The sequence below is a fragment of the Centruroides sculpturatus genome, unplaced genomic scaffold (genome assembly GCF_000671375.1).
Source record: "Centruroides sculpturatus isolate CEXI.00-Female unplaced genomic scaffold, Cexi_2.0 scaffold319, whole genome shotgun sequence".
NCBI classification, from domain to species: Eukaryota; Metazoa; Arthropoda; class Arachnida; order Scorpiones; family Buthidae; genus Centruroides; species Centruroides sculpturatus.
The window spans coordinates 570112-642200 of NW_019384636.1; the positions used below are offsets into that span (position 1 = coordinate 570112).

At 30.4% G+C, this 72089-nt stretch overlaps 1 protein-coding gene across 6 annotated transcripts; it reads right to left on the reverse strand.

The window, feature by feature from the left end:
* Positions 1 to 6055: 6055 nt before the first annotated feature.
* LOC111625867 (elongation of very long chain fatty acids protein 6-like) lies at positions 6056 to 40685 on the reverse strand. Of its 6 annotated transcripts, XM_023369110.1 has the most exons (4): positions 22927 to 23160; positions 22488 to 22612; positions 21256 to 21363; positions 6056 to 6896 (listed from the first exon to the last, which is right to left on the reverse strand). In XM_023369110.1, exon 4 carries the CDS (start codon positions 6889 to 6891, stop codon positions 6079 to 6081), a length of 813 nt encoding a protein of 270 aa, XP_023224878.1. In that variant the 5' UTR covers positions 6892 to 6896; positions 21256 to 21363; positions 22488 to 22612; positions 22927 to 23160; the 3' UTR covers positions 6056 to 6078. The 6 variants fall into 6 exon arrangements, with proteins under 6 accessions (XP_023224878.1, XP_023224875.1, XP_023224879.1 ...); XM_023369107.1 differs by lacking the exons at positions 22488 to 22612; positions 22927 to 23160 and adding an exon at positions 40616 to 40685; XM_023369111.1 differs by lacking the exons at positions 22488 to 22612; positions 22927 to 23160 and adding an exon at positions 28827 to 28856.
* Positions 40686 to 72089: the final 31404 nt, after the last annotated feature.

Below are 72089 nucleotides of genomic sequence, written 5' to 3' on the forward strand. Positions count from 1 at the left end.
ATTTCTTGTTTTCTTTTTGTTTTAAACGGTTTGGTATTTGGCACAGAACTGGAAAAACTCGTCAGCAAAAGATGTAAGATTGTTGTTTTTCTCGTTGACAAATCCAGGAGAATATTGAAGCCATTCATGGCTTCAATATTGCAGAAGAGATAAGTAAAAAACAACTAAGGATTCGAAACCATATGAGGTTAGTGGATAAAATAATGTTGAAAATAGATATTTACGAAGTGAGTTTTCTCAATAACTTCTGTAATGTAATGTAATGTAAATGAATTTTTTAGATACATTTTGAGAAGTCACAATTTAAAGTTAAAAGAACAGACCTGAGGAAAATCATTGCTGCTGATACACCAAAATAAATGTGTAAATTATTGTAAATAAATGTATATTTGTAAATACGTCATCCATTTATTTTAAATTATATTTTTAGTTATTATATTTGGCAAATTAATAATTTGTTCTTAAAACTAGGATTTCTCATTTCCCGGTCGTTTCTTGTCCCGGAATTTTGAGAAAAATGTGATCTGTTTCCCGGGATATAACTAATTATTTTTAAGTTATAAAATAAATCTCGAAATCGAATGATGTAATTATTTTTCATTATTTAAGTAATTTAATACGTCCTGCAACCTGCAAAATAATAATAGCAAAAATGCTGTGTAAAATATGCATTAAAAATTTGTTTTGAATTACGTAGAAATTTTCAGAAATAGAAAAAATGTATTGAAGTTTGTTGTAAACTGTTTACAAAAAAATATATATATTCCTTTGAATTGAGTTGAAAATTTAAAGAAAAAAAAAATGGACTCAGATCAAACTTCTAATTTAGAAGGAATTTTTGTATTTTAAATAAAACATAATATTATAAAAATGTACAATAATATTTAGTATTAAGATTTTAAAAAGCAAAGATGGTCATTACTCCTATCATTCAATTTGGTTCTTACTTTTGCAATGAACAGTCCTGCTATCGAGAATGTTCTTTCCGATTCAATTGATGTGGGTGGAATTAAATGTGAATTAAACATTTGTCTTATCTTAACATTCTGTCTTCTCTTAAATGCATTAATTTATGTGTTTTTTCACCTGTAGCCTCGAAGATTTCTAGTTCGTTTTCGAGATGCGTTGCAGTATTTGTTTTGCGGTCTAGTATTCTTCATTTGTCTATCTCGGCTGCTTTGAAAGCGGCATCAAGCTTATGGCCTGATAATTCGGCAGTTAGTTTGACTTTAATAATCAGGTTTATGAAGAAAACTCCTTCATACTTGCATACTTCATGCTCAATTTGCACAACCTGGCATAATGCAGTTATTGAAGCTACTGGGCATAATTAGAAATTAAGCCAGCATCGGCGCAATTATTCAAGACGTTACAGGTTCTGACAAGTAAAGAATTTTTAGAGTCCTGCCACAAATAGGTTATGTATTGATTATTGACAACCTGTGACATGCCATAACTAGCAAAAATTAAAAAAACTAATAAGCAGGCTTAAAATTAATAAATGCAGATGTATTCTGACAGTTTATAAGTTATACTTTCTATTTGCAAAATTTCCTCAACCTTAACACAAAATAAGAAAAAAGTGGCATTTAAGAAATTTGCGGGATTTCATGGGTTCCCGGGATCCCGTTAGATAAACTCTTGTTAAAACTTTTCCATAGACAGTAATATTCATCTTAAACTGAACAGTAAAACACAGACGATGTATTTATTTCACAGTTTGTAAATAAAATCTAACCATGAACAGTACCATAATGGCCAAAATTATTACTAAGAATGATAAAAAGGATAAAAACGGTGCATTTGGTAAATAGAATATCTAATTTATCAGATGCAGTTTTTTCACCTGGTAAATAGAATATATCTTTGTACTGTAATTTTGAATTTATAAATAAAATTTCTCCTTATACTGAAATGACTAATATAATTCACTTTTCAATTTAGAAATATAATGTAATAACTTTCGACCAAAGAACTTTGCATTTTTCAATGCTTTAATAGTGTTTGTAATTACAACATTAAATCGTGAATCTTGGATCAATACCAGCCTGTAGACTATGTAATAAAGTTTGTTTTCTGACAGGTTGTATAAAACCATAATGTGACTTATTAACGGAATAAAGTTGTTATAATATATTGTTTGTGAACTGAAAACATACTTTAAAATTTAAAATAAAATAATTGAAATTAAAACGTTTAGTCGTTTAAATTAATATTCCATAATAATTGAAAATAATGTAATATTGTACAAATTACATATTTTTAAATGAATAATTACGCTGCTTAATAATCATTTTATTATAAAGTAAACAACAGAATAAATAAAGTTGAAGTTGATATATCTATTTGTTTGTATTGCATGAAGTTTAATAAATTTTTGTAAATATACGTATCTAATTCATTATAAAAATAATTAAATTTCATTTATATTCATAAATTTCTTTATTTCGGAACTTTATCATCAAACACTTTTGAAGATTTACTTTACTTAATACAAAATTTGTGAGAAAGGTTTTCTTTTATCATAATCTAATTTTACTTCATCAAAATGTTTACTCTGATGCTTCTATTTTCAGTTTTTGTAATGTAAAAGTGCATATGAATATAGAAAAGTAAATGTGTATTTTTTTCCTCTAATTTTACATTTCGAAACTAAATAAATTTATCCTTGTACTGTATTATACGAATCAGTGACATAGCTTTTTATTTTGAAATCTATGTTAGCCAAAGCCTTGAAGTAAATGTCAGAATAGCCTATGAATGAAAAGCTACTCTATTTGGAATTATGTAAGGAATTTTGTTACTTAAACTCGAAGGAACGTGCAGTTTACTGCATGTAAAGAGCATGAAATCTATACCGTGACCATGAAACTAACGAACCAAATTGCTGACTCCATAAGGAATATTGGTGTCCTGATCTTGTATTTATAGATCTAGCTTCATGAGAAAGCGCGTTCAGTACATTAATATCTATCCATTATTGCTCGTTTGCGGTACTATAAATGGTATTTCGCAAACCGTAGGCAGTTTTTACGTAGAAATTTTCAATAGCATGCCTATGTTATGAATATTAAATTCTTTTTGATGGTCACAAATTCACAACTCACGTAGCGGGAAATTTTAGAACTATATGCAGGCAACCCCCCGTATAACACGGCACTTCTATAGCACGGATTCACTCCAACACGGTTCGAGAATTGAGTAAAACCCTCGTACAACATGAAATGTAATAAATTTTCACATACTTAAGTACTAATAGTTCACGAAAATTATTATTTTCGTGAACTATTAGTACTTAAGTATGTGAATTTTCTTTTCTCGCCTTCTGTGGATACACATGGTCCTTCTCGAAACTTGTTTCAGTGTTGCGAGATGTTTTTCCCTTATTTTATACTTGCTTTATTCTTCATAAGTGTTTAGAACCATAACTTGGTAAGTGCTTAGCACCATATAAGGAAATTTATAATGATCTTTTAACTAAAAGCAAGCAATCTAAAATAACATATTTTTTTGAAAAAGGTAGAGCATGGATCTGAAGATAATGAAGAAAAATGCTCAGAGGATAAGTATATCTTGCCAAAAAGAAAATACCCTCAATTAATAGTGCTTAGTGATGACGAAAAAGACATTGTATAATTTATATTAATATGTATCGCTTCTTAATAAAATTTTAATAAAGATATTTATCTTAATTATGAAAATATAATAGCATGTTTTCTTTTAATTTTTGGAACCTAACCTCCCTTTTCGTACTAGTTCTTTGTATCGTATAACACGACAATTTTTTGTAACATAACTCCCGTATACTTGGGTTACCTGTAATATATATAATAACAGTAATTTTTAAATATGATAAAAGATTGCCTTGCTAAAGCAAGAAACTTTAGCAAAGATTCTTGCTTTAGCAAGGAGATCTTTTATCGTGTTTTAAAAATTACTGTTTGAAATTTCTTCAGGTTAAAAATAAAAGTGAAATATAATAATAATAATAATAATAATAACTCTCCCGTGGTCACCACCTGGTCGTAGTGGGAGAGCCCAGTAATTTTATTGATCCATAGGGCAATGCAGGCTGGAGCACAGGCTCCAGCTCGGACGTCGCCCGGGTTAATAAGGTCCGCGTTCGTGGGTTGGGCAGAGGTTAGAAAAATAGGCCAATAACCCATTATCCAACATGTTAAACAACACACAATATGGCTACAATATCAGACATAAAAAACAACACAGTTTACGCTCTCACATCTCATGTACATGGACGACATAAAACTTTATGCATCCACACAGAAACAACTTCATCAACTCCTACAAATCACACACTCTTACACTAAGGACATACAAATGGAGTTTGGCTTAGACAAATGCAAAACACTTCACATAGAAAAAGGAATCCTGAAGAAAGAAGAGTTTGCACTTGGAAATGGAGACGTTATTGAATCCATGGAAGAGGGCGAGTTCTACAAGTATTTAGGATTCCAACAGGCCAAACTAACAGAACATACACAAATAAAGCAACGATTAATTAAAGAATACCAAAGTAGGTTAAATGCTATACTCAAAACACAGCTAAATGCAAAACACACAGGTAAAGCAATAAACACATGTCATCCCAGTACTCACATACTCTTTTGGAGTTATACATTGGACTCACACAGATCTCGAGCAACTCCAAAGGAAAACAAGAACAACACTTACTAAACATAAACAACGTCATCCTAAATCCGTTATAAAAAGATTAACCCTTCCACGTAAAGATGGCGGGCGTGGCCTGATTGACATAGTTAACCTTCATTACAAACAAATACAGTCACTGCGAGAGTTTTTCTACGGGAAACAAGAAACATCACAATTGCATAAAGCAATAACTTTAGCAGACTTAAATAACACACCATTAAACTTACATTCTCATCATACAGACATAACACAACACATAAAAAGCACAGACACCATCAAGCAATCGTGGGCTCGAAAGGCACTCCAGGTCAAGGCATCCTTATGACCTGGCCCAGGATTTTGTTGACAAAACTGCGTCAAACAGCTGGTTAGATCGGGGATGCCTCTTTGGAGAGACGGAAGGATTCGTGATTGCCATACAGGATCAGGTCATAAACACTAAAAACTACAGAAAACACATACTCAAAGATACAACACTCACAAATGACACATGCAGAAAATGTCACATCATGCCAGAAACTATACAACACATCACTTCTGGTTGCAAGCTCTTGGCACAGACAGATTACTTACATAGACACAATCAAGTAGCAAATATAATACACCAAGAGCTTGCAAAGAAACACAAATTGGCAGACATCCACGAACCATACTACAAGTATATTCCACAGACAGTATTGGAAAATAACACGCACAAAATGTATTACGACAGAGCCATAATCACAGATAAAACAATTTACCACAACAGACCAGACATCACACTCATTGACAAACACAATAAAATCACATACATTATAGACATAGCCATTCCAAACACTTCGTACAAAACACATGCACTGAAAAAATTAGCAACTACACAGAACTCGCCGAGGAAATAAGGCATCTGTGGAGGATGGAAAGGGTATTTATTGTATCTGTTGTTCTCTCCTGTACAAGTGTGATACCACACACACCACACAAAAGCCTAGGAACATTACAATTGAATATAAATACATACATCACACTACAGAAGGCCACTGTATGGAATAGATGCCACATTGTTATGAAATTCCTGAATACAGACACTGACACGCTTATTTAATTTTAGTTTTTGGTTGCTATGCCTTGACTTTGGTCAGGCATAGTACACAGCCACCAGTGTGAACCGAGTATAACCCACTAAACCCAACATATTAATAATAATAATTAATAAATACCAATAACAATAACAAAATTTTATTGATTAATTTTCGAATGAATATTGTAGAATATAACTTTTAACAATTAAAACTTTATAGATTTATTTATATTAATTATAAAAATTAAATTATTCCATAAAGGAATTACTTTATACTTTTTAAATTCTTTAAAAACAGTTCCAATTTTCTAATACATTTTCTTATCATTTCTAAATTTTACAAATTCATTTTACATTACCTTTTTATGTTTCGAGATATCTTTCGGCGCTAAATAAGAATTATAGAAAAATTGACAAAATAAAATAAAATAAGTGAAATAAACAATCAATGAAAAAATGATGACATCATAAGATACATTGCATTTAGTGTTCATTTTGACTAAAACAGATAAAACACTGAAACCTAATCCAAACATCATTTGAATAATCTGAAGAGTTGTTATGCACGAAGCAATGGAACGAGGTATATTCATTTTACAAGCTTTCAAAGCAAAGTAAGTGTACATAATTGAATGAACAAAATAATTCATTATCATAAAAAGTATTCCGAGACCAGAATTTCTACTGTAGTTAAACCATGAAAATATTAAAGTCAAAATATGATGATACCAATGAAGAAAGATCAACTTTTGCTTTCTTAATACAATAAAAGCAGTATCCCCAAATTCTAAAACTTTAGAAGCCATGAATAAACCGGACCAAAATATACTAGGTGGATTTGAAGTGAAGTATCCAATATTACATACTGTGTTGATAAGACCAGCTTTCTCAATTGATCTATAGACATTTGGACCCATTCGTACAGTACCGATTATGCTAAAAATAGCCAAACCCATATTCCACAATATTAAAAATGTACGTAGCTGAAAGGCTGGACGATATTTCATATAGGACTGACCTCCAAAAATGCAAATTAGATATAATATAGACCATCCAAAGGAATATTGCCATTTATTCTTCATCCATTGATATATGTCTTCGTATCCATATAACTTCTCGAGAGAATTGATGTCGTAAATAACTGTGTAATTAGCAAATGACATCGTCCCTAATTAAAAATAATAATAATAATAATAAATAATGTTTATAAATTTTAAGAATTAAAAATGAAAAGTATTAAATTAAAAATATAATTATTATTTTATATTCAATTCAATTCAATTATTTATTGTATGAACCTTACTTAGTTCGTTACAAGGGGTTAAAATATTACACAAAGCTGAAATTAATGCAATATAATAATTTCATGTAATAGATTAATACAAAGATATTACAAAATAAAATACATATAGTGATACATAAAACTAAAGTTAGTGCAATTTAACAAATTAATGTACAAGATAATACAAAATAAAATACACAATAATAGTCATTTTTTGAAAAACGCGATAAATTGATTATATTTTCCAGGAACTAAATCTTATCAAATACTTTTTCCTGCTCGCTTCAAATTTCATACAATGAAAGAAAACATGTTCCCAAGTTTCGTACACTTTCATATTACAGTTACTACAAAATTTCTCAAAATTCACTATTAGACTATTATTATATGTCAAGATCTAATTTTGACTACATCGCATTTGCAGTATTGAACGTTTTACATGATAATTTATATCCGGATATAAACAAATAATCCTCACACATAAAACTTGCTTTATGTACGATATAATTGAAAATGTTTGATCTTTGCTGAAAAAACAATCTTTTGTATGGTTTGTTCACAGCGCACCCTTATAATAAATATTTGATAGCTTTCGATCAAATGAGGGTACTTAGACAACCATAGGAAAGAGAAACCGTGTCGATCTAGCAAATTTTTCAACGCCAGCGACCAAATATATATAAAATTATCCGTCGTTGAACACAATTTATACAGTTTATACAGTATACGCTACTTTAACATAACTTTTATCATCTAATCTCAAAAATAATCTAAAATGAAACTATTGTTTTTACTACTATTACCGACATTCTAGAGACACCAAATTCCAAACGCAACATATAAGATGGAATTTTAATTATATAACATAAAAATTTTTGGTTTACCAACAACGAACATTTTTAAAACTGTTTTGCATAATATTGCAAAAGTGTAACTCTAATAAAAGGTTGTCTCTGCGATAGAAGACTGTGTGTAGTTAGTGAAGATGTTTTAGTTTCGTCTGTATTTTATACTTTGTGAATAAATCAATTAATAGTTAATACTTATACTATCTTGGAAATTGACAATTAATTTAGTTAAACTAATTACTGTACAATTTCGGCGAATAAATAGACACTTAAAAAAACAACTTCAAAAATAGAATCGTCTTACAAGTCAGATATGAACACATTGACTTTAAATTTCTACACAAAATACAAATGTAGGAGCACGATTTTTTTCACTCACTTTGAAGCTGACTAACTCCTGTGCCTTTTGTCGAAAATTTAGTTTGCATATTAGAGGAATTGATGCTATTAAATTTTGATGATTAGAGGTCAAGGGGTGGAGAGATACAGGTCATGTGCTATATCCACTCGGACTTATTGAAGATTTTATTATTATTTATTTTTATAAAAACCACCTCTACTCTGAAAATTAAGCTTTTGCCATTTTATAATAATTGATAATATAAAAAGTTTATAATAAAATATCATTACAGATAGTGTCACACGCAATTTTAAATGTTTTTGCTGGAAAAGTTATGCAAGTCTTTGCTGGATTTTCCTAATTTCTCGATATCTGTCATGCTGAAAGTATGAATTTCGATTTTCCAAAACATTTTCTCCAAATCTCTAAAAAATCCTTTTATTTAGAAAATAGCTGAAAACCGTACAGTTTAGCTCAACATTTTAGAAAAACAATCGAAAAATTTCATCGCTGATCTCAAAGATGTAAATTTGCAAATGTTACAAATAATCACTGAACAATATTCTTGTTATGGGTCTTATTTTATTTTATTTTTAGAATATCGGGAAGGAAATCAATTAATTGTCAAATGGCTTTTCCTATTGTACTATAAAATAAATAATGTAGAAACATTTTGTCAAATTTTAATATTAAACAAAATTTCGTATAAACTCTGTTTGAATTTTTAAAACAGATTTTATTCATGTATTAGTTAAAAAATAAAAAAATTATCACAATTTCTGACAGTAAATTAAGTTGTATTTAGAATAATCATGGAGAATTCATATAGCTTATTTATGTAAATTATTTTATATTAAATTAAAAATATAATTATATTTACTTTAATATAAAATAATATGACAAAAGGAAAAACAGTCTTACTTTTCTAACTTAAATAAAAGTTTGATAACATCCAATAAGTTTAAAATATTTTGGCAAACAATTAATACCTTTAAACGTAAAAGTCCATCGGGTTATAATTCAAGAATTCTCTTGAAAAGGTTTAATTATTATGCTACTAAATTCTTTAAAGAACATTCGTTATTTATTAATGATAAATAATTGTCGATGAATATGTATAAAGTGTTTCCGATAGAAACAAAATGTTTTATAGATTTTTACACTGGGAAGCTAAAAGGAGCTATTAACCGTTTTAAATCTGGTACCTCACTAGAAATTGATTTTACTGTAACAGAATATTTAAAGTGTTTTTCAGAAAACTTTCTTGCAACATTGAAGGTTTTTAACGCTATTAAAAGAGATTCTACTTTCCTGGAGAAATGAATTGAATCTTTTATTATTCCAATATATAAAAAAGACGATGTGTAGGATTCAAAAAATTACCGACTTATATCTTTGGTTACTGTAATTGATAAACTATTTACGTTTTTATTAAATAAAAGATTAAAAGATTGGATTATTTAAATACGATATTTTGTGTCAGGAGCAAGCAGGTTTCGACCTGGCTGATCGTGTCAGGATCAAATATTTGTATTAAATGCATTGGTACAATTAAAATTTCAGAAAAAGAGAGGAAAACTTTATGCTGGTTTTGTAAACTTTGTGATTAACAGTATCAAAAGCATATCTAAAGTTTTGTGGTTTCCATTGGAAAGAATGGGCATGAATAAATAGCTTCTTGGCCTTATAATTGATTTATATATATACCAAAGCTACTGCAAGAGTAAAAATGTTAGCCGAAACGACTGATCCATTTAGTATTGAAATTGGAGTTTTGCAGAGTGAAATTCTGCGCCCATTACTTTTTAATTTATGTTAATGCTCTGATAGTTCGACTTGCTAAATCTGACTTACCTAGGATTTCTCTCTCTGTTGATACTCTACAAATGTTACAAAGTAAAATTCCAATTCTGAAGAAATTTTGCGATGACTATGGATTAACTATAAATGCTTCTAAAACAAAAATAATGGTATTCAAGAAGAGTGGTAGACGATCATCTAGAGAAAGATGGTTTTTTTAATAATCAGCCTTTTGCAGATTGTTTCGAATTATATATACCTGGGAGTATTATTTTCGTCTTCTGGACAATTTTTACAGGCTAAAAATTATAATATACGTAAGCCCAAAATAAAAATGGATTCAATTGGCCTATTCTTTCAAGAGTTAAAATTAATTCCTGCTTATATCTATGTAAAGTTATTTCGTTCAATGATTTCGTCTGCATTACTTTATGCTGCTCCTGTATGTGCAATTACTTATCACGATAAAATGGAAATTGTCCTTGCTTTATATCTTAGAAATTGTAGAAAATATATATACACAATTTTAATTAAAAGTCAGATGCTTTATTCTTAATCACAAAGTATAAAATACAGAAGAAACTAAACTAATTGGACAGGACGGATACGAATACGTTTTAGTTTCTTCTGTATTTTATACTTTGTGAATAAGAATATACCGTCTGCCTTTTTAATTAAAATTGATTGACTTTTTACCTATTTGAATAATTTAATATATTCTACAATGCAAATAACAACACATTATTAATAAGAAAATAAATATAGGGCCTAAATAGTAAAAATAGCAATTAAGTATATATTAAAGAATTATATATAACACGCTCTGGACCCTATTTTGTCCGACAAAAAAACGTTCGTTTCGCCCACTTCTACCACCCCTTCAAGTCAACGCGCAGACTTTAGAATCATCCTGCATCGTACAGTACTGTACTGTACAGTACATATAATAAAAATAAACTTATTGATAAAATAACTGAAGTGTTCCAACATTAAAGCAAAGAGACAATTTCTTGTGGAACACCAGTACAATAATGATTCTAAAGTCCGCGCATTAACCTGAAGAACGAACGTTTTTTGTCAGAGAACATAGAGTGGAGAGCGTGTTGTTACCCTGACAAGTGATGTTAAAGCCTGGAGCAGACTAGAAGTATTCTCGATACACAAGTTTTCTCATTAAATCGGCTTTTATAGCTTTCTTAAGTGACAAAAGCGTCCTTCTCTTGGCCTTGACTTCTTTATTACAGGTTCTATTGCAAAAGCCATCGACTTAAAGGAAAGCTGACTACGAGCAACTTTCGCCGATTATCTAAATCCACTAACAGAGAGACATAGGTCTCGTGTTTTTAAACTTACAGAAATGGCACAAAGTAATTCATTTAAAAGACAGTAATGTCAACAAAAAATGTTCATTAAAGATAAATGAGAATTGTGACGTTTGTAGTTGGCAATACCGAAAAGTTTTAGATTTATTTTTTCATCCTTCTAAATATCAAAAATCAGATTTAAATATTTTGGATCTTGCATTTAAGTATTTCATATCATACAGAAATTTCTAAGATTAAAAACTTGTATTTTGATAACTATCTGAACATCGAGTATTCAGCAACCTTATTTCTGAATTAAATTATTAGTGAAAATAAGATAATTCTATTGTTTTCTGTTATGTGATTTAGTCGTCGTTATTTCCGTTTGTGTCTTTAAATGACTATTACTATCCTGAAATTAACAACTTTTGTGTAATTCAGCTCTTCTAAAAGCGAGAAAACCTCTCATCGTGAATACTCCTGTTACTTTGCAAGATACAGCTGTTGCCTGCCTACACGCTTTATGCACCGTTAGAGGAAGTTTTCGAAGTGGCATCGTTGACCTTTGAACAGAGCTCAGAGCGGCGAATCGTTGACTAACGGACACTCTCAAAGAACCGAGGAGTACCACGAATCGTGTCCACCGCACACAAAATCTTATTCCTCGAGTTTTCTTCGTGATTCACCGGTTTGACATATACTAGCCTACCTAAGTGTCCCAACAAGAAGTCGTCTGATGAGATATGCAACCTAGGTGGCCAAACAACAAGCACTTCAGCTAATCCATCTATGAGGAAATATGATTTCATAGACTCAAGAACATTGCGTGCGAAATGTGCTGAGCAGCCATCACATTGAAACCACATTATGGCTTTCCAGAGAATCTTCTCCTGCAGGATGATGTGTTGTACGCAGAGCAGTTCTGATTTTAACGATACTCCCTAATGTATGTTTTTGACAAAGTGTTCGTTTCGCCCACCTCTACCATCCCTTTAAATTAATGTATAAGCTTTGATATTAATCCCAAATTAATCACCCTGTATAATGGAACTTTTAGGACATTTAATAATGGTCTTTTCTTATCTGGAAATATGAGGCGATATGGTCAGCATCCTATCGCTTCATATGTACTCCAAGCACTGTATGTTATGATGTGATTGGATAAATCTATCATAAGACTATATCCTGTAACAGATTCTGTCGCTCCAGATCCTTCACATTAGCAAATGGTCGAAACTGGTCTACAAATGTTCAATAGGTGACAAATATGTTTAATGGAGATCGACAGACCAATGAAGTATGACAACGTGATGGAGACAACGTCGAAAACCTATCAGCATGCGATCAAGCGTTATCTTGATAGAAAATCGCTGTTCGTATTTCTACAATGAACGACACATGAAGGCACAAAATTTCCTAAAAATACTGCTGTCTCTCGCACAACTACAAGAGACATGTCGTATGACAGTCGATTGTCTCTCCAGACCAGCATGCCATCAGTGTAGACAGTGTGCTGCTCAACAGTAAAGGCTGAGACTAGTGATAAAGGAAGCAATAAGTTTTGTGGAGAGATTTTTTTCTAGATAATATATAAACATGCCATTGTAACTTTTTGTGTTTGTCTCACGATCTGACAATCATTTGCTGGTGTTCTGTCTAAGATATAGAGAGCCTGTCAGTCATGTATATGTGCCCAAAGTATCTACTGCCTCCAACACCTCCTGACAGTCAGGTTAGAGCAGCATAGTTCGGGAAATTCAGCGAAACGATTATCTTTTTTATAAGATGATCGTTTCACCGAAACGACCGCTTCGAGCCTTTTTACATAATAGTAGGATAGAAATTTTAAGGCACTCTAATAGCATTACCTGGCATGCAAGCGAACTACAATTGTAATAATTTACATATTTCTTCGAGACTTAGTTGTATGTCATTTTGGTAGCAATAGTACAATTCTACAGTATTTTTTTCAGTGAGTAACTTTTTTATCAATGAACGTATAATAATATAGTCTATACATAAGTAAATATACTTTTAAAAACTATAAAAAAATTATGTATATAAATCTGTTATCTTCAATAAAATAAAAGCATATTAAATAGATTAAAGAGGTAAGCGACTTTCTTATATATTGTATGGTATTAATTAATAAAATAAATGAAATAAATGAATGTTATAAAAAATTATAGAATATTAATTACTATTATTAGAAAAATTACAGAATAGAGGAGAAGGTGGTATTATGGAACCCCAATTACATTTTAGTGAATTGTAAACAAGGTATCATAACTACACCCACATTTTTTGTGCGAAAAGTACTGGTAACTAGTAAACTAAATGTTCCTAATTGGATTTTTCGCTAGTGTAATTATAAGTATGGTTTTTGAAGGCTTTTGTACAAAAAGTCCGAAAGTAGGCTTAGAGAAAATCGGGTGGTAATATGGAACCTTACTGTATATTTTCAAAAAAATGCTTTAATGTAGCCAAAAACAAATAGGAAAGGACAAAAAATGTTAAATAATTACCAAATTATTTACTCCAATGTATTTTATCGCAAAAATGCTTTTATAATAGAAAAATATGACCTCCATCAACAATATATATTCCAGCAGCTCTTTTTCGATATTCTCGGGAAGAATTGGCTTTCTACCTAGTGTCTTTTTCACAAATTGCTCTGGAGGAATGTCTGCTTGCAAATAGAAAGTTCGGAGGAGTTGAGTTCCATATTACTGTAAAAGCACCAATGGGGTCCGTATTTCACGCATCGCCATCTCGAATTAACTTATGTCTGTCAAGACCAAAATTTAAAAAACGTGAACATCACACAGATTAATATGTACCCCTAAGTCTCTGGAACGGAATACATGCACCAGTGAACCTACAACTACACGATTTATATTTTAAAAATAATTAAATTCACTTAGCATTCAAAACTTGCGAATTTTGAAAAAAACAAATTTGCTGATTAAATGCGGACAACCGTTTAACTGAAGTAAAACGGGGTTTCTCCTTGCTATGGATGTTTGCCTAGTGCAGTTCAGCCACATTCCGCTACAGTTCGCCTTTATTATCAGTTCGAAATGGGGTGGTTCCATAATACCCGCAGTGTTCCATAATACCACCTTCTCCTCTACTGTATTGATTATCTATTATTCAAAATGTTACAAATTTTAATTTAATTTTTTAATATGTATTCTTTAAAGAAGTAAACCGAAAAGAATGCATTAAATGAAAAAAACGAAAATACAAGCTAGTATTTTCATTTTCATTTTTTTTAATTAAAAAGAATTGCTGTGATTATATATTTATATAATAGCAACATCCTAAAATGAAGTTGAATTATAATTGATAACATTTGAATGACATATTTATATTTTTGAATGGCAACAAAATAGGATTTTCTTGGAATCGTTCCCAGTCTTTCTGTTGTTCATATTCTAATAAGCAGAACTTATATATAAATTCTTAGAATTATTCATTGATTTTGTTTTCCTTTTATAGTATTATTAAATAATAAAGCTTACCAACTCTGGAAATATTTTATGTTTAAATATTATACGTTTGACTTTATATGCTTGATAGCAATTTCTCTACATGTTTTGGCGAAAGATGAACGTGACGTTATTCTTCCATTTAAAGTGTTTGCTAATTGCTTAAAACGCGCAGGTTCTATGGAAACCTAACAGCAGTTTTGACAGTGAATAAAGAACGATTACAGTTTTTCGAGTTTACTGAAAAAACTCAAGTTCCGTTTTAGAACTTTACCTCGTGATGGCATTCTAGAACGGAGAAGGATTCTAACAAAATTAGAAAGAGATTTGAGAAACTTCTTGTAAAGAATATTTTTGGAGACAACTGTAAGACACTTCTTCTAATAAAATTAACAATAAATAAACTTAAACTGTATTTATTTGTATTTATTATTATGCTTCGAATAGATAATAACGTTTGAATTTGTAGCGCAAATTTAGTTTAGAAGATTGATTGAGTTAAAAGTTATAGTTCTCTGGAAAATATGAACTACGCACTGCCAGGATAGATTGATGGATTAGACATGACCTGACTTTTCATTCCTTCTACTGATTACCTCTTGCCTTGCGTCTTTCAACTCTATAGAATAGTAGTTTCATAATTCTGGCTTTTATGTAATAATTATTGTACTTTGACAATAACAACGTAGCTTTAAAAATTTTTATATACAGTAATAATACTTAATTATTTCATTTACAATTTTTTACTTTCTCGGCTCTATTATACTGTATATAACGGAAAGCATGGCGATCCGGCAAAAATGACCCTACCTAAGATTTTTAATTTTTGGACTCAGGGGACCTTGAAACGTCAAGAAATGTAAAAAAAAAAATTCGGATTTTTATTTTCTGTATATATGGATGTTAGTGTGTGTGTGTGACGTTAGGCACGATTTTGTTCACCCTGTTTGAAGTTTAATAACTCCTAAAACTTGAAATTTGAAAACTTGAAATTTTACAAGGAGATTTGTATATTATGGGGATTGATGCCTAGAGCCCTACGAATATATCAATCTGCAACTCGTAGCCTAATCTTGCAATCTCGAAACCAAGCCGTATTTTATGAAATAAGAGAAAAAAGGGTAGTCCATATGTAAGATGACACCCGAAAATGTGTTACTGTAAAAGCAAAGTCATATTGGCCAGATTAGAGTTCTTCTTGGTGTATTGTGCTCTTATTGCATTGAGGCACTTCAATCTAAACGCAGTGGCGTACCATAGGGGGCGGCAGGGGAGGCCCGCCCTGCCGCGCCCACCTTTTAGGAGGCGGCAAAATTTCACAATAAATAATAATAATATCTTGTAAAAATTTGAAACATCCTAATGTATAATTGCATCGCGCCTACGACAGTGCTATCGTCCGGATGGTCCGGGAATCGGCTCGCCGTCCGGGTGAACTAGTAATTTTTTCATCCGAGGAAATCCTGCGAAACCTGTTGACCTTTTTTTTTTCTTCTACGATTCATTCGCGTTCATATACACTACTAATGTCCAACTATTTTAAACAGGTCGCTGCACTAACACCGAATTTTTCATTGCTTGTTCTGTGACAAAAGTGAATTTTGGTCTTTTAAATTGAAATACCTAAATAAGGGGGCCGAAATTTTCCTCCGCTCCGGGCGGCCACGGTACGCCACTGTCTCAAGATTCTCAAACTTTTTCGATCCACCGCCCCCTTTGTTCCATAAAGTTATACCCAACGCCCCCTAACCCATTTTCTCTTGTGTGAGAAAAGGATTGGAAATATTCTTAGGAAAACTTTTCTATGAATCTCACACTTTGTGCCCTTACTGTACATTGTTCTCATCATCTGGAAACCATTAAACGCAATGTTTCCTCTTATCAGCCCCAATTTTGCCTTTGGTCACCGTTCAATACCCTGCCTCTATCATAGATCTATTCATCGCGCCAGAAGGGGGCGTTATTGCTTACTTTGAGAAACGCTGAGCTAAAATAAAAGTCAATGTGTTAGAAATATTCAAGTTGTGACCTTCAATAAAAAATAAAAAATATATAAAATGTCAACATTTTATATATATTCCGTCGAATTTTTATATATAGAATTTGTCTGCTGTCGCCCCTCTATATTTCCTTAACGCCCCCCAATTCTCTTTGAGCCTTCTACTGCCCCCTGAAATCTCTATATCTCCGGCCGGGACAAAAGTACAGTTACGAATTAACAAGATTTCGAACTATCCAAGTTCGAATTAACGAGGATTTTCTGTACATTTAAGCAAAAATGACAAATGTTATTCAGTATTCTAATTAAAATTAAAGAAACATTGTTTTTCATTTAGCATACTCTTCGTTCTTCATTCCCAAAATGTAAATAATGATAAGATTATGATACACTTCCGACAAGTACTACAATTCAAAATATTAAAACACATGATAATTATAACTATATTTTTAAAGTTTTAAATCTATTCACATAAAATGTTTTTTAGATAGAAGAATATATTTCTGAAATATGTTTATCGAATTTAATCAGATTATATGAGATATGAATATACTTTTTTGGTCTGACCATAGTATATTATAATAGAAAAATTATATATAAGTTTACAGAATTAAATGAAAAGCAATGAGATAAATATTCTTTTTTATAAGTCATAGTATTAAATTTTTTATCAATGACTTATATTTTTTCATTGACTTTTATGAAATATTGTATTATTCCTACAGAATAAAATAATCGTGTTTAGTTAGTTGACGTACTTGATCTCATTATTTTTAATAATTAAATTGAATGCCGTTTGTCTTCGATATTTCTTGATAACGCCTTCAAACATTGTTATATATATTACGAAATATGATACCTCATACCTAAAAAATTCCCAAGGCAATTTACATCTATTAAAACTTATTAGTAATAAGTTATTTATAAAACCTATACAAATATGTAAGTAATTTAAAGAATAATTAATTATAAATTAGATTAATTATTTCATTTACAATTTTTTACTTTCTCGGCTCTATTATACTGTATATAACGGAAAGTATGGCGATCCGGCAAAAATGACCCTACCTAAGATTTTTAATTTTTGGACTCAGGGGACCTTGAAACGTCAAGAAATGTAAAAAAAAAAATTCGGATTTTTATTTTCTGTATATATGGATGTTAGTGTGTGTGTGTGACGTTAGGCACGATTTTGTTCACCCTGTTTGAAGTTTAATAACTCCTAAAACTTGAAATTTGAAAACTTGAAATTTTACAAGGAGATTTGTATATTATGGGGATTGATGCCTAGAGCCCTACGAATATATCAATCTGCAACTCGTAGCCTAATCTTGCAATCTCGAAACCAAGCCGTATTTTATGAAATAAGAGAAAAAAGGGTAGTCCATATGTAAGATGACACCCGAAAATGTGTTACTGTAAAAGCAAAGTCATATTGGCCAGATTAGAGTTCTTCTTGGTGTATTGTGCTCTTATTGCATTGAGGCACTTCAATCTAAACGCAGTGGCGTACCATAGGGGGCGGCAGGGGAGGCCCGCCCTGCCGCGCCCACCTTTTAGGAGGCGGCAAAATTTCACAATAAATAATAATAATATCTTGTAAAAATTTGAAACATCCTAATGTATAATTGCATCGCGCCTACGACAGTGCTATCGTCCGGATGGTCCGGGAATCGGCTCGCCGTCCGGGTGAACTAGTAATTTTTTCATCCGAGGAAATCCTGCGAAACCTGTTGACCTTTTTTTTTCTTCTACGATTCATTCGCGTTCATATACACTACTAATGTCCAACTATTTTAAACAGGTCGCTGCACTAACACCGAATTTTTCATTGCTTGTTCTGTGACAAAACTGAATTTTGGTCTTTTAAATTGAAATACCTAAATAAGGGGGCCGAAATTTTCCTCCGCTCCGGGCGGCCACGGTACGCCACTGTCTCAAGATTCTCAAACTTTTTCGATCCACCGCCCGCTTTGTTCCATAAAGTTATACCCAACGCCCCCTAACCCATTTTCTCTTGTGTGAGAAAAGGATTGGAAATATTCTTAGGAAAACTTTTCTATGAATCTCACACTTTGTGCCCTTACTGTACATTGTTCTCATCATCTGGAAACCATTAAACGCAATGTTTCCTCTTATCAGCCCCAATTTTGCCTTTGGTCACCGTTCAATACCCTGCCTCTATCATAGATCTATTCATCGCGCCAGAAGGGGGCGTTATTGCTTACTTTGAGAAACGCTGAGCTAAAATAAAAGTCAATGTGTTAGAAATATTCAAGTTGTGACCTTCAATAAAAAATAAANCTCATTAATGGGAGAAAACCTGCGAGACATGGAAAAAAGAAAACAGTCCCGTCGAGTTCCGGCTTTTGCATGTTTTACTATATATAAAATATAATTCTATATATTTACATATGTAGAATATTTATATAAAATATAATATAATATTTTACAGAATATAATATTTATATAAAATATAATTCTATATATATACAATTATACAAAACAAAAAACTTGTTATTTTAAATTATAATAAAATGTAGTTACCATTTTTTAAATCGATTTGCCTTTAAAAATATATTGTTAAAATTATAATTATGTTCATAATTTTGATAATGAAGTCATTTTGTATTTTTAAATTCATTGGCATACATTTAAATGATTGTTAATTATTCTAAAACTTTGGTTAATTTTATTATAAATTGTTGATTGTTCGGCTGTTTTAAGGCTGCTTTGATTAAGCTTAAGTATGTTTTAGAGTTACAAACAATGGATGAAGCGAGTGTATATTTCAAGCAAATTATATAAATAAATTTTGAAATAATAAGAAAAATAATTTATTTGTAAATATTGTATTTTGTTATAAATTGTTATAAATGTCTTTCAATGCTACTGAGTAACAAATAAAATTCAAATATATCAATCAAATTCTTTTAGACCATTCTAGTGACATTCAAAATCACGTAGAAATACTAGGGCCGTATTCTGGTCACTTATCTTGTCTTTTCTTTCAAAGACGAATGACGTCAGAACGAAAGAATTAGTCTCACAGATAAAGGTGATTCTGGTCGTTCATAATGATCTCGTCTATGTTGATGTCACGATTCTATGATTATACATGTTCGGGGTTATCTGCGTGCGCTACACAGTATAGAATTTTAACCAATGAAATTGTAAAATTTTCGAAAGTGTAGAGTACGAAATTATAGATTACGTGGTAAGGAAAGCACAAGTTGAAATAAAGCACGTATGCTTTTTGTTTTATAACGTTTTTACAGATTGTAATGTCAAAACGTTAACATTCGGGTAACATTGTCTCTTAACAAATAAAAATTTTAATAACCTAAGTTAGAAAAGCGTACATACTTAGGGAGAAATTAGTTGGCAATATTTCGAAAAATACTGAGAGAGAGGAATAAGGTTAACAGCATATTCAATAGTTTAGAAATTGATGCAGGATCATTAAAAAAAATGGAGTCAGTGGCGTTCCCGAGTAGCCTCTTTAAAAAAATCAAAAGCGTTATCTATCTCGAAATATTCTGTTTGAGATAGAGAATGTTCCTAATACGGTTGTATAAAGCAAGTAGCGTCCATCGTCTATATTGGATATAAAGAAATCGATGCTACAGATGAAAGACCGGTCGAAAGAAGACTATCCGCTCGTCTCTGGGAGACGAGAGGATCTTCGAGAGAAAAAACCGTCCAGAATCGCGTTTGGAGAGACGCGATGAACTCTCGAGAGGTAAAATGATTAGCCAATCAGCGACCGACTTGTGTCGCAGACACTGTCTCTTAGAGACGAGAGATGATGACCAGAATACGCCCCCAGGAATGGCAAACCTATGGCACGCATGTCAGAAGTAACATGTTGGGAGAAATCATCTGGCACGAAGCGTATCATACAATTTCGATTTATCGCCTCTTTTTTCAGTCGTCCTTTTGATTTAACATCTGATCATCTTTTTCTCGGTCATTTTCTTTATATTTATTCTAATTAAAGCACATTTATTCATCTCTTTAAATGTCGTTATTTAATTAAAATCCAAACTTCAGCAGCCGTAAACATTTAAAAAATAATTATGCTCACAGTACGGCACTCCAACTCAAAAAGTTTCACCATCTCTGGCACAATATATTGCACACAATGTATATTAAAATATAGACCTTACATATTATATATTGTAATAATTAAACTGTTTAACAAGAAATGGATTTTTGGCATTTTATTTAATATTTAATTTATGTAAGCTGTATCAAATTATTTATAAAAAAAAAGTTTTAGAACAGATGTTAGAAACATACTTATGTTTAATTATTTACGAAAGGTTAAATCATATATATTTATTAAACCTATTTTAAACAAATAATTTGAATAAATATTTCGTATGATTTTTATTTTATTTGTTTGCTGTTTCGTTTCATGAAATCATGGATTTACATAAAAATTTTTTGAAGTTCCTTACCTGAAGTATGATGTCCAATGCGTATGCCAATAAACTGATAAAGATAATTTTTCTTTGTATTTAAGAAAGTTTTCTGAGGTTCTATCGAAAGTCGGGAATAGAAATTATCTGAAATAATACTAGTAATGAGTTTTCTAATTCAAAAATAAAATATTTTCATTCAAATGATCACTCTGGCCGAAAGCATATCACATCCGAAACAATATTTTCAGAAATTATGTGTTTCTATATATTTCTTATGTCCTTGAAATTACCTAACAAACAGGTTGTTGAATAAAAGAATAAAAAAAACAATGATTAAATTTGAGAATGACTAATTAATTGCATAAATTTTGAAATTTTCTAAAATGAGAAATACTGAATATGTTATATAGCATATAAGTTTCGTGTTTACTTTATAAATAATGTTCGGTAAATAACATATTGAAACATTTATTATAAAACTTTAATTTCTAATATATTATCATTTATAAATATGGAATACTGGCAGATATGCCTGACGCTCTTCGGATCAAAAGTTACAACAACAAATACTGTATTAAAATGAAAATCAAATTGACTTTGATTATTTTAGCTTATTATTGTCATATTTTATCATGAAGTGTATAATTTCAAATTGTAAAATTATATTGTTTTATAATATTTAGAAGATTTTCTTGAGGATATATTTATATAACTTGATTTCTACAGTTCTAATTCTGATGATTTATAAATAAAATTTAAGAGATAAAAATTTATGAATAAGATGAAAAAAAAAATGAAAGGACTNATAAAAAATAAATTTAAAAGTTACTTTTTATAGAAAGAAAGAATTTAAAACAATAAATCTTATCTATTGTGTATCATATTTTTAATTAGCTATATCATTTACATTTACATAGAAAATAATTATGTTGGTAAATTTTATAAGTGATTCATGCGAATTTCCTTTCATTATTTTAATTTAAATAAAATGCATTTTAGTTAGTATATTTTACAATGTCTACAGATCAAATTTGAAATATTTCAGAATGTTTTTCTATTTTTCTGTAAAGTATGCTTATCAAGACTGTATAGTAAATATTTTCTTTAAATTATTTAAAAAATAATTATGTAAAGTATATTCTAGATTTAAAAAGTGATATCTTTTAAAGTTTCGAATTACAAATATAAACGTAAAACATATATACATATTTACATAACGCAGAAAAACAATGTATAGAATATTTAGTTTTAAGATCTTAATGGTTTACATAATTTCCTGGATAAAATTCTGTAAGAGAAATCACTTTCATTTCCGATTTTTCCGATAATGAAGTTTATCTCCAACAGTTATAAAGTTGTTTTTCTCTATCGTCTTATTATTGTTATTATCCCTCTGACACAAGTTATTAATACTTGTAATTAATATGATACAAAAGATATTCCAAAATAAATTTAAAATAAATAATTAAACTAAATAAAAGTTTATTTTTCTATGAGAAATTTCTCTTCGCAGTAATTTTGTCTTACTTTTTAATATAAATTAACTCAAATAACTTCAAAACATATTTTAAACTTAAAACTATTTTTTTAACTCCAAGTTTATGAAAATAATTTAAAAATCCATTTTCTGGAACTCCGTTAAAGTGTTTTCATAATAAATAAATTGGTAGATAAACTCATAGCTGAAGCAAAGAATACAATACTCACCAAATAGTTTGATGGCGATTTTCTGTGTGTATATCTTCTGGTTTCTAAGATCGTTAAATAATTGGTATAACAAATAAAATATTTTTGTTAATAATTTCCTACTTTGTACTCGTAATATACTTTGATCAAAAGGATTGAAAAAAAAATAATAAATTGTTTATATTCAGTCAAAGGTTAAGGAAAAATTTTTAAATAATTGTCAAGCTATTTATTTGCGAAAGTTATTCAATTTTGTTGAGTGCAATGCAGAAACTTTTATATTGACACACTTGCTGTTTCTACGTAATAAAGAACCTTAAAAGACCTTGAACCTTCAATTAATAATCTACACAAAAGAATCTTGTCAGAATTCAAAGTTTTTGAAACGTTCTATACATTTAAAATCCTTTTAACAAGAAAATGACGTCAAATAATGTATATTCCTTCAGTGATCTTAAAATTGATTTTAACCTTATCATTATATATGCTGATTTTAAATGCAGTCAATAAACGTTTTTAAGGAAATTCAGAAAAATATAAAAAATTAAAAATAAAAGTAAATTTTTAGAAGATATTATATAATTGAGTTGTAATAGAATTTGTATATTTATTAACTTTTTGACAAAACAAATTGTATAATGAATTTGTTTCCTGATAATCTATGAACATAAATGACTAAATATTGACTTTTGCTTCATTCAGAGATATTTTAAGCTAATAGTAATCAGTTAAGAAAATATTTATTTTTAAATAACATTAAATTTTTAAATTCATAATGCAGTATAATTTATTTATAATGCAATATAATAATTTTTAAAATTATACATATCATTTTCCTGATTAAATATATAATTTACTCCTGCATCAAACATCAAAATTACATATATAATTTATATATGAAATTTTCACATAAGATTTTTTAGAAAATGGAAAGTTAAAAGTCGAAATAAATATTTATAAGTTTTGTGACGAAAATCATTCAACAATAGCTTATGGTATATTTGATTTTATGATAAAATAAGAATCCAGTCTAAATATTATGGTAATAAATGATGTAAATAACTATAAGGTGTTTCGTCACTTGTTTCCATTGGATTTAAATTTCAACTCTATGACATCGACTATGAAGGTTGCAAAGACAGCTAAGATAGATTCTGAAATCTTAAGCTAAAATTGGTAATATTAAACTAAAGTAATTTGTTTTAAATCTTGCAGGTTTTGAGACGAAATGCGTCTCAAAGAATAATATTGGTCTATAACGTGTCTAAAAACCCCAGGAATTTTTCAATAATGCTCCGTCCGGATTTGTCAGACTCCATCCCTCACTACCTTGTCCCCCCATTGTGTGTCTGGACGAACCTATCATGAGTTGCTAAAAAGACACTCGTAGTGCCCAGAGGGCAGAGTGAATTAAAAAAGTCGCTAAATTAGTTTATCAGTTGTAGTATGAATACAACCAGTTCAGTCAAACTGAGTCATGTTCAGTAATGCAGAATGCTAAATAAAAAATCTAATTGGCTAGGAGGGCAAAACTAAGAAATATTCTGAGTGTCTTTGAACAGTATGCTGAGTTTGTGAGTTAAACTAATCGTGTCTAAAACACGGTGAATAATATAATTATCAGTCTATTTTGCTACAATTTTAGGATAAAACGAGCAACTTTTTATGGTGATATCGTCACAATGCTGGGCTGCAAGTTTTAATTAATCATATTTTTTAATTTATTTAATTTAAAATATATGCTGTCCACCTTCAAATTAGCAGTGTACTGTACAGTACATAATACTTTTTCTTTAGTAACCGAGTTGTGCCGGTCATTTAACTGCTTTCACAGAAAAATTTGAATTGAAATAACATGACTTTCATTGCAAACCGGAAGTTCTTATATAGTTAATCGGAGCCTCCTGCTCCTAGTCTTTGCAAGTCTTGTCTCAATCTTCATCTATCTAACTCTTTCATCTATCTATCTATCTTTAAGACAGACGGATAATAGTAGAAATTTATAGGTCTACAACTTTTTCAAATTGTAGCCTAATAATAATAATAATATTATTAATGCAGCCTAATTATAATAATTTTATGACCTTATCGCAGAATAACTAGACTCAGCAAGAATTCTACGATACCAGCGGCGTAACTAACATTTTGCTCTGAGTGATCTGGAAGAATGATCTGAAAAATACGATCAGAAAGAAGAAAACTTAAAGTGTCTCTTACCTATCGCTGCCGACAAACGAGGGTCTCTTAAATACCTGCCAGACAAATGTTCTAGAAAATTCCCGATACATCTAGAAGAAAACTTCCATAACAAACTCGATATTCGAATTATGATCTTTCTTCTAGAACAATCCACAGTCACGTAGTAGGGGAGATCCTTCTACTTTGGCACACTTTTCTTTAAACCTTCATAATTTAAGTTCTAATTGATCTTTAGCTATGACTGTTGAATATTTCTATTAGTAATTAATAACATCACTATTTATGATGCAACACGTGACCCTATGCCATTTTATTTATGAGAAAATGTCAAATAATTACTTACAGATATTTGTCCCGAGGTGCAATCTATGATTGTACCTCGGGACACCAATGTTTGTACCTAGGGACACGAACCAATCCTAACGTTTTTGTAAATCTTAACTTCGGTCAGATGAAAAAAAGATAGTTTATCCACGTCTTTTCCTTTATAACAATATTAGCTCTATCAGTTAACAAAAATGTTTCATATGCTGGAAATGCAGGTAAGTATAAAGCTTAAATGTTCTGAAGAAGGCATTTAAATGATTGAAAACCAAAGATAATCTCATTTTTGTATTAAGAAAAACAATAATCATTACAAATATAAGGCACAAACATTACTACTTACTAATTTTTTTAGAATTAATACCGCATTTATGACAGTAATTTTCAAAAAGGTGCAATCTTCGTGCACTCACGAAGGTAACGCATTGAATCCAGTCTTCTGTGCTCGAAGTAGTGAAATAATTTTCACCGCATCCCACACAATTATTTTCCTCTTGAACTTCATCACACGAATCGTCACTCTCTAAGATCACAGAAGTTTCATCCTCAGAGCTACTGATTTCAACTTTTTTCTCCTTAAAAACTCGCTTTTTAACAGATTTAGCATTTTTATTCACTTCATTTTTTTCTTCGCGGCCAACAGAAACATAATAACAAAAGTAAACAAAATAATATTAAATATATAGTTGAGAAAAGCAATGCCTTGTACTTTCGGACAGTCCCAAGGTACAAAAAATTCATTGTCCCAAAATACAATTTTCTCTTGTTTATAACAAAGTATGGTTATAATTTTTGAATTACAGAAATCCAATGTTATTTATTATAATAAGTGGTTACGAATGTAGTTATCAACTAACTGCACCTTAATTAAATTACTCACCTCAAAATATTTCGATTAAAACCAAGATACAAATGGATTGCAAAAAAAACAAACACCTATAAAAATCACACGACGTGTCACAGCGGTGAAACGAGTCAAAATGGCCGACTTTACGTCATGCATTCTAAATGTTGTAATGAAATAGCTACTAGATATCGCTACTTACTACTTCTCAATGTATTATTTTTCAAATGACGAGCTTGTCCCGTACAAGGTATTCCAAAGTAAAAGGATTTCCCCTATAAATAAACGATTGATAACCGAGGATTCATTTTTACTTTTCCGGCTGTAAAATAGAGAAATAGTATGGCAATCGGCCAAAAAATGACCTCCAAGATTTTTACATTTTTGACACGGATCTTGAGATATCGAGAATTGAAAAAATAAAGAGTTGGGGTCTTCCTATATATATAGGCCTATATATGGATGTTAGTGTGTCTGGGAGGCATGATTTTTTTCACTTACTTTAAAGCTTAATAACTCCTATACCTTTTGTCGAAAATTCTTGAAATTTTGCAGGGAGGTTTATTAGGATGAAATGTTTCTAGAAATTTTCATGAAAATCGAAGAGATATTCGGGAGATATGGGACTGTACCTCAAAAAGCTTCCAAGTTATTTCTCTAACTCTCAACTCAAGGTTTAAAATATAAAAGTTATTTTTTTAATGAAATTCTTTGAGATAAATATTTGTGTGTGTGTGTGTGACAGTAGGAATCTACAGGTCTACAATTTGAAATAACTTAATGTAGGTCTATAGATCCACTGTCGTTTGTCTGCCCCTCTTTCCTTCCTTAATAACGAAAACGGAGTTAGATAGATAAAAATCGAGATTAGATATGTAATGCTTAGAGGCCCTAACTTCCTGTCTGGAATGGAAATCACGTGATTTTTTAAATTAAAATATAATGAAAAATTGCATCCCGGCATTGTGACGATGTCACAATCAGTAATATTGCCTATTAATCATAGTTGTCATCGAAATTAGACTGAAAAATATGTACTGTATGTTGAAGAGGTGGAAAAAGATAATATTCTTACGATAGTTAAATGACTCCCATTTTACGAGAAATCATTCATATCAGTAATTCTACGTAAATCTGAAGACTTAAAGGTAATGATAACAACTATTAAGGATAAAAACAAATAAAGAATTATGGGAAAGTCCAAGTGCTTTTATTTCATTTTCTATTAAAATAAAAATAAAGATGGCAACTTTTTTATTATAATAAGATATGAAATAATTGATCGTTGTTCAATTATTCATTAATAAAATGTAATTTTAAATTTGTTGTTTAAAACTAAATTTTTACTTTAAATTTTATTCCTAATGCTTCTTGGAACACCCACATCACCCCAGATGTACGCCACAGTGCAATACTGAACACGGATCTTGCTTAAAACGCTGTAAAGTAGTTTAAATTAAACGAAACAACGAGAAAGATGTCTCGGTCATACCTGGAAAATGTTACCTCCGTTTTTTTTAAAGAACTTTTACGGCTACTGAGGGCAATTTCAATATTCTTCCACTCCTTTCTGTCCCAAAATTTTCTTTTTAATTTCCTCTTTCTACCTCTTTGAGATCTTTTCTTTTATCCTCTCATGTTTTTGGATTTACCTATTGATCTAATATCTTTTATTTCTTTCATGTTTCTTAGTTCTCTATTGACCTCTCTTCTCTCCATACAATTCCAGTTCCTTATGATTTAATTCTCTATTAGTGTAATGTTTTGAACAGGGCCGAAGATTTTACAATTTAGTTTACATAAAAAAAATCTTTACATAAACCTTCTTTATCAAAATTGTTTATTTTCTCAAACGTTTTTCACTGGTCTAGCAGTCAGGACACATACAAAACGAATATTGGAACATAACTCAGAACATTTATATTTAAACTAGCTGCAAGAACCCGCTTCGCTGGATTTTTATTGTATGTAATATAGTTTTTTTATATATATAAAAGACTGTTTTTCTAAGTAATCTAGAATCTAGCTGCAAGGACCCGCTTCGCTGGGTTTTTAAAAAGTAACGATAGAGAAGATTAAGATAATTATATTATAGCCAATCTTACCCGTTTTCACAGAATGCAAGAATTAGGTCCCCCGATTCCAGACTAATTAGAGACCTGGTCCCGATTCTATTTCTGAACGTCTCCTGTTCACGTCAAGTCAAACGAACTATTTTCAACGTTTCTGGAACGTTTACAATCGTTCTATAATCGAACCAATATTCGAATTTTATGTTCGAATTTAATTCGAACAAAACATTCGAAATAGAAAGCCACTTTCAACCACTTTCAAGTCCATATCTCCCGCACCCTTATAGCTATCGAGACGCAACCACCCCTATGCACGAATGGAGACTTGGGGCTACTATCACATACAAACACCATTCACGTGCGATGTGTAGTTTTGGCGAAAAAGTGAAATATAGGGACATACATGTCCATTTATATATATATATATAGAGAGAGATATAGATTTACGAAAAGTTTTAAGTTTAAATTTTAAATTTACTTACGTATAGTGGAATATTGGAAACTTCAATTTGATATTTATTCCTTTAATTTTTTGTTTATTATTTCTATTGATAGTAGTGTATGTACATGATTTCACATGTTTTGGGATTATAAACTTCAATGCCAACATTCCATTACACGTACGCAAATTTATAATTTAAACGTTTTACTTTATCTTCCAATATTCTTTTTATATGTATCCTGACGATGGTTGCTAAAGCAGCCGAAAGAACGTAGAGTACTAAACAATTGTTATGTGTAACGTATGACTATTCTTATGTAGGCCGCTTCTACTTCAACCGACATCGGTATACTACTGTGATAAAAAAGAATCTGTAATGGTTCATTTAAACCGCGTGCGTGCAAGAGGCGCTATTGTCGGTTTTTTTCCATCGAATGGTACGACTTTCATCGACATCTAGCAGCAATCGTATGTCATTATTGGGGACATCCCGATTCCACAAAAGTATCGATAATTTTTTTTTGGTATTATGCGTACTTTTAAAGTATCGATACCGGTATCTGTATTGGTCTTTAAAATATCGATACCGACCAGTATCGGCATCAGATATCGAAACTAGAAATCTTACTGGCTGTCGATGTTCATTCTGACGCGTCGCCTTTCAGTTGTTTTTACAGTTGAGAAAGTACTGAACTCAATGAAGGCTGAATAAGCCCCAAAGCAGCAATTAATATTTTGTTGGTTACTCCAAGGTCTTGGTTACTCCAAGGTTTGTTGGTTAAATTGAATCCCGGCTATCTGGATTAAAAGTCAATGCGCAGATTAGTCAGATGCCTCGTATGATGTCTTATATGCACAAAAGGCGCCCCAGTACTAATGAACTAATGTGAGTACTACTCTACATCGGATAGGGACAAATCAGAAATCGTTGGTAAAGAGATAATAATCTGCTCCGAGTTGCCAGGAACAGATGGGGATTTGATCATATAGCTGTCAATCCATCTATGACTGCGTGTTTTTGCCCACTATTTGTTATGCTTCTGCTGTATGGAGTGAGGCTACCTTCCATTCCCATAATCATCGGTGTCTCAGAACAGCACAACGCCTGGCGCTCCTGCGCCTGACCAGATGTTATTCCACCTTGTCTAACGCTGCACTTCCTTGCACCTTGTCTAACGCTGCAGGATGGGGGCTTCCCGGCAAGCAAGGAATCCCCGCAAGCAGGATGGGGGCTTGCCGGGAAGCCCCCATCCTGCAGCAGATCCAGTACTATACAGGTAGATTTCTTCTTTTCCGTGGTAGAAGCATTACCCTCTCAGACAATGTGTATGACGCATCCTGTTACGAAATAAGTAGACCTTTCCCAGATCTTTCTCATCCTGCCTTCAAAAGAGGCCTTGGGTCTCATGACCGTGCTATCAGCATCGAAGTTTTTACCGATGGCTCCAAGACTGTTCAAGGCACCGTAAGTGCTTTTGTTGTGTATGTCGGTAGTGAGGAATTTCATCACGACACCTTTCCCCTGCACCCGGAGTGCTCAGTGTTTCAAGCAGAAATGCTTGCTGTCTTCAAAGCAATAGAATTCTGTAATAAAAATTTCAACAACTACAATATTACTATTTTCACTGACAGCCAGACCACGGTCCAAGTCTTGACTAACAAAGATACCACTCATCCCTTTGCTAGAGATACTTTGTTCTCTGCAGATCAGTCCAGTAATAATTATTATATCAAATGGATTAAGAGGCACTGCGGCACTTCAGGTAACGAACGTGCAGACTTCCTCGCACGTGTGGCTACCTCTTTCAGAGACATCATCCCAGTGTACAGCCATTTACCGGTCTCCAGGTTAAAACAGCTCCTGTGGCAGCATACAATTGTAGCGTGGCAACAAGAATGGGAACGTACATTTCCCGGCAGTTCTTCCTAGACGTAGCAAGACGCCTCAGCTGGAAATGGATCCACCCTCAACACCAGATGTCATAGCTGCTTTCAGAACATGGTAAATTTAATGTCTACTTACATCGGTTTCTACACAGCGACACTGACTGCTGTCCAAACTGCGATGTGCGTGATGGGGTAAGGCATTATCTTTTGTCTTGCCCACTGCTGGAGGACATAAGGAACGAGCTCAAACTTTATGTTGAAGAAAATAATCTCAATTGGCCGTGGAAATTTAGTGTCGAGTAAAAAGTACTTTTCCCTTTTTCAAAGGATGGTCAAACTTTAACAGAACATTAATACATTGATAAAGGTTTTTCCCCACTTTTCGTATCTTTGTATTGCTGAAGATCTTATAATATCCTTATGCCTATTGTACTGTGCATTTACGCTGTGTCTGTTACTGTACAAGGTCTGTACACCATTTTCGCCTTGGCATCCGTGTTCATGCGTTGTTTCATTTGTTTTGTTCAGGCCTCCATCAATGTACTTTCATTGTGTGTCTATGTTGCACTAGCGTTGTGCAGGGACTGTATCCTCTCATACTGTACATACGCGAGCTTTTTGTTTTGACTAACCTTCACGCAACTGCAATGTCTTCGGTTTCGTGATTTACGACATGACTCGGGACGACATGATTTTATATTTATGTGTATTTTGTTTTATTTTCTTTTACGCTCACTGTCAGGTTTCCTGCTCGGCATGTAACCTCTATGTACACCCTGTATATATTCATCGTGACTGTGCCTAGCGGTGTCGGGCATAATAAAGTTTATTTTGTCTGTCTGTCTGTCTGTCTGTCCCAATTTACGCAGGTTTATCTCTCCCGTATAGCATGATTAACTAACCCATGGTGATGTGGGATAGATTGGCCATTTGTATATTTTTTGTTAATTAATAAAAAATTTGTTTATGTGTCTTACAATAAGTAATAGTATCAATGTGAAAGATTGGCCATTTGTATATTTTTTGTTAATTAATAAAAAATTTGTTTATGTGTCTTACAATAAGTAATAGTATCAATGTGAAAGATTGGCCATTTGTATATTTTTTGTTAATTAATAAAAAATTTGTTTATGTGTCTTACAATAAGTAATAGTATCAATGTGAANCAATATTACTATTTTCACTGACAGCCAGGCCACGGTCCAAGTCTTGACTAACAAAGATACCACTCATCCCCTTGCTAGGGACACTTTGTTCTCTGCAGATCAGTCCAGTAATAATTATCATATCAAATGGATTAAGGGGCACTGCGGCACTCCAGGTAACGAACGTGCAGACTTCCTCGCACGTGTGGCTACCTCCTTCAGAGACATCAACCCAGTGTACAGCCATTTACCGGTCTCCAGGTTAAAGCAGCTCCTCTGGCAGCATACAATTGTAACGTGGCAACAAGAATGGGAACGTACATTTCCCGGCAGTTCTTCCCAGACGTAGCAAGACGCCTCAGCTGGAAATGGGTCCACCCTCAACACCAGATGTCACAGTTGCTTTCAGAACATGGTAAATTTAATGTCTACTTACATCGGTTTCTACACAGCGACACTGACTACTGTCCAAACTGCGATGTGCGTGGTGAGGTAAGGCATTATCTTTTGCCTTGCCCACTGCTGGAGGACATAAGGAACGAGCTCAAACTTTATGTTGAAGAAAATAATCTCAATTGGCCGTGGAAATTTTAGTGTCGAGTAAAAAGTACTTTTCCTTTTTTCAAAGGATGGTCAAACTTTACTTTAACAGAACATTAATACATTGATAAAGGTTTTTCCCCACTTTTCGTATCTTTGTATTGCTGAAGATCTTATAATATCCTTATGCTTATTGTACTGTGCATTTACGCTGTGTCTGTTACTGTACAAGATCTGTACACCATTTTCGCCTTGGCGTCCGTGTTCATGCGGGGTTTCATTTGTTTTGTTCAGGCTTCCATCAATGTACTTTCATTGTGTGTCTATGTTGCACTAGCGTTGTGCAGGGACTGTATCCTCTCATACTGTACATACGCGAGCTTTTTGTTTTGACTAACCTTCACGCAAACTGCAATGTCTTCGGTTTCGTGATTTACGACATGACTCAGGACGTNTTGTGCAGGGACTGTATCCTCTCATACTGTACATACGCGAGCTTTTTGTTTTGACTAACCTTCACGCAAACTGCAATGTCTTCGGTTTCGTGATTTACGACATGACTCAGGACGTCATGATTTTATATTTATGTGTATTTTGTTTTCTTTTCTTTTACGTTCACTGTCGGGTTTTCTGCTCGGCATGTAACCTCTATGTACACCCTGTATATATTCATCGCGACTGTGCCTAGCGGTGTCGGGCATAATAAAGTTTATTTTGTCTGTTTGTCTGTCCCAATTTACGTAGGTCTATCTCTCCCGTATAGCATGATTAACTAACCCATAGTAATATGGAATAGATTGGCCATTTGTATATTTTTTGTTAATTAATAACAAATTTGTTTATGTGTTTTTCACATTGATACTATTACTTATTGTTAGCGTATTTCACCAGCATAATATAGTACAATTTTTCATCGGTATTGCTATAAATAAAAAAATATAACAATATTTAGAAAGGGGATTCACCTCTTCCGGATTTACTATATGTTCNCAATGCCAACATTCCATTACACGTACGCAAATTTATAATTTAAACGTTTTACTTTATCTTCCAATATTCTTTTTATATGTATCCTGACGATGGTTGCTAAAGCAGCCGAAAGAACGTAGAGTACTAAACAATTGTTATGTGTAACGTATGACTATTCTTATGTAGGCCGCTTCTACTTCAACCGACATCGGTATACTACTGTGATAAAAAAGAATCTGTAATGGTTCATTTAAACCGCGTGCGTGCAAGAGGCCGCTGTTGTCGTTTTTTTCCATCGAATGGTACGACTTTCATCGACATCTAGCAGCAATCGTATGTCATTATTGGGGACATCCCGATTCCACAAAAGTATCGATAATTTTTTTTTGGTATTATGCGTACTTTTAAAGTATCGATACCGGTATCTGTATTGGTCTTTAAAATATCGATACCGACCAGTATCGGCATCAGATATCGAAACTAGAAATCTTACTGGCTGTCGATGTTCATTCTGACGCGTCGCCTTTCAGTTGTTTTTACAGTTGAGAAAGTACTGAACTCAATGAAGGCTGAATAGGCCACAAAGCAGCAATTAATAGTTTGTTGGTTACTCCAAGGAATTGAATCCCGGCTATCTGGATTAGAAGTCAATGCGCAGATCAGTCAGATGCCTCGTATGATGTCTTATATGCACAAAAGGCGCCCCAGTACTAATGAACTAATGTGAGTACTAATCTACATCGGATAGGGACAGATCAGAAATCGTTGGTAAAGAGATAATAATCTGCTCCGAGTTGCCAGGAACAGATGGGAATTTGATCATGTAGCTGTCAATGCCATCTATGACTGCGTGTTTTTGCCCACTATTTGTTATGCTTCTGTATGGAGAGAGACTACCTTCCATTCCCATAATCATCGGTGTCTCAGAACAGCACAACGCCTGGCGCTCCTGCGCCTGACCAGATGTTATTCCACCGTGTCTAACGCTGCACTTCCTGTGCTTGCCGGGAAGCCCCCATCCTGCAGCAGATCCAGTACTATACAGGTAGATTTCTTCTTTTCCGTGGTAAAAGCATTACCATCTCGGACAATGTGTATGATGCATCCTGTTACGAAATAAGTAGACCTTTCCCAGATCTCCCTCATCCTGCCCTCAGAAGGGGCCTTGGGGCTCATGACCATGCTATCAGCATCGAAGTTTTTACCGATGGCTCCAAGACTGTTCAAGGCACCGTAAGTGCTTTTGTTGTGTATGTCGGTAGTGAGGAATTTCATCACGACACCTTTCCCCTGCACCCGGAGTGCTCAGTGTTTCAAGCAGAAATGCTTGCTGTCTTCAAAGCAATAGAATTCTGTAATAAAAATTTCAACAACTACAATATTACTATTTTCACTGACAGCCAGACCACGGTCCAAGTCTTGACTAACAAAGATACCACTCATCCCTTTGCTAGAGATACTTTGTTCTCTGCAGATCAGTCCAGTAATAATTATTATATCAAATGGATTAAGAGGCACTGCGGCACTTCAGGTAACGAACGTGCAGACTTCCTCGCACGTGTGGCTACCTCTTTCAGAGACATCATCCCAGTGTACAGCCATTTACCGGTCTCCAGGTTAAAACAGCTCCTGTGGCAGCATACAATTGTAGCGTGGCAACAAGAATGGGAACGTACATTTCCCGGCAGTTCTTCCTAGACGTAGCAAGACGCCTCAGCTGGAAATGGATCCACCCTCAACACCAGATGTCATAGCTGCTTTCAGAACATGGTAAATTTAATGTCTACTTACATCGGTTTCTACACAGCGACACTGACTGCTGTCCAAACTGCGATGTGCGTGATGGGGTAAGGCATTATCTTTTGTCTTGCCCACTGCTGGAGGACATAAGGAACGAGCTCAAACTTTATGTTGAAGAAAATAATCTCAATTGGCCGTGGAAATTTAGTGTCGAGTAAAAAGTACTTTTCCCTTTTTCAAAGGATGGTCAAACTTTAACAGAACATTAATACATTGATAAAGGTTTTTCCCCACTTTTCGTATCTTTGTATTGCTGAAGATCTTATAATATCCTTATGCCTATTGTACTGTGCATTTACGCTGTGTCTGTTACTGTACAAGGTCTGTACACCATTTTCGCCTTGGCATCCGTGTTCATGCGTTGTTTCATTTGTTTTGTTCAGGCCTCCATCAATGTACTTTCATTGTGTGTCTATGTTGCACTAGCGTTGTGCAGGGACTGTATCCTCTCATACTGTACATACGCGAGCTTTTTGTTTTGACTAACCTTCACGCAACTGCAATGTCTTCGGTTTCGTGATTTACGACATGACTCGGGACGACATGATTTTATATTTATGTGTATTTTGTTTTATTTTCTTTTACGCTCACTGTCAGGTTTCCTGCTCGGCATGTAACCTCTATGTACACCCTGTATATATTCATCGTGACTGTGCCTAGCGGTGTCGGGCATAATAAAGTTTATTTTGTCTGTCTGTCTGTCTGTCTGTCCCAATTTACGCAGGTTTATCTCTCCCGTATAGCATGATTAACTAACCCATGGTGATGTGGGATAGATTGGCCATTTGTATATTTTTTGTTAATTAATAAAAAATTTGTTTATGTGTCTTACAATAAGTAATAGTATCAATGGGATAGATTGGCCATTTGTATATTTTTTGTTAATTAATAAAAAATTTGTTTATGTGTCTTTCACATTGATACTATTACTTATTGTTAGCGTATTTCACCAACATAATATAGTACAATTTTTCATCGGTATTGCTATAAATAAAAAAATATAACAATTTTTAGAAAGAGGATTCATCTCTCCCGGATTTACTATATGTTCAAATGTTTTGGAATCCTTTTTAAAACAAATTTTTGTAACAACAATAACAAAAAAAATCTATTCAATACTTAATTTTTATTTATCATATTTTCAAGTCCAAATAAAATTTTACTTAAATTTAACAAAACAACTTCTAACTTCAAAAATAAATAAAAATATATATATACTAACAGATTAGCCCAGCGTTGCTCGGGCAAAAAGTAACGATACCGAAGATTAAGATTATTAGATTATAGCCGATGTTACCCGTTTTCACCGGGTGCAAGAATTAGGTCTCCCTTCTTCCGAGACTAGAGAATTTTTAGATGGTATAAAAATATGTTCGATTTTCTGAAAAACGCAAAAAACCGCATCTAAAATATTACAGTAAGAGCTGACTTTGTTCACGGTAATCCTTAATCTACTCTCTCTCCCATGCGGGGGGGTGAATTTCGAAAATTCCCTTCTTAGTGTACATTCTCATGACGTACCCTAACTTTGTACCAAATTTCAACTTTCAACTCCTAATCGTTTGGGCTATGCGCTTATTATTATTATTATTATCAACCCATCTCGATTATAAGATTTTTAAGTTCCAAACAGTAATTCGGTTTGCACGGAAAGTCTTTTTCGATTTATGGCATATTTTCCCAGCACGTAAATTGATTGTCATAAATTGAGGTTTATGTTCAACGGTTAGAGCGTTTCTTTTCTTCGCACGTATTATATTCATGTAATATGTGTAAAGTTTGAAAAAATTGTGTATCTATAAATTCCCACTGTCGTCCGTCCGTCCGTCTTTCCTCGGTCTCGGGAATAAAGTTAGATGAAAGCTGAGACGAGATATGAAAAACCTAGGGACAAGAGGCCCCGATGAACTTATGTCCGATGCCAACCGGAAATCTTGTTATTTCAATTCAAAACACTTCCCCTAATAGGAGATATAGATGCAGCATCGGCATGACTATTGCTAACAGGAAAAGTATGACGTACTGTACAGTACAGGCGCAAGACACTACTTTTTTTTTTGTTTTTTTTAACTCTTTCCACCCTGTGGGCACTAAGAGGGCCTCTTTTGCAAGCCCATTATGAGTTCGGCCAGTCCCACAATGGGGCTGCCGAGTGGTAAGGGACGGGACCCGACATATCCGAACGGACCGCCCCCGAAAAATTCCTGGAGATTTTTCGACCCGTTCGGATTCAAACCCTGGTCCCCAGAGCGGTGGGCTGCCACTTTGACCGCTCGGCCATCCGACCGCCGCAAGACACTACTAATATGAGNATTTGTTTTGTTCAGGCCTCCATCAATGTACTTTCATTGTGTGTCTATGTTGCACTAGCGTTGTGCAGGGACTGTATCCTCTCATACTGTACATACGCGAGCTTTTTGTTTTGACTAACCTTCACGCAAACTGCAATGTCTTCGGTTTCGTGATTTACGACATGACTCAGGACGTCATGATTTTATATTTATGTGTATTTTGTTTTCTTTTCTTTTACGTTCACTGTCGGGTTTTCTGCTCGGCATGTAACCTCTATGTACACCCTGTATATATTCATCGCGACTGTGCCTAGCGGTGTCGGGCATAATAAAGTTTATTTTGTCTGTTTGTCTGTCCCAATTTACGTAGGTCTATCTCTCCCGTATAGCATGATTAACTAACCCATAGTAATATGGAATAGATTGGCCATTTGTATATTTTTTGTTAATTAATAACAAATTTGTTTATGTGTTTTTCACATTGATACTATTACTTATTGTTAGCGTATTTCACCAGCATAATATAGTACAATTTTTCATCGGTATTGCTATAAATAAAAAAATATAACAATATTTAGAAAGGGGATTCACCTCTTCCGGATTTACTATATGTTCAAATGTTTTGGAATCCTTTTTAAAACAAATTTTTGCAACAACAATAACAAATAAAAAAAAAATCTATTCAATACTTAATTTTTATTTATCTTATTTTCAAGTGCAAATAAAATTTTACTTAAATTTAACAAAACAACTTCTAACTTCAAAAATAAATAAAAATATATATATACTAGCAGATTAGCCCTGCGTTGCTCGGGCAAAAAGTAACGATACCGAAGATTAAGATTATTAGATTATAGCCGATGTTACCCGTTTTCACCGGGTGCAAGAATTAGGTCTCCCTTCTTCCGAGACTAATTAGAGAATTTTTAGATGGCATAAAAATATGTTCGATTTTCTGAAAAAACGCAAAAAACCGCATCTAAAATAGTACAGTAAGAGCTGACTTTGTTCACGGTAATCCTTAATCTACTCTCTCTCCCATGCAGGGGGGATGAATTTCGAAAAATCCCTTCTTTGTGTACATTCTCATGACGTACCCTAACTTTGTACCAAATTTCAACTTTCAACTCCTAACCGTCTGGGCTATGCGCTTATTATTATTATTATTATCAACCCATCTCGATTATATTATAAGATTTTTAAGTTCCAAATAGTAATTCGGTTTGCACGGAAAGTCTTTTTCGATTTATGGCATATTTTCCCAGCACGTAAATTGATTGTCATAAATTGAGGTTTATGTTCAACGGTTAGAGCGTTTCTTTTCTTCGCACGTATTATATTCATGTAATATGTGTAAAGTTTGAAAAAATTGTGTATCTATAAATTCCCACTGTCGTCCGTCCGTCCGTCTTTCCTCGGTCTCGGGAATAAAGTTAGATGAAAGCTGAGACGAGATATGAAAAACCTAGGGACAAGAGGCCCCGATGAACATATGTCCGATGCTAACCGGAAATCTTGTTATTTCAATTCAAAACACTTCCCCTGATAGGAGATATAGATGCAGCATTGGCATGACTATTGCTAAAAGGAAAATTATGATATACTGTAAAGTACAGGCTTAAGACACTACTTTTTTTGTTTTTTTAATTAACCCTTTCCGCCCTGTGGGCACTAAGAGGGCCTCTTTTGCAAGTCCATTATGGGTTCGGCCAGGCCCACAATGGGGCTGCCGAGTGGTAAGGGACGGGGCCCGACATATCCGAACAGACAGTCCCCGAAAAATTCCTGGGGATTTTTCGACCCGTTCGGATTCGAACCCTGGTCCCCCAGAGCGGTGGGCTGCCACCTTGACCGCTCGGCCATCCGACCGCCGCAAGACACTACTAATATGAGATGGAGAGCATATATTTTTAATTAAGAAAATACGATTAAAAATTGCAGTCTGCATTGTGGCGATGTCATAAATAATAGAGAAGTTGCGGCCGACGTTTTCAGCCCAAAAAGTGAACGTCGGACGTCGAGGACCGCCGTCTGTCAATTCTAGAAGGTTGACAATGGCGTTTGCTATGTCTAGCATGGCGAGTAGAAGTTCGACTTAAACTTCTTCATTTTTTGTGTTTGGGGTTAAAATTATGACGTATTTTATTAAAATAATGATTATTTAAGCATTTATGAATAATATTGTAAACAAACAGACGATTTAAATCCAGAAATTATTTAATTATTCAATTTTTTTGCAAGTGATGTGAAGTGCCTATAGAATTTACATATATTTCTGTTCATAATAGCTTATCATAATTCTGTAGGAATAGGTTTGTTCTTTCACATCATCTTCTACCATCAACTGCGTAATACGTTTGTGAAGTTTCTAAAAATAACTTCCCGAGCTGCTTTCGGATTTACATAAGCCACTACCTCCCACAACAAAAGTATGAGGTAGTCCTATCGTACGGTAGGAGACACGACTCTAATTAAAAATAATTATTTAGTGTTATTAAACATCCTATAAATACTTTAAAATAGTTTAATTTGTTTATTTACCTTCGCTAATAATAATTGTCGTTGTTAAACGTTTTCGCCATTTTTGAACAATATCCCATGAGTCAGTGCGCGACGTGAACGTGAGGTGCAACGTGATTTACTTGGAGGTCAAACGTCAAACGTGTACTTCTGCTTGCCGTACAAGTTTAACGTTTGAACTTCTCTGAAATTATTATATTTACAGTATAGCGGGGGATTCGTTCCTAGACAACAAAGTGCTAAGCGAAACAGTGTTAAACAAGGTCATTTTAACATAGAGTAAATAGGGATAGGAGAACATGCGACCAAAAATAAACAAATTTTATTTTAATTTTAAGTTATTTTTATATTAATTTGTATAATAATATATGTTAAATAACACATAAACATATGCACACAGAAATGTAAAGTTCACTTTTCTGAAATTTTTATTCTTTTGCAAAAATAAGTAATCTTTCGAATATTAATAGTAATAGCATACTTGTTATTTTTAAATGGCATAAAAAATATCAGTATTTCAGATGCGTATAACTTTCGTTACCGAACACTTAAAAATATTTCGTTTACATCAAAAAGAAATAAAACTGTCTAAGTTACCTTATAATTTCCTTGTATTTATCGTTCGTGTTATCTGACACATATTTACTCGGCAATTAAATTTTTCTCTAGTCACTCACCTGATTCTTTATTATCCCTTCTACACAGCAGTGATTTGATTTTATAATGCATGCAGATCTTTGGGCTGGAATTTCATATAAATAAGATTTTTACAAAGTCCTATAAAAAATTAATCACTCAGTGAATGATCGAAGACCGGAATGGCTAGAAGAATAATGCAAGGTCACCCAGTTCGCTACATATTATGTGTTTTAAATATAGAGGCTGCGTAAAAACATGCCAAAGATCTCCAAGCATTAAAAGAAAAATAGAAACCGTTGATAAAGAAATAACGAAAGATTTTAGATCGAGCAAGTATGGAAAACATTAGACTATTGGTTAGATGCGCATAGTTTAACACGAAGGTACTGTACCGTACTTATTAGGAAATTGTAAGGTAAAAGAATAAATTTGGACAGTTTTACTTTCTTTTGGTGCAAACTATATANTCAGACGATTTTAATCCAGAAATTATTTAATTATTCAATTTTTTTGCAAGTGATGTGAAGTGCCTATAGAATTTACATATATTTCTGTTCATAATAGTTTATCATAATTCTGTAGGAATAGGTTTATTCTTTCACATCATCTTCTACCATCAACTGTGTAATACGTTTGTAAAGTTTCTAAAAATAATTTCCCGAGCTGCTTTCGGATTTACATAAGCCACTACTTCCCTCAACAAAAGTATTAGGTAGTCCTATCGTAAGGTAGGAGACACGACTCTAATTAAAAATAATTATTTAGTGTTATTAAACATCCTATAAATACTTTAAAATAGTTTAATTTGTTTATTTACCTTCGCTAGTAATAATTGTCGTTGTTAAACGTTTTCGCCATTTTTGAACAATATCCCATGAGTCAGTGCGCGACGTGAACGTGTGGCGCAACGTGATTTACTTGGAGGTCAAACGTCAAACGTGTATTTCTGCTTGCCGTACAAGTTTAACGTTTGAACTTCTCTGAAATTATTATATTTACAGTATAGCGGGGGATTCGTTCCTAGACAACAAAGTGCTAAGCGAAACAGTGTTAAACAAGGTCATTTTAACATAGAGTAAATAGGGATAGGAGAACATGCGACCAAAAATAAACAAATTTTATTTTAATTTTAAGTTATTTTTATATTAATTTGTATAATAATATATGTTAAATAAAACATAAACATATGCACACAGAAATGTAAAGTTCACTTTTCTGAAATTTTTATTCTTTTGCAAAAATAAGTAATCTTTCGAATATTAATAGTAATAGCATACTTGTTATTTTTAAATGGCATAAAAAATATCAGTATTTCAGATGCGTATAACTTTCGTTACCGAACACTTAAAAATATTTCGTTTACATCAAAAAGAAATAAAACTGTCTAAGTTACCTTATAATTTCCTTGTATTTATCGTTCGTGTTATCTGACACATATTTACTCGGCAATTAAATTTTTCTCTAGTCACTCACCTGATTCTTTATTATCCCTTCTACACAGCAGTGATTTGATTTTATAATGCATGCAGATCTTTGGGCTGGAATTTCATATAAATAAGATTTTTACAAAGTCCTATAAAAAATTAATCACTCAGTGAATGATCGAAGACCGGAATGGCTAGAAGAATAATGCAAGGTCACCCAGTTCGCTACATATTATGTGTTTTAAATATAGAGGCTGCGTAAAAACATGCCAAAGATCTCCAAGCATTAAAAGAAAAATAGAAACCGTTGATAAAGAAATAACGAAAGATTTTAGATCGAGCAAGTATGGAAAACATTAGACTATTGGTTAGATGCGCATAGTTTAACACGAAGGTACTGTACCGTACTTATTAGGAAATTGTAAGGTAAAAGAATAAATTTGGACAGTTTTACTTTCTTTTGGTGCAAACTATATATTTTTAAATGTTTATTAAGTTAGCTATTAAATTAATTTAAATGATAATGAAAACGCAGTAACCATTAATTATAATTTTTGGTGTTTAGAATTTTGATTCATATAATAAATTATCAAACACTTGTCTTCCGAGAAGTGAAAATTAGAGAAAGAAATATATCTTTATAAGTAATTCATCCTATATCCTATATTTTTAAGTAAAAATGCATCCTATATTTAAAATACAAGGTAAATACATAATATCATATAATTCACATATAAATAGAACATATAAATATAGTACATAGACAATATCGTTCAATAGAGACGTCATATAAATAACACATAAAAAATACTGTAGACTGTAAAATGTTACTGTGAATGACCGAAATGGGGGGAATGTCAACATTCACACAGTTGTCTGTGGTGAATGTCAACATTCACACAGTTGTATGTGTCGACATTCACCGGCGAATGTCGACATTCACAAATGTTGATCTTTCACAGTAACATAAATATATTAAGACTATCGAATTTTTACATACGTATAACTTAAAATACATTAAACTTGAAATACATTGTTTTAAGTTTAATGATGAGAAAGATTATTTCATATTTGTTACTATTATAAACTCAATTTAATTTACAACAATAATTTCTGAATAAATAACTTTATAAATAAAAATGCTTTATTTTGCATAAGTTTTGTATAAAAATCTTATGAAATATATATATATATATCTGATATCGGTTGTAGAATCCTTGAGCTTCAAGGAAAACGCGCTTTTGTAACTTAGCTTATCACACGCAATTTTATTTTAATTCCTTAATTTATTAAATGTGCATATATTAATATGTATATATGGTAAAATCTGTAAATACGGTATATATACATATATATATCATGTTTACTCACATATAGAACGAGGTGTGAGTTTTAAAAGGAAAATTAGATTTATTAATACAATTTTAATTTTATTTGGATTAATCACAAGTAAAATATCAAATGAACGTAAATGCACATATTGTCTCGCAAAAAATTACTGGCATTTTAAACTTTAAGGAAAAATCCTGTAAAATCGACAGCATAATTTGTTCATGTAAAGCTGGACAATCGGGAACCTTTTTTTGCCAATTCTTGACAGTCGAACCCACTCACCGTCGATTACATTTATGAGTTTCGCCGATTTCTGATTTCTGAATAATCATGTTTTCACGTGGGAACGGATTAAAACTTACATCGGGCTCTCGTGTGATTTTGGAATTTCAAATTGGAATTTAATTCAAATGCTTTGTTTTTCCTATTGTTATTCATCTTTACTCCTGACAATATACAAAAACGATTCAAACGACCCAGATAAAATACTTATGTTTTTAAATATAAGAGGGTAAAAATGCGAACACACGATTTTGAGCAAAATGCATTTCGCTCGCGCGTATAGGACGACCTAGGAATTTGAAGCTGTGATAAATGAATAAAAACCTCGTCTTATATGCGAGTAAATACGGTATATATATATATACACTTAAACATATATTAAACAGGCAAAAGCAAAGTAGAAAAAAGAAAGTGTTGACTATCCTCGTATTGCTATAGTATTTTATATGAATACTTTAAGTTCAAAGGTTAAGTTGTAGGGCACGTATAATATGTGTTGTGTGATACGTGTGATGACACATTGCTGGAAGGAGCATACAGTAATTATGCTGAGGTTAATAAAAATTGTTTGCTACGTTACGTTTTCCTTTAAAGGAACGTATTAAATTAGCAACAAAACACAATTTATTGAGGTTGTATCCCATGTAACAATATTACAATTTCAAATATTCATAATTGTTATTACATAGGTTGTCCCATGGCTACTTCTGATGGGACAAATATGCTGGGTGAAATTGGACTACATGTAAATGCGGAATCAACATTTGATATGAAAATCAGGTTCTCGGATATTTTTGAATACGTTGCTGCAAGTAAAAGAAAATAATAGCGGGATCCTCATCAGAAATAAATATGGCGCTTTTATAGAAAACGTTAAACAGGCAAAGTAGAAAAAAGAAATGTTGACTATCATCGACTAAGAAAATATGATGTTGTTGAAGTTGACGGCAAAGAAACACTTATTGTGACAATAACAGGACACAATAGAGCGATATTTTGTACTATGTGCATACTTAATAATATTTCGACATATTGCACGATATCCACTTGAAAATTGGACATGGAGGTCGCACGTGGATGTAAAAGGAGCTACAAACTAACTTGTAAGTACAAAAATGTCACCAAAGAAGTCATTACATTGTACTTCCGCTTATGCAAGCCATGTCAGACCAAATTGTCAAATCCCAAGAAAGGTCTAATTTCTAAACCTTTAATATTTAAAGAATTTAACTCAAGATGCCAGTAGATCTTACAGACATGCCATTTCGCAAACTGGCCGGCCAAATCCCAAAATCAAGAAAAGATCGGACATTGGCCAGTCAATTTACAGCGACATTGGCCATTTTACGATTTGGCCGGACACGTCCCGCTTTGGCCATATGTATATATATATATATATATACATACAACACAGTACAGTAAACCGGCTTTCGCGATTTTGATAGTGCATTTCAAATTATATTACATGATTATTTCACATGATGATTTTAAACTGTAGCCTAAATTGTAAATTAGTAATTAGATAATTTTACAAATTGTGGTAAGTGTTAATCATTACTTTAAAAAATAAATAAATAAATAAAATAAAAAAAACAAAATAAAAATAATTTCTTGTATTATCTATTCTATATACATATAAAATATTTAGCTTAAAATTGTCAGACATTTTTTCTCCGTCACGGGGAAATAGAACGAATTTTTGTTACGAATAAAGGGCCGAAGCCCCAGTTCAGGTTATAAAACTATATTTGAAGGAATAAAGATTGGCTATATTAAGTCAACATGTGCTATTAAATAATTTAAATTTAAGAGAAAGCCCGGAAATGTCCACATAGCCAGCCCGTCCGAGCGAGGCGCGAACCCAGTGTTTAGGATCTTGTCCACGCAAATTGCGAGGACGAAATTCACTCGACCAGAATTATCGTATTACTAAATAGTTTCCTTTATAGGCCTAAATCTCTCCACTGTTACTCCCCTTTCGTTGATGCTGTTCCACAATTAATGGATTTCTCTTTCCAAATTATTGTTGATTCTGTCGTTTTGTCTTGTTATGTAAAGATGTTCATATAATTGTCTTTTAAAATTATTTCTTTCTTTTTTTCTTTATTTTAACAGTATTTAAATCTATTTAGTATCCAGTTGTATTGCAGTGTTCTGCTACTGCCGAATTTACATAATTATCTTTAAGGCTTGAATGTGTTTCATTATGCGTATTTTCAATTTTATTTTTGTTTCTCCTATAGATATGTTTTTCTTTAGTTTATTGATTTACGAAATATGAAATTTATCACTCTGAAGAAAAGTAATTTAGAATAAAAACTATGAAATGAATATCGGTATTGAGAATTAAAACCAGAAAATAGAAATCAATTTCTAGTATAAATATTACTAATAGGGTTAAATGTATTGTATTAAAGCAAACATTTTCTTTTTAAAATCATATTAATAAATCTATATTAATATAATTACATACAAGCAAAGCCCGACACATACCGTAGTAAACTAGTAATAAACGATATCGTCAGATTTTGATCGGCTGTATAAGTCTTAATGAATGTAATTTTTAAAATAATTTTTTGGGGATTTTTGTTATTTGGGAGCAGAAATCTAATGCTGATTGACATGTAAAATAAATAATTAATTTATTATAAAAGCAGTACTTAATTGGACTATAAATAGGCGGATAAGCCGATTTTAGGAAGCACCATCTTGGACTAAATTTAATAATTGAAAAAAATGCATTAATTTAAAAACGAAAATCGGTCCGATCTCCATTTTCGGATAAATTAATTTAGAAGATATTACAAGAAAGTATTACTGACGAGTGATTGATTTAAAAATTAAATTAAATTTAAAAAAAAATTAAATTAAAATATAGATTTGGCTTCAGATAAGAAAAGCTTCTTTTAAGTAGGTTAAATAAGTTATATTTAATATAATTTTTTAATTCTTATACTAAATAATTTGTTTTTCCATATAGCCTATATGATTATGTATACATAAACTATAATATATATTATATTGAATTGATTAATTTATTATTTATAGAACGAATTTTTTAATATAAATAACTATGTAATATAATTAAAAATCATCTTATTTATAAAAGTGATATTAAAAATTAAAATGATCATTTTCGTGTTAAGTTGCATATTTATTATAATGCTTTGAAAAACATTTCTGTATTATTTAATTATTTTTTAACTTGTGTATCATTATTTTTGTCTTAGGGAAATCTTAGTCTTATCTGAAAAAATGCAGAAATTTTGTATTTTTTCAGAAAAAGTTTTTCTTTTCATTAAGACAGATTTTTCCTGTGACAATATTTAAACTAATTATTTTACTTCAATTCCTTTTAAATTTAAAACAATGTGCGTTAGTTTTTCGTTGAATAAGGAATACAAAGTAATTTCCATAAAAAATTCCAAAAGTAAAAATATCTTTCCATAGTAAACTAGTTTATTTTAAATTTTAATAATGTGAAGAACTACAGGATGTTCACTTAAAATTATCCCGACTGAGATGATTAAACATTAATGGTATAAAGTTTATAGGGAATTTTTTAGGAAACATTAATGAGGTAAATTCAATAGTGAGCTTTTAAGAGGAAAAATATATGAGATAAATTTCAGAACTATATGCAAACTGAAAGAAAGTATTCTCAGAAGCATTGAAGCTATTGACATCAGTATTTTACGTAAGGCCAGTCTGAACATGATTACGTACAGAAAAATGCATAGATGCACAAGGACATCACTTTCAGCATTTTCTGTAAGTTACTGTACATTTAAATAATATTATAATAAAGTTTCTAATAAGTAGCCTTTGCCTAAATTTATTTGAATCGTTTCTGGTGAATATAGCCGATTTTACGTGGGATATCGTGTATTATATCAATATAATAATTTATGAAAACCATCTTTAAGTTTTAATATTTAAGTATAATATATAGAATCCCAGCAAAATCCTAACATTAAAAATATGAATCTAATTATCATAAAAGATTTTTAACTTCTTTAAAATAACTCAATTTATTATTTTTAATTAAATTTTATTTTAAAGTTTAATAAAACACTTAAAATATTACTAACATTTTATTTTGAAATTAAATAAACATGCTTATCTTCTGATTTATATCGAGCTACAATAAAATGCGTTAGTTACATAACAGCATAACTATAATACGATCAACATAAATTTGGTAGTTCATTTCTTCTTTCTACGTCTGTTCCCTCGCTCTTTCTATATTCTTTGTTCTCCTTTATTTTTAAATAAAAATTGTAACTATAATAGTTGTGTATACTGGATATCCTGCAGTAACCATAGACTACTAATACCAAATAATAAAATGCAAAATAGGAAAAATAAAATAAATAAATGCTAACTAAAATTTAAAAAACAAAAAGAAATACAGTACTAGAAGACACTTTTTTCAAGTAAATTTTCTCTGAATATATTCTTTACATCTTGGCTAATTACGGTGAATTTTTATTACTGTATTCTGTACTTTATTCTGTATTATTTAATTATTTTTTAACTTGTGTATCATTATTTTTGTCTTAGGGAAATCTTAGTCTTATCTGAAAAAATGCAGAAATTTTGTATTTTTTCAGAAAAAGTTTTTCTTTTCATTAAGACAGATTTTTCCTGTGACAATATTTAAACTAATTATTTTACTTCAATTCCTTTTAAATTTAAAACAATTCCTGGGCCAAGGACGATCTTTTTTGGCAGTTACAGTTAATCCAGAAATTCAAAACATATGTTCTGATGGGAAACTTGTTGCCGTTGTGCAACAATCAACAGGATCTAAATTAGCAATGTTGGGCAAATGGTCCTTATGCTTATTTCAAAATGATGTGAAAATATCTGATTTAAATTCCTGACACTTTCATCTGATCTTTAAATAAAACACAAACTCAATTTTCTCCACAGAGCGGTGGTGGCACCTAAGCTTCTGTCAGCAGACAAATGTTAGTTGAAAGAACTGTTGAATAATTAATTGAAGCTGAAGAATCTGATATGAAGTCTTTGTAATCTGCGGTGTAATTATTCTGTGGGATTGTACCGCATTCTGTGGGAAATTTTTCTCTGTATGTGGTGATTGAGTTTGATGAATTAGAAACAGTCAGAATTCCTGATACTAGTCAGTTTTTTATTTTTTTCTTCTTCTTCTTTTTGGAGAACTCACAATCTCTGAACATGTATGTGGGGAATTTTAACCATTTTTCCGTGGCAAGTGTGTGACCGTTAGACGAGGATGAGACAGGAGACTAGACTACGAACTTCTTTACTAAAACAAGTTTATTTACATCAAGATTTATACTTATATTACAATCACGTTCGTCCCCTGCGCGTAATACTCGCTAGCTCGAGTGTCGCGTATTTTTCCCCAGAGAGAAAGATAAAGAAAGCTTGGGGGACTTGAAAGCGTTGAGTTGATAAATTACCTGATTTACAAAGAAGATGATATTTAAGTGAGCATAACGATGAGGTGTTTGGACGGAGCAGGCCTGGATGGATATTGAATGAAAGAGGGTGGAGGCGACAGAGATCAGACGCGTATCAAGATAAACGTGAAAAGGCACACACATACCTGCAAGAATTCTGCTCTAATCTGGTCTTCATCTTAGATTTTTTTCTCCTTGCTTCTTTTCATGGGGGATCGTGTCGTGGACCAATTCGAAGACCTATCGAACTTCCTTTTGATCGTGTTTTCCGTGGTCTCCAGAAGTCCACGAGGGTTTTCTGTGATTGATCTCCTTCCCGTTCCTGGAATACATTTTGTATTTACTATAATCTTAGAATTCTCTTAAAAATTCAACCCGACAATTTTATGATATTTTTTGGCTTAAAGTTTCGTTTGACGCAGTATAATTCCTTTTCCTTTTCTATCTGATTAACGTCGTTTTGTGTTTAATTTTTCTTTTATCACGTTATTCTCGAACACTTTATTGTCAACATAAGTCATCAAATTGACGAACATTCAATCCAAACAAATTTCTCAGTGTTGTGATAGGACCGACCTTGCAACTCAATGGGTAATCATGATCACTCCCTATGAATAAAGATGGCTTATTTTGCTCATGTAATAAGAAACCGTTTCGGGTTATGTTTTGTCGCGATAGGTGTGAAATGACAGATGTTGAGATCACAAATCGAGGTTCAATAATTGCTGCAACTACAACTCACTTAAAGGAAAGCAATTATGTATCAAGGTTCTCGTGTTTTCTTCTGGAATTGTAAGGGAAAATAGGATAAGAACGCACGGTTTTTTAAAAATGTAGGATAATTTATTTAGAGATTAAAACATTTCTGATAAGTGATTAATAATTGTCGCCAATGTAAAGTATATGATATAAACTTCGGCAACAGCCCGAATTCGAAGGAAGGCGTGTTAGAATTTTTTATTCCATTAAACGTTAATTCGACAGGGTATGTTTCCGTTTATTGAAAAAAATATTGAAATAGTAAACATGTATGGATTAAACATAGCTATAGCATGCAAACAACATGTGTGTATTCGAGCGCTGGACTTAAAATAATCAACTTACATTTGTGAAGTGGCGTTGAGGAGCTGGGGTGCTGAGACAAGATTCGCACATACGCTCTCTTCTTCCACGACAGCTTTCTCTCGATGGTCAATAAAAACATTATTTACGTGTTATTTAAACAAAAAACAAATAACGAGTTTTTCTGTAAAATGAAATCTGTTTAATGTTAGTTGCTGACGTTTCTGTTTTATTTAAGAATTTTAAAGCAAAATTTAAAGTAGAATTGAATCTAAAATTTGGCAAAGCTATAAGTGCAAAATTTTATGCAGACGTCAATCTTAATTTGTAATAAATTTTATACATATAAACGAAATTTATGCTTTAGAAAAAATGCGAAACAGTTACGAGGCAAACTATTCTTATAAAATCATCCAACTTCAACCGAGATTTCTTCTCTCCTACATTGATAAACAATATATAGATCCACTACTGAAGACTGTATTTAATGTATATGTTACCGCTAAAGCTCGAAATCTGTTAATGTGCGCATTACCTAGCTAATCTGCAGATTAACTAGGGTGATCCGTTAAAGCTGCGAAAATTATTCGTTTCTCAAATTACCTAGATAATGTTCAGATTATCTAGGTAATCTGCAAATTACCTACTAGGCACTCGGTAAAGTGAAAATAAGATCTTTGCTGGAACAACAGCAACGTTTCTGTACGCTTAAATTAACATAATGTTATTTATTTAATTTTCAATATCTAAAGAATCAAGTTAATACAATCAACAAATTAGTTGATTGAATCAATCATCAATCAATTAAAAAAACTTTAATACAAAAATCAAACGGTTTAAAATATTACTACAATTAGGGAAATGAATTTGCAAAACATATGATAAAATTGTACTTACTTATTAGTGCAATCTAAAGATTGGTGACACTTTGAATTACGTAGCAATTGGTTTTTGCGACAAGCACGCCTATTTGTGGTACATTTAGATTTGCAGTCACATTTTCTGAAACCCTGCCCAGTACCAAGGGATTGTTTTATTGCTGTTTGACGTAAAGATATTTCTACAGCAGGGACATCCATCTTCTTTCGTTAAAAATCTCTCTTTGCAAACACTGAATTCAGATTTTGCATACAATTGTTTTAAAATACCTGTTTTAGTATCAAGTTTATAAAAGCCATCCTCTGTTTTACTAAGAACCACAGCTAAAATTGAACGTGCATCAGTTTTTGCTCTGTCTTCTTCGGGTACTTTAATTCTCACAGCGAAACCTTCATCGACGTTTGGGTGCTTTGCATTAGAAACTGCTAACATTTTCTTTGCTTGCTTTTCTAAACATTTCTTGGCTTCATCACGCTGTATTTTCTGATCCATATTCTTTTTACAGATGATGCACAATACATTCTTACCATACCCTTCCTCTTTAGGATCTACTTCACCACAAACTGCGTGAACAAACATATTACACGATTTACACTTGTGAGCACTTGATGCTGCTTTTGAGCAAACAATACAGACTATGTCTTGTATAGTGCTCTTTACAGGCTCCGTACGAAACTGTGATGGCGATTCTGCTGAAGTTGAGAGTAACTCAGTGATGACTTCTTCAACTTGCAGAGGCGATTCCTTGGAGGTGCAGGGTAACTGAATATTCTTCGTGACTGCATCATCAATCAACGGTATAGAAGGCAGTTTAAGATTACTATCGGTAAATTCTTGTATTTCTATAGGTGATTCTGTAGAAGCGGGGGATAACGGAATGTCCTCTTGAGTAAGATTTGACTGTGATCTCATAATCACAGTCTCTTGTGAATCTTCTAATTTTTCAAGGTCTTCTTCAGTTTTTATCGAATGTCAAACAATTCTCCGGCATGGACAAACTTTTTCAAACCTTTCTCGCGCATCTGACAACGGCTCAATGAGTTTTTCACAGCCTCGTACAGTCAACACATCACACCTTTGAATTATTTGATAATCTCGAGATGATTCTTTCTTCTTGGAAACTTTTATTTGCTTTACATCTTCAATTATGGAATCATACTTTGGTTTGTTATTAAAACACTACGTATTATATTTTAAATCTTCGCTAAAGAGGTTTGCGAAGAATCTTTTCTTGATTTTACTCACCAATTCGGTGCTTGCTTGCATTCTAGGATTTAAATTTATCTACGTAAAAAGAAGGAGTGGGGAAAGGAAGTGAAAGAAACAAACCTTTGAACTTTAACGATACGGAAGCCGTTAATGTGCAGATTACCTAGATACTTTGCAAATTACCTAGGTAATTTGAAAATTGAACAATTTTCGCAGCTTTAACGGATCACCCTAGTTAATCTGCAGATTAGCTAGGTAATGTACACATTAACGGATTTCGAGCTTTAGCGGTAACATATACACCTCTTTCGAAGAAACTGGATATTTCCACTGTGATCTTTGTTGAATATTCACTCTTGTCCTGCTCTGTGCACAATCTTGTCGCATAAGTGGAACAAAACTTGCGCAATCTTGCCTTTCTTATAGGATAAGATAAATACATTATTATTAACGAATACAATTAAGAATACGATTTACTGGCTAGGCGTATCATTTTTCAGACTACAAATTAAAAAAGTTAAATAAAAATAAAAAACTATTTATAATTCCTACTCAATAGTGGAATGAGGGTTCCGATGATCGGTGGCTCTATCTTGGCAATCTCAATAACGTCATGCAGGAATGTTTTATTTATAAATATTTAAATAATGTGTTAATTATATTAATAAACAATGCAAAATTATATTTATAAACAGAAATATTATAGCAGTCATTATGATGAAAGAAAATTAAATTTAATCTTCTGTAAAAAATCTGTGTAAAAGAGCTTTAATATATTACTTACAGGATTATCCTGTAAATCTTTACGGTCTACGAGTTGTATTATCCAAAAAAATGCAAATAACCAATTAGACCTGTCGTCTAAGCAAGCAGACTTTTATCTCAAGTAGAAGGAGGATTTAGTCAGAAGGAAAGAGAAACTCTGGGTATAATTTGAGTTGAAAAATATTAATCTTTTATCTCATGGAGAATGAATTCACTATATTTATTTAAGAGATAATAAACCTTTTGAAAATAATACATTTCCAAAAAATTATGTACCCTTCAAATTCCGCGAGAATCGAACGTTGAGTATGTGCCTACAACCTTTCAAATTTAAACTTTTATACAACTTATATCGGAAACAGTTTAATTCAATTAAAACAAAATCAGCCGTTGCTGAGGAAGATCTATATTACGTCGATTCTGTTGTAAATTATGCAGTTCGACACTTCGATCTTCAGCGACTTCACAAAGGCAACGAAAGACAATAACGAACTGTCGAAACCTCCGAAGGTTCTATCAGGAGATAGATAGAAGAGGGCTTACACGACTTTCAGCAGCAGTATAAACAAGTTTGGGACAAGCTTTCTTCTCATAAAGAAATAATAACTTTCTTTGTGGCACAAAAATTCTGATCTCTTCAAAACTTCGAAAAGTCGTCATTAAGATAGGACATTCTTGTTTGTTTGGGTATGGCAACGCAACACTTTGGCGATCTGCCTAGGGGGATGACTTGCAGGAGGTCTTTTTAAGAGAAATTGGTCCCTATTTAGACGTTACAGACGTGGAGAAAACCCGGAAAACTCCATGTGGCCAGTCCGACCCCCTATAATACTTTTGATAATTCCGTTTTATATGAATTCCATGTTTTACGAGTCACTTAGATTTTACAAATACGTGTGCTGGGCTGTGAACGGCTCACGTATTTGTAAAATACGTTTATTGTAATAATTTATTCTAGAGTGTAAAAACGTCGCCAAATATCCCGGAAATTCCCGGAAAGAGGGTGAAATTTTGAGCCCTTTCCGGATCTTTTCAACCTATCACTATACTTTCTCTATGTTATATTTTATAACAGCTGGCAAAGTAAAATGATAACTTACCAAATAATAATAATAATGTTTTTTTTTTTCTTTCTTTAAAATAAGTTGAATCATTCATATAAATATGGCAAGTTTTGTTAATCTTATAATTTAAGATGGTAATTTAAAAGCATTGAAAACAATTAATGTTTTATTAACTAATTTTGTAAATTATTTTAATATTTGTTGAATATTTTATATCACATTACCTCAATATCAGGGTAAATAATATGATAAAATATAAATGTATTATTATTATCATAATCATTTTATTCTTTATAACTAATACATTATTAGATTTCAGAATTATAAAAAAAATCATCAGATTAATTAAAATTATTTTTAGAAATGAATTCACATATTTAACCTAGAATAGTATGACGTCATTGAAATAGTGTATAGAAGATTGAAGTAATGTTTGAGATCATAATAAACAAATATATTCAAACACGGAAATATTCATTAATAAACTTATTAATGAGTTTTTTAAACAAATTTCCCAATCTTTGTTTCTAAACTTTTCAGGAAAGAAAACAATAGTGTATTAGAAGGAAAGTTTTTCTTTTAAAATATTTATTGATATATTTAGCAATAATAACGATAAATAAACGTACTTATAGTAGATTTAGTAAAATTAGACATGTTTTTAATACGTGTATAACTTTTGAATACTTAAATTAAATTTATTCCATTTCTTTATATAACATTAAAATTTACTCTTAAAAAAAATATATAATTAATTTTAAATTTTGAACTAGAATAAATATCTATATTTTTTTATAGAAATTTTTTATTTAAATTGCTGAAATACTTGTAAATGTAACTGTTATTTGTGATATTTCGTTAATCTTTAATCAATATAAGTATGGCATTGTAAATAACGAGATTTAGCTGGTTTTTTTTTACCTCCATCCAAGGCTAATCTATTAAATTTTTTTAGTAATAAAACGTGATATTTATTTTTGATATTTTCAACAAACCTGTCTACATTCTCAGCAGAATTATAATGAATGAAAATAATTTATCTTAAAAATGTGTTTTTAATATGCAATTCTGTATGTTGTGAATCAGTTTTAACTTGAATTTTAATAACCAAAATTCTGAAAATAATAATAAATTAGTATAATTCTAATCTTTCTGAATACTGAAAATTGTTAAGTAGATGTAAATTACTTTATTTAAATTTATGCCATTAAAATTTATATATTTCTTGGAATTTTTAAAATTTTATCATATAACAGATATTTACCTGTAAAAATTTTAAAAATCTTCAAATACTTTTGTTAATTTTTCCTGAAATTTTAATCATAATAAATTTACTAATTGTGAAAATTTATTTGTAGATCATTGAATGATAAAAATTTTAAACAAGGACAAAATTCATAAACATTCATTACAAAGAACGTGTTTAGAAAATAAAATAAATTGTTTTAATTATCATTTTCTGCTCCATGTAAGTTGTGCTGGAATAATGAAACATTAAACAGTTTATTCATTTCAATTTTTAATTTCTAATAAACTAAATTTTTTAAATTTAATAATGCGAGAAAATTTGAATGATGACGAAGTAACTAAAATTATTAATCAGTTTTTTGTATTATCAAACAATTTCATTCTTTGTCTTAAATATCTAATTAAACTAAATGTTTTTAAATATAATTTAACCAAATTAAATTAAACTTAATCGTAAAATAGTTGTGACAAAACGGAAAAATTTGTTTCAATTTTTCGAAAAGTTTATTCATTTTAATATTTACAGATATAGCAGAGTTGCCCAAACAAAGAGTAATAATGACAAATATTAACATTAAAAACATATTAAGCTTGGTTATTATAGGCCAACTCAATTCAACAGCGTTACTTCAGCTGAGCTTCCAAATCCAGAAACCCCTATACGCTTTAAAGAATAGAATTCATGAACCATGTGGCCTTTTCGACTGTCAGAGGGCAAAAAAGCATAAATAACTCTTTTTATCGATTCTGAGTTTATTGTAGTTAAGTCATTACTAAACATAATGTCCTTTTATGTTTGTCACATTAAAGTCCTAGAAAAACTAATTTCTTTCATTTTCATGAACGTACTGTACATAAACAAAAAGAAACATTATAACATTAAAAAAAAAAACCCAGCAACAAATTGCTTAACTTTCTCGGCAACATTTAAAACAGCGTGTGGCGCCATCTATTACGATATTTCATTTTTAAAACTTTTTATATTTTTAATTATTATGAAATGGCAAAAAGCTTAATTTTCAGAGTAGGGATGGGTTTTATAAAGTATTGTATATGCTAAAAACGAGTAAAATCATCATTATGTCTGACTCTACTCCAGATACGAACACTACTCCCATTATCTCACAATCCCTCGACATTTAATCCCTAAGGTTTAATAGCATCAATCCTCTAATACACAAACCTCCCTGCAAAATTTCAGAAATTCTAAACAAAAGCCACAGGAGTTATTAAGCGTCAAAAAAGGTAAACAAAATTGTGCCCCCGCATACACACTAACATACATATAGAAAAACCCCCGATTTTTTTTCTTTGCATTTCTCTCGACTTTTCAAGGTCCCCTGAGTCCAAAAATATAAAAATCTCAGGAGTCATTCTTTTAACCGATCGCCATACTTTCCCTCTGTTATATATAGTAGAGCCTGGAAATTAAAAAACTTCGAATTCTGTTAGTTTCCCAAAATATATTGACATATTTCATTTATGCCCTTTTACTCTCTGATTTATCACGCAATGCATACTTATATAATAAATTTAATGCATTATTATATAAGTATGCATTGCGTAATAATTGGACAACTTTTACACTGCCCAGGTAAATAAATTAGGGAATTTCCAGGTTTCGTGGTAACCTACACTTTTCTCAGGGTCTTAGAGAGAAGTCTAACTCTGAAAAATTTGATCTGTATCGGCCAAAGGCTTAGAAGTGTATAAGAACAGAATGACAAAATACGTTCTATTTTTTATATAAACGCTGCAGATTAGAGAGTAGAAATTTGTTTTGCTTGTTTTAAGAAATATATTTACGCAATATTCAAGTTTTTAAGTTAATTAAAGAGTATACTTAAGTATCATACATATTTCTTCCTTAATTTTCTTCCTTCTTTCTTAATATTTTTCTTCCTTTATTTTATTTATTAGTTTATTAGTATGCAGTATTAGTTTTTACTTATTTAAATTTAAGTGACTATTTACATCTAATGAGTTTTAAACATAATTATTTCTTTAAAATCTTAATTAGTTAAATAAAATATTTCTATTAAATAAAACAAGCAATTCTTATTTTTAATTTTATGTAATAAGTTTATTCAATTGATTGAAGAAGGGGAAAAGAAACAATACAAATACGTTAATATTACCAATGTTAATAATATTTTTGAATGAGTTAGAATATAAAGAACAGGAAAATTTTATTTTAATAATTTAATGCCATAAATATGTCATTGTAACTTTTGAATTGGTGATTTTAAAAGAAACTTCAATTAATTATTTATAACGAATGACATTGAATATAATTATTATTTGACAAGCAGCGAACAAAAAACAATAAAACTAATAATATAAAATATTTATTTATAATATGAATTTCAATAAATCTGACAAATGTTTTATACTATTATTTATTAATAAAATACTTTATAAAAAATTTAATAAAATCATAATTTTCTGAATTTCTGTATTAATACCAGATGTTTTATATTTTTACAATTATAATTTACTTAAGAAGGGCCACAATTTATCGAAATTTTAATAAATTAAATTTTAATATTAATTAAATTGAAGGAAAAGTCGCTTATTTTGGTGTTAATAACATTTATAATAATAAATTAAACACGTGCCGAAAAAATATACATATTATTTGTATATGATAATTATCATATTATTCTTATAACTTATATGTATGTATTACATATGCATGAACTAGATGCCGTACATTTTGAATTTATAGTCTATAATTTATGAATTATGTATTAGATAAAGATTTAAACTTTGATATTTAATTTTCTTATAGTTATATTCCGTATATAATAAAAAAGTAAACTTCTAATTTTAAAATTTAGGGATTAAATATCAATTTATAATGTATAGATTTCGCATTACAGATGAAATGTTTAAGTTATCGATTTTACGTTTTTAATATTGTTTATTTAACATTTAACAAGATGGTTGCTCATTAAAGTTTGATGTTTAAAACATTTTCGCTTTCGGTCACATTTGATAAATTGTACAATTTTTTTTCCAAGTTATTTGCATTCCTTCCTATTATGAAGGTCAACTGCTGCCACGAAACTTTTCTCTGAATTATTCTTGGGTATTTTCCAAATTTTAAGATTATTTCGTTCGGAAAAATTACCTGCATTTATAGGTAAACAATTATTTTATATTATTGAGTCTAATAAATTGAAATAAGTAAATCAATCGAAAACTTGTTATTATATTTACTTTAATTACAGTTTGCACAGAATCCAACTTTTAATTACTATTCAAGTTTTTATACTTTTTCCCGGCTATTATAGAACAGAGGGAAAGTATTGTAATATTTGGGATTTTTGCATTTCTCGACGTTTTAAGGTCCTCCGATTCCAAAAACATAAAAACAGGAACAAAATTCTATACGTATGCACTTGAAGAGTCATCGTGAGAGGGGAGCTGGGGAATTTTTCCCCAAGTCCGGAGAAAATATAGACACACAGTGGCTCCGATTCCTGCAAGCTAATACATAGGCTATATTTCTAATAAAAATTAAAATCTTTAAGGTCTGTTTATTAATAAAGAAACATTCTATCAATACATATTTCATTTAATCACAAAAGTCAAAATGGGCCTGTTAAGGAGAAAAAAGCGGCCCGCTCTACTCCAAATTACATAACAGGATTTCGATGGCCCTGTCTGTGTGTTGCTTTATATCTCAGAACGCCATGGGCCAAAAATTTTGATATTTGGCAGGAATACTTCCGTGTATGGAATATTGATGCTATTACAATTTGGAGATTATAAGTCAAGGTGGTGATAATATATCGAGTGTGATCAGACTTAATAAAGATTTTACTCGTTATTTGCATTTACAATTTAAAAAAAAAATTCACATTACTCTTCAAAATAAGGTTTCTGTTTTTTTTCTAAATTTTAGAAATTATAATTAAAATTTATCGTATTTCCCTTCTGGTTCTTTTTACTTACTATTCGAGTGCCGAGAAAGTCGTGCAAGAAGATCCCTAGCCAGCTTTTTAATTTGTAATTTGGTGTACAAAAGATATTATTATTATCATTATTACGCCATGTGTTGTTACTTTTTAATTTAAATTATATAACATATATAAAATAAACAATATAAGAAATATATTGTTTATTTTAATAATAATTAAATAATTATTTATTTAAGAAAGTAGTATTTAAACATTCATTAAACGTATACTAATTCCATAATGTTTATTAGATATCTACGTTATCTTCTTGATAAAAATGAATAACTAAATAAGAAAAATTAAATTAAATTATAATTTATATTCGAATTATTTTAATTGGAATTAATATACTTTAATTTTTTTAATTGGTATGTATTTTTTTTTTAATACAGACAGTTGAATTTGGCTTCATTCGCTTGTATATAAGCTTGTATTTTTAATAATCATCAAGTGATTATTAAAAATAGATTATATAATATACTGGAAAAAAACTAATAAAATTTTCAAAAATAATTATTACAAGGTTAAAACAATTGACTAAAGATAAAAAATTATAATGATAAGACAGAAAGATGGACTAATAATGCGTAACAACAATGAATACATTTATTTCTAATTTCAAACTTTATTACAATGACATTAAACAAAACAAATGTAAAGATCAAATTTTAACTTTTTAATCCTTTTGGTGAGAAAAATTACATATGTTATCTACATTTCATTTTTGATCTCTTACTTTTTTGATGACTAGCATAAAAAGATCTGTCAGACTTTGTTGTTTTATACTATTTCGCTCATAGCTTTTAATTAATTTCAACTTTATAAAAAAAAAAAAATATTAGAAGAAAATAAATCGATCCTCCAGTGACGTAACTATAATTTTGAGACCTTTTGCAAAACTTTTCAAGCTTAGTAACAAAAGCAATGTTGTTGTATTAACTGAGAAATTGTTGTTTTCTATTAAACTGTATTTTATTAAATTAACTAATTTTTATAGAAGTTTATGCAATATCCCTGCTGTATGTTGTGAAACATATATATATATATCATTAAATCATATTCTGAAGTTGAGAAATTGATAAAATATTTGCAAATCTTTCATTAATTTTTATATTTATGACTTCTACAATTTTATAAAATGCTACTTATACTTTTTTACAACAAAACATTCGCTATAAAAAATGGTGTTAAATCTTATAAATAAGAGGAAAATTTCGTTTGTTCTTTTGTGGAAGAGTTCTTTCTGTGTGGAGGAATTTCTCCATTTTTTCTTTCAACTTTTTCGAGAACTTTACCTTTATTTTTATTTATATACTTTACAACGAACCTGTTCCATCTTATTTTATAGAAAAATTCGCGAAAGTCCACAAATTTCTTTCCATTGACGATAAAAGTTCAATGTGTAACGTCACTAAGAACACCTGTTCCAAATAATAACGTGCAACTGGCTAACCCGTGCATTGCCTGGTACTGTACAGTACATTAGCTAGTTACAAATAAATAGGAAAAGTAACGAAACAAATAAATTTATTTATATAAAATTTATTAATATTAAACAAAATTTCTCTTTGTACGTTTTTTGTATAAAAACCTTTACAATCAGGTATTCATTTATATATACAAATTAAGTTAACAACAATTAATCGAGCCGAGATCGCTGGCGGCCTAGACGTCACGACACGAATCATCAATGACCTTGCTATTTAAATCAGATTTCAATGCTCATGCGGAAAAGATACTATTTCCGTTTTTCGGTACAGCCGTAGTTGAATTTAAATTAAATTAATTAAAACAAAAACACTATTAATTAATTTGATTTATGCGTAAACATTACGCATGAACATTAATTATGCGTTAATTGACATTCGCGTAATATAAATGACATTCATGAATCCGTGTTTAAAAGTGCTTAACAGAAATTTAATAACAAAAATTTATTAATATAATATTTTGTATACATATTTTACATTAATATTTAGGCCCTAATATTTATTAATACTAGGTAACTAGTTAATTAAAACTGAAAATAATAAAATAATAATTAAAACTTTGGTTTTTACATCGAAATTGATACTAAAATTAATAACAAAATCATAATTAATTAATTAATTAAAATTAAAATTAAAATCAAAATCAATTGAAATATAATATTTTGGAAAGTGTGGATAAAGTACTTGTCTGTCTTGATTCATTTGGTTCTATTTCATCCAGGTAGAGTCTAGTCTATTTATAGCACTTTTTTTGTAGTGATGGCTTCCGTTTCGATTGGCGGTGACAGAACATTTTGCTTTATATACATACATATAGATATATGTATTATATTATATTTGTAGGCATTTTTATGCATGAAATACAGCTAAAAAGAAAAAAAATTGCTTTGTTTTGAGGTTCAGGAATGGATTAATCCATTTTATATTGTTTCTTATGGGAAAATTTGTTTCGGTTTTAGAACAAATTAAAATTGGTTTTCGAACAACTTTTAGAAACGAATTAAGTACGAAAACCGATATTTGACTGTACTTGTATATTTGAAAACAGAATGCGCTAAGGCAAAATCTCTTTCCAATTCGTTAAAGTTCTATATTATGTGTGTGTGTATATATACAGTTAATAGATGTTTACTTTATGTATGCTTACTATGTTTATTTACTTAAGTAAATAACATTATCAACGATATGTTTTTCTTTCTTCTTAATATCCTTGAAAATGAGTTTGGCTTTATGTTATAAAACTTACAACAAAATTTGTAGTTATGTCCCATTTCCAACAAATAGAAATAGTTTTGTCTTTAAAACCAATGTAACAAAATCTAAGATACTTTAAATGCAATGTAATAATAGTCAGAGATGTAACTATAATTTTCAAGTTCCTATAAAAAAATTTTCAGAGTATTATCAATTTAAGTAAATTTAAAACTAGATTTTTCAATGACGCTTTTCATTATTATATGAAAACACTTTATTTAATGCAATTTATTTTCGTTTTTACTTCTTAATTACAGAAATTAATTTTTTAATATCTATCTTGTAGTTAAATTCTTAAATATGCATTATATTCAAGATACATGCGATATAAAATTATAATAACAGTGTTAATAGTATTTTAATTTGATACAGGTAATTTAATTTCACTATTAAATTACTAGTATATTAAAAAAATGACATACATTTTTATTAGTTATATATATATATGTTATGGGCTAAGTGAGTAATAGGTCATTGTTTATGCCCAGTCATGAATAATGACTAAAACGTTCGTGCAGCCTGGTAAATAAATTACTAGGATCCTTATTAAAATAAGTTTGGCAATTACTTTGCATGTAACTTTCAACAAAATAACTTGTGAAAATTTCACTTACAGACCAAGATATTTTTTAAAAGTATATATTATTAATTATGTTAATTAAACTAGGTAACGCTAATTGGCTAGTGTCTGTCGGATGATCAGTCTTCAAGGTATCATTATCATCACTTTGCCGGACAGATGATAACAGTATTCAAATTGACTCATCAATGTGATAAATTATGATAAAAAAAAATTTATTGTGGTGCCCGATTTTGTTTGTCATTATTTATAATAGCCATACATTATTTATAATGCTCTTATTAATCACTTCGTCCTTAATATACTTACTGTAGATAATTTTTCAAAAAGAAAATTGCACAATTTATTAAACGTAACCGAAAGAAAAAATAATTTAAATATTAAACTTGATATGCAAGTTCTTACTAAAATAATAAAATAAATATTTAAAAGCATACAAACAAGCAGAGTCCTTATACATCGAAACTCCCAAACTGAGAAATTCTGTGGAGTGTAGTTACACCACTGTGGATGCTTAGTCATTTTGTTGCAGACTTAAACAATTTGATTAGCCAGAGTAAATAAAGTATTTCTAATGGGTAAAATTGAGATTAGTCATTTAACCAATTGTATTTTTATGTTTTTGTGAAAAATCAAAAGTATCGCATCAGTTCTACANAATATTAGAAGAAAATAAATCGATCCTCCAGTGACGTAACTATAATTTTGAGACCTTTTGCAAAACTTTTCAAGCTTAGTAACAAAAGCAATGTTGTTGTATTAACTGAGAAATTGTTGTTTTCTATTAAACTGTATTTTATTAAATTAACTAATTTTTATAGAAGTTTATGCAATATCCCTGCTGTATGTTGTGAAACATATATATATATATCATTAAATCATATTCTGAAGTTGAGAAATTGATAAAATATTTGCAAATCTTTCATTAATTTTTATATTTATGACTTCTACAATTTTATAAAATGCTACTTATACTTTTTTACAACAAAACATTCGCTATAAAAAATGGTGTTAAATCTTATAAATAAGAGGAAAATTTCGTTTGTTCTTTTGTGGAAGAGTTCTTTCTGTGTGGAGGAATTTCTCCATTTTTTCTTTCAACTTTTTCGAGAACTTTACCTTTATTTTTATTTATATACTTTACAACGAACCTGTTCCATCTTATTTTATAGAAAAATTCGCGAAAGTCCACAAATTTCTTTCCATTGACGATAAAAGTTCAATGTGTAACGTCACTAAGAACACCTGTTCCAAATAATAACGTGCAACTGGCTAACCCGTGCATTGCCTGGTACTGTACAGTACATTAGCTAGATAAAGATTTAAACTTTGATATTTAATTTTCTTATAGTTATATTCCGTATATAATAAAAAAGTAAACTTCTAATTTTAAAATTTAGGAATTAAATATCAATTTATAATGTATAGATTTCGCATTACAGATGAAATGTTTAAGTTATCGATTTTACGTTTTTAATATTGTTTATTTAACATTTAACAAGATGGTTGCTCATTAAAGTTTGATGTTTAAAACATTTTCGCTTTCGGTCACATTTGATAAATTGTACAATTTTTTTTCCAAGTTATTTGCATTCCTTCCTATTATGAAGGTCAACTGCTGCCACGAAACTTTTCTCTGAATTATTCTTGGGTATTTTCCAAATTTTAAGATTATTTCGTTCGGAAAAATTACCTGCATTTATAGGTAAACAATTATTTTATATTATTGAGTCTAATAAATTGAAATAAGTAAATCAATCGAAAACTTGTTATTATATTTACTTTAATTACAGTTTGCACAGAATCCAACTTTTAATTACTATTCAAGTTTTTATACTTTTTCCCGGCTATTATAGAACAGAGGGAAAGTATTGTAATATTTGGGATTTTTGCATTTCTCGACGTTTTAAGGTCCTCCGATTCCAAAAACATAAAAACAGGAACAAAATTCTATACGTATGCACTTGAAGAGTCATCGTGAGAGGGGAGCTGGGGAATTTTTCCCCAAGTCCGGAGAAAATATAGACACACAGTGGCTCCGATTCCTGCAAGCTAATACATAGGCTATATTTCTAATAAAAATTAAAATCTTTAAGGTCTGTTTATTAATAAAGAAACATTCTATCAATACATATTTCATTTAATCACAAAAGTCAAAATGGGCCTGTTAAGGAGAAAAAAGCGGCCCGCTCTACTCCAAATTACATAACAGGATTTCGATGGCCCTGTCTGTGTGTTGCTTTATATCTCAGAACGCCATGGGCCAAAAATTTTGATATTTGGCAGGAATACTTCCGTGTATGGAATATTGATGCTATTACAATTTGGAGATTATAAGTCAAGGTGGTGATAATATATCGAGTGTGATCAGACTTAATAAAGATTTTACTCGTTATTTGCATTTACAATTTAAAAAAAAAATTCACATTACTCTTCAAAATAAGGTTTCTGTTTTTTTTCTAAATTTTAGAAATTATAATTAAAATTTATCGTATTTCCCTTCTGGTTCTTTTTACTTACTATTCGAGTGCCGAGAAAGTCGTGCAAGAAGATCCCTAGCCAGCTTTTTAATTTGTAATTTGGTGTACAAAAGATATTATTATTATCATTATTACGCCATGTGTTGTTACTTTTTAATTTAAATTATATAACATATATAAAATAAACAATATAAGAAATATATTGTTTATTTTAATAATAATTAAATAATTATTTATTTAAGAAAGTAGTATTTAAACATTCATTAAACGTATACTAATTCCATAATGTTTATTAGATATCTACGTTATCTTCTTGATAAAAATGAATAACTAAATAAGAAAAATTAAATTAAATTATAATTTATATTCGAATTATTTTAATTGGAATTAATATACTTTAATTTTTTTAATTGGTATGTATTTTTTTTTTAATACAGACAGTTGAATTTGGCTTCATTCGCTTGTATATAAGCTTGTATTTTTAATAATCATCAAGTGATTATTAAAAATAGATTATATAATATACTGGAAAAAAACTAATAAAATTTTCAAAAATAATTATTACAAGGTTAAAACAATTGACTAAAGATAAAAAATTATAATGATAAGACAGAAAGATGGACTAATAATGCGTAACAACAATGAATACATTTATTTCTAATTTCAAACTTTATTACAATGACATTAAACAAAACAAATGTAAAGATCAAATTTTAACTTTTTAATCCTTTTGGTGAGAAAAATTACATATGTTATCTACATTTCATTTTTGATCTCTTACTTTTTTGATGACTAGCATAAAAAGATCTGTCAGACTTTGTTGTTTTATACTATTTCGCTCATAGCTTTTAATTAATTTCAACTTTATAAAAAAAAAAAAATATTAGAAGAAAATAAATCGATCCTCCAGTGACGTAACTATAATTTTGAGACCTTTTGCAAAACTTTTCAAGCTTAGTAACAAAAGCAATGTTGTTGTATTAACTGAGAAATTGTTGTTTTCTATTAAACTGTATTTTATTAAATTAACTAATTTTTATAGAAGTTTATGCAATATCCCTGCTGTATGTTGTGAAACATATATATATATATCATTAAATCATATTCTGAAGTTGAGAAATTGATAAAATATTTGCAAATCTTTCATTAATTTTTATATTTATGACTTCTACAATTTTATAAAATGCTACTTATACTTTTTTACAACAAAACATTCGCTATAAAAAATGGTGTTAAATCTTATAAATAAGAGGAAAATTTCGTTTGTTCTTTTGTGGAAGAGTTCTTTCTGTGTGGAGGAATTTCTCCATTTTTTCTTTCAACTTTTTCGAGAACTTTACCTTTATTTTTATTTATATACTTTACAACGAACCTGTTCCATCTTATTTTATAGAAAAATTCGCGAAAGTCCACAAATTTCTTTCCATTGACGATAAAAGTTCAATGTGTAACGTCACTAAGAACACCTGTTCCAAATAATAACGTGCAACTGGCTAACCCGTGCATTGCCTGGTACTGTACAGTACATTAGCTAGTTACAAATAAATAGGAAAAGTAACGAAACAAATAAATTTATTTATATAAAATTTATTAATATTAAACAAAATTTCTCTTTGTACGTTTTTTGTATAAAAACCTTTACAATCAGGTATTCATTTATATATACAAATTAAGTTAACAACAATTAATCGAGCCGAGATCGCTGGCGGCCTAGACGTCACGACACGAATCATCAATGACCTTGCTATTTAAATCAGATTTCAATGCTCATGCGGAAAAGATACTATTTCCGTTTTTCGGTACAGCCGTAGTTGAATTTAAATTAAATTAATTAAAACAAAAACACTATTAATTAATTTGATTTATGCGTAAACATTACGCATGAACATTAATTATGCGTTAATTGACATTCGCGTAATATAAATGACATTCATGAATCCGTGTTTAAAAGTGCTTAACAGAAATTTAATAACAAAAATTTATTAATATAATATTTTGTATACATATTTTACATTAATATTTAGGCCCTAATATTTATTAATACTAGGTAACTAGTTAATTAAAACTGAAAATAATAAAATAATAATTAAAACTTTGGTTTTTACATCGAAATTGATACTAAAATTAATAACAAAATCATAATTAATTAATTAATTAAAATTAAAATTAAAATCAAAATCAATTGAAATATAATATTTTGGAAAGTGTGGATAAAGTACTTGTCTGTCTTGATTCATTTGGTTCTATTTCATCCAGGTAGAGTCTAGTCTATTTATAGCACTTTTTTTGTAGTGATGGCTTCCGTTTCGATTGGCGGTGACAGAACATTTTGCTTTATATACATACATATAGATATATGTATTATATTATATTTGTAGGCATTTTTATGCATGAAATACAGCTAAAAAGAAAAAAAATTGCTTTGTTTTGAGGTTCAGGAATGGATTAATCCATTTTATATTGTTTCTTATGGGAAAATTTGTTTCGGTTTTAGAACAAATTAAAATTGGTTTTCGAACAACTTTTAGAAACGAATTAAGTACGAAAACCGATATTTGACTGTACTTGTATATTTGAAAACAGAATGCGCTAAGGCAAAATCTCTTTCCAATTCGTTAAAGTTCTATATTATGTGTGTGTGTATATATACAGTTAATAGATGTTTACTTTATGTATGCTTACTATGTTTATTTACTTAAGTAAATAACATTATCAACGATATGTTTTTCTTTCTTCTTAATATCCTTGAAAATGAGTTTGGCTTTATGTTATAAAACTTACAACAAAATTTGTAGTTATGTCCCATTTCCAACAAATAGAAATAGTTTTGTCTTTAAAACCAATGTAACAAAATCTAAGATACTTTAAATGCAATGTAATAATAGTCAGAGATGTAACTATAATTTTCAAGTTCCTATAAAAAAATTTTCAGAGTATTATCAATTTAAGTAAATTTAAAACTAGATTTTTCAATGACGCTTTTCATTATTATATGAAAACACTTTATTTAATGCAATTTATTTTCGTTTTTACTTCTTAATTACAGAAATTAATTTTTTAATATCTATCTTGTAGTTAAATTCTTAAATATGCATTATATTCAAGATACATGCGATATAAAATTATAATAACAGTGTTAATAGTATTTTAATTTGATACAGGTAATTTAATTTCACTATTAAATTACTAGTATATTAAAAAAATGACATACATTTTTATTAGTTATATATATATATGTTATGGGCTAAGTGAGTAATAGGTCATTGTTTATGCCCAGTCATGAATAATGACTAAAACGTTCGTGCAGCCTGGTAAATAAATTACTAGGATCCTTATTAAAATAAGTTTGGCANATTACATAACAGGATTTCGATGGCCCTGTCTGTGTGTTGCTTTATATCTCAGAACGCCATGGGCCAAAAATTTTGATATTTGGCAGGAATACTTCCGTGTATGGAATATTGATGCTATTACAATTTGGAGATTATAAGTCAAGGCGGTGATAATATATCGAGTGTGATCAGACTTAATAAAGATTTTACTCGTTATTTGCATTTACAATTTAAAAAAAAAATTCACATTACTCTTCAAAATAAGGTTTCTGTTTTTTTTCTAAATTTTAGAAATTATAATTAAAATTTATCGTATTTCCCTTCTGGTTCTTTTTACTTACTATTCGAGTGCCGAGAAAGTCGTGCAAGAAGATCCCTAGCCAGCTTTTTAATTTGTAATTTGGTGTACAAAAGATATTATTATTATCATTATTACGCCATGTGTTGTTACTTTTTAATTTAAATTATATAACATATATAAAATAAACAATATAAGAAATATATTGTTTATTTTAATAATAATTAAATAATTATTTATTTAAGAAAGTAGTATTTAAACATTCATTAAACGTATACTAATTCCATAATGTTTATTAGATATCTACGTTATCTTCTTGATAAAAATGAATAACTAAATAAGAAAAATTAAATTAAATTATAATTTATATTCGAATTATTTTAATTGGAATTAATATACTTTAATTTTTTTAATTGGTATGTATTTTTTTTTTAATACAGACAGTTGAATTTGGCTTCATTCGCTTGTATATAAGCTTGTATTTTTAATAATCATCAAGTGATTATTAAAAATAGATTATATAATATACTGGAAAAAAACTAATAAAATTTTCAAAAATAATTATTACAAGGTTAAAACAATTGACTAAAGATAAAAAATTATAATGATAAGACAGAAAGATGGACTAATAATGCGTAACAACAATGAATACATTTATTTCTAATTTCAAACTTTATTACAATGACATTAAACAAAACAAATGTAAAGATCAAATTTTAACTTTTTAATCCTTTTGGTGAGAAAAATTACATATGTTATCTACATTTCATTTTTGATCTCTTACTTTTTTGATGACTAGCATAAAAAGATCTGTCAGACTTTGTTGTTTTATACTATTTCGCTCATAGCTTTTAATTAATTTCAACTTTATAAAAAAAAAAAAATATTAGAAGAAAATAAATCGATCCTCCAGTGACGTAACTATAATTTTGAGACCTTTTGCAAAACTTTTCAAGCTTAGTAACAAAAGCAATGTTGTTGTATTAACTGAGAAATTGTTGTTTTCTATTAAACTGTATTTTATTAAATTAACTAATTTTTATAGAAGTTTATGCAATATCCCTGCTGTATGTTGTGAAACATATATATATATATCATTAAATCATATTCTGAAGTTGAGAAATTGATAAAATATTTGCAAATCTTTCATTAATTTTTATATTTATGACTTCTACAATTTTATAAAATGCTACTTATACTTTTTTACAACAAAACATTCGCTATAAAAAATGGTGTTAAATCTTATAAATAAGAGGAAAATTTCGTTTGTTCTTTTGTGGAAGAGTTCTTTCTGTGTGGAGGAATTTCTCCATTTTTTCTTTCAACTTTTTCGAGAACTTTACCTTTATTTTTATTTATATACTTTACAACGAACCTGTTCCATCTTATTTTATAGAAAAATTCGCGAAAGTCCACAAATTTCTTTCCATTGACGATAAAAGTTCAATGTGTAACGTCACTAAGAACACCTGTTCCAAATAATAACGTGCAACTGGCTAACCCGTGCATTGCCTGGTACTGTACAGTACATTAGCTAGTTACAAATAAATAGGAAAAGTAACGAAACAAATAAATTTATTTATATAAAATTTATTAATATTAAACAAAATTTCTCTTTGTACGTTTTTTGTATAAAAACCTTTACAATCAGGTATTCATTTATATATACAAATTAAGTTAACAACAATTAATCGAGCCGAGATCGCTGGCGGCCTAGACGTCACGACACGAATCATCAATGACCTTGCTATTTAAATCAGATTTCAATGCTCATGCGGAAAAGATACTATTTCCGTTTTTCGGTACAGCCGTAGTTGAATTTAAATTAAATTAATTAAAACAAAAACACTATTAATTAATTTGATTTATGCGTAAACATTACGCATGAACATTAATTATGCGTTAATTGACATTCGCGTAATATAAATGACATTCATGAATCCGTGTTTAAAAGTGCTTAACAGAAATTTAATAACAAAAATTTATTAATATAATATTTTGTATACATATTTTACATTAATATTTAGGCCCTAATATTTATTAATACTAGGTAACCAGTTAATTAAAACTGAAAATAATAAAATAATAATTAAAACTTTGGTTTTTACATCGAAATTGATACTAAAATTAATAACAAAATCATAATTAATTAATTAATTAAAATTAAAATTAAAATCAAAATCAATTGAAATATAATATTTTGGAAAGTGTGGATAAAGTACTTGTCTGTCTTGATTCATTTGGTTCTATTTCATCCAGGTAGAGTCTAGTCTATTTATAGCACTTTTTTTGTAGTGATGGCTTCCGTTTCGATTGGCGGTGACAGAACATTTTGCTTTATATACATACATATAGATATATGTATTATATTATATTTGTAGGCATTTTTATGCATGAAATACAGCTAAAAAGAAAAAAAATTGCTTTGTTTTGAGGTTCAGGAATGGATTAATCCATTTTATATTGTTTCTTATGGGAAAATTTGTTTCGGTTTTAGAACAAATTAAAATTGGTTTTCGAACAACTTTTAGAAACGAATTAAGTACGAAAACCGATATTTGACTGTACTTGTATATTTGAAAACAGAATGCGCTAAGGCAAAATCTCTTTCCAATTCGTTAAAGTTCTATATTATGTGTGTGTGTATATATACAGTTAATAGATGTTTACTTTATGTATGCTTACTATGTTTATTTACTTAAGTAAATAACATTATCAACGATATGTTTTTCTTTCTTCTTAATATCCTTGAAAATGAGTTTGGCTTTATGTTATAAAACTTACAACAAAATTTGTAGTTATGTCCCATTTCCAACAAATAGAAATAGTTTTGTCTTTAAAACCAATGTAACAAAATCTAAGATACTTTAAATGCAATGTAATAATAGTCAGAGATGTAACTATAATTTTCAAGTTCCTATAAAAAAATTTTCAGAGTATTATCAATTTAAGTAAATTTAAAACTAGATTTTTCAATGACGCTTTTCATTATTATATGAAAACACTTTATTTAATGCAATTTATTTTCGTTTTTACTTCTTAATTACAGAAATTAATTTTTTAATATCTATCTTGTAGTTAAATTCTTAAATATGCATTATATTCAAGATACATGCGATATAAAATTATAATAACAGTGTTAATAGTATTTTAATTTGATACAGGTAATTTAATTTCACTATTAAATTACTAGTATATTAAAAAAATGACATACATTTTTATTAGTTATATATATATATGTTATGGGCTAAGTGAGTAATAGGTCATTGTTTATGCCCAGTCATGAATAATGACTAAAACGTTCGTGCAGCCTGGTAAATAAATTACTAGGATCCTTATTAAAATAAGTTTGGCAATTACTTTGCATGTAACTTTCAACAAAATAACTTGTGAAAATT

Bases quoted from the DNA above. Each gene is read 5' to 3' on its own strand.
- LOC111625867 (XM_023369107.1), bottom strand. From the start codon at position 40,667: ATGCATTATAAAATCAAATCACTGCTGTGTAGAAGGGATAATAAAGAA. The intron at 21,364-40,615 runs GTGAGTGACTAG...GTATTATTTCAG, and splicing joins AAGGGATAATAAAGAATCAG to ATAATTTCTATTCCCGACTT. The intron at 6,897-21,255 runs GTAAGGAACTTC...ATTTTTAATTAG, and splicing joins CATTGGACATCATACTTCAG to GGACGATGTCATTTGCTAAT.